Raw genomic sequence first — 70,127 nt, forward strand, 5'->3', positions numbered from 1 at the left:
GGCAGAGTCCCTGAGTTGAAGGCTAAGTCCATTTTATTTTATTAAAAAAAATTTTTTTTTAAAAAAGAGAAAGAGAATGTGTGCGTGCATGCTACGTGCACACAAACAGGGGAGGGGCAGAGAGAGAAGGAGAGGCAGAATCCCAAACAGCCTCCATGCCATCAGTGCAGAGCCCGATGTGGGGCTTGAACTCATGAACCGTGAGATCATGACCTGAGCCAAGATCAAGAGTCGGATGCTTAACCGACTGTGCCACCCAGGCGCCCCAAGTGCATTTTAAGCTTTGACAGATGCCAACTTGCTCAGAGGATGCCTGTGCCAGTTCAGGTGTCTCACGCAGTGAAGGGCAGCCGGTGCCCGAGGTACCACACGCACCACGCAGGGCCGGCCTCTTCTTGCCTGCTCTCCACAGGCTGCCCCGCCTCCAAGTGGCAACAGGTGCCCATGGGAAGAATGAGAGAAATGGGGTGGGGGAGATGCTGGCCTTGCCTTCCCAGAACTTTCTTTCTCTTAGTGGGAAAAGGAAGCAACATTCAAGGCAGTTATGACTCACCAGGGATGATACTGAACATACTTAATAAGCCATGTTAGGAACACAAGTCAGGATGGAGACCCTGCCTTAGTCCCTCCACAGGGGAGGCTAGAAGCCCCCTGCTCAGCCAGATATTAACCCTTAAGATGTTAGGTGTATGAAGGCTTGGTGGGGCTCCCAAGGAAGGGGCCGATGAGTACAGCAGGGATGGACGGCCATACCTGTGCATATGTACCGATGTTGCTGTCACATTCCAAAGGGCTGTATCTCTGAGGCAGCTTCTCAAGGAAGAGGCTTTCCTGCAGAATTTGGGCTGGGGGAGAAGCAAGCAGGGGTCAGCCGGGCCAAAGGCAAGCCCTGACCTTCTATTCCCTTCTTTCTGTACATGTTTCTTTGGGATCCCTCTGTTGGGTCCTTCCTCTTCCTAGTCTGCCCAAAGAAATACACATTGATCTGGGGCAAATGCACCGTTGGAAAGAAACACTAAACTGGTGATTTTTGAAAAGACTCCATCAAACCCCCCAGACCCCAACTTTCTCGATTTTGTGCAGTAGAGAAAAGCAGGATCCTGAACTGACCTATTTTCCCTCCACATTGGGTTGAGAGGACCAGAGAACTAACCTCAGACCCGTGGAGCCAGCCCCTGGGAGACACATGGATTTTCTACTAAAAGGGCCTTTTAACCCAGCAGGACTCTCTGAGCTCCTGGAGAGACCCTGCCTGGTGCCATGCTGTTGGACGATCCGTGATGCCAGGCACTCAGAGACCCTGCAGTAGGCCCCAAGAACCCTGATAAGAATCTCTTATCCCCCAAAGACAAAGCTGAGGAAACAGAGACCTCAAAACCGGAGTTGCCCACGGTCAAACAGGGATTCAGGGAAGGGTCAAAAACAGGGCTATGCTGCTGTTCAGGGGCCTCACCTTTTAGTGCTCTGACAGGGGAGTGTGGCTGAGACGGGGACACAGGAGGCTGCATAGTGCCTGGAAAACCTGCTAGGTGGGTGGAGAACCCAGGGCCCACAGTGGATGGTCCTGCCTGTATAGCCCAGGACCCAGGAACGTTTAAACCATTTAAAGAGAAACACTGGAAACTGCTGAGAGGCCAAGTCACCTCAGGAGAACTTTTTGGTTCCCAATTCAGGCCAATTGAGGCCTGCCCTGCCCACTGCCTGCAGAAGGTGGGTGAGGAGGACGCCATCTTTGGTCTCCAGGTCCGGGTACGAAGGTCATTTGGCGCCATCTCTCCTGCCTACCAGACTGCAGGCAGCGCCTGGCAGCTTCTTCCCCTTTTCCCTCAAGGCCATTTGTGCGACACCCAGAGGCCTTCCACAGCCTTTTTGCACAGAGGTGGCTGACTGGTGTTGGAAACCCTGAGGCCTAGGACGTCTTAGGGACTCACGAAGGAGCAGGAACTCAAGCGGCCCTCATCAGATCCGCTGGCCAGAGGCTGTCTGCCCTGGGAAGAAAGCCGTTTATTTTTCCTTTTAGCTAAGAGGACGAAGGGAGAGGGCAGTCTTCCATCGAAAGACACAGAAAACTTTCTTTCTTTTCTTTCTTTCTTTCTTTGTTTCTTTCTTTCTTGCTTGCTTGCTTGCTTGCTTTCTTGCTTTCCTTTCTTTTTCTTTCTTTCTCTTCTTTCTTTCTTTCCTTTTCTCTTTTTCTTTCTCTCTCTTTATTTTTACAGCCCGTCCTGAGCATGTACCTCTGTTCAAAGTAAGGCCCCAAGTTTCCACCACTTTCTGGCGTGATGGCAGAACGCGAGGGCCTGTGGGAACCTGTACTTGGGGAAGTGAGGACGCAGGGACCCCTTTGGCAGCCGAAGGAGAGGCAGGGGAGGGCTCCATCGGTTTAAGGCCCCATCACCCCGGGGCCCCGCACAGCCCGGAAAGCTGTCCCGCCGCCGCCGGGATCTCGGAGTTGAACACACCTGGAGGACGCTGGGTGCCCACGCCCAGAGGGCGCTGTAAGATTGGCGCCCACGGTCGAAGACCGACGCCCGCTCCTCCCGCCCCTCTCACGGTCAGCGCCCCCAATATACTGAGCCAGGGCGGAAGGGGGTGCCCCGATCCCGCCACTCGGGAGCAGCGGAGCTGAAACGCCACTCACAACAGCCTGTGGAAACCACAGCTCCGGAGGAAGGCGAGGTCCCCCCGGCGGTGCGGGAGGGGGTGGGGATGGGGGCGGGGCCAGGACGCCGGGGGTGGGGCGTTCCAAGGGGGCCGGGCTGGGTGCCTCAGAGGGCGGGGTCCTAGGGGGTGGGGACTGGGGCTGGCCCCGAGACTAGGCGAGCTGGGGGTGGGGGGCTAGTTTTTGCAACGGCTAAGGGCCTGTGGGTTTATTATAAGGCGGAGCTCGGCGGGAGAGGTGAGGGCTGGAGCCGAGCCGGGCGGAGAGGAATCCAGAGGTAGAGAACGGACTGCAGCCGGCGGATTCCGCAGCCCTCGCCAGGGACAGCCGCGCGCGGGGCATTGCCCGAGGGTGCCGCGCGCAACGACCCGGAGGAGCCGGCGCGGAGCCCCGCGCAGTCCGTACCACGCGCGGCGTCGCCGCGATCCCCGCAGCCCGCAGCGCTCCCGCCGCCAGTCCGGGCAGCATGAGGCGCGCTGCGCTCTGGCTCTGGCTCTGCGCGCTGGCGCTGCGCCTGCAGCCGGCTCTCCCGGTGAGTGCGGCCCGGGGCCGGGCGGGGAGCGGCGGGAAGCCGGTGTTTGCAGACTCGCCGATGCCTCCAGCGGCACGTGGAGGGGGAGGGGAAGCGGGGACTTGCCTTCCCGCGCTAGCCCGGCGGGCCCCGGGACCGTGCCCGCGAAACCGGGGTCCCGCTCCAATTGCCTCCGCCGTCGGTGGGCGCCCCGCGGGTTCCGCCGCTACGGGCGGGGTGGGGGCTCGGGCGCCCCGCGGAGAGGAGCCTGTGCGGGGGCCCCGCGCTCAATTATGTGAATCGGCTCCCCATGCGCTGGTGCCCACTAGCCTGCGGCGGCTCCCGGGGTCGCGAGTTCCCATCCAGTTACCCCTGGCACCGCAGCAGCCGGGGTCCCCGCCGGCGACCCGGGAAGATGCGGTGACCGCGGCCACCCGCAGACCCGCCGAGCCCGGGCTCCCGGCCCCTTCGGCGCAGGCAAGTTTGGGAGCAGCGGGGCCGGCGCGTTGGCAGAGGAGCCCGGGCCAGGGCTGCGCGGGGGTCGTGGTGGCCGCGGAGGTGGGATCCTCGGCTTCCCATCGGCTGCCCTAAGGGAGCTGGGCAGAGCTGGCAGCGGGAGGTTCCGCGAAGTTGGTCCCGGAACACCGGAGCCCCGCAGGAACCCAACTTTGGGGCTGCTGAAGTTGTGTTGCCCGCTGAGGGGTGCTGGCGGTGCTGGGCACGGCCAGGGAGGGCTGCGGCTTCCACGCGAGTGGACCCCGGAATGGCTCTTCCCCTCCCCCGGCCTGGCTTTGTGCTGTAGCCGCGCGGAGGGAAGGCGGGTCCCTTGGCCCGCCCAGTGGAGCTGAGGGGAAAGAGGGACAAATGTGGAGCCCTTGGCTGGGGGAGGAGGCCTTTGGGTAGGACTCCAGCATCCACCTTTGGCGAGGGGTGGGTCCCCTCTGAAGAGGGACCTGGCCGACAAAGAGCATCCCAAGGGCCCCCAGAAAGTGATCTCCCGCCCCCGCCGCCGTCCGCTAGCCCGCCTTCCCCAATGGGGGCGCTTTGTTCTCGGCCCCTGTAACCCTTTCCTGGGAACCGCCCCGCAGCGCCGGCCCCGCCGTGGGCCGGGACCTGGGCCGCCGCCAGGTGTCAGCGCTGGCCGCCGGGTGTCCACGTCCACTCCCAGCCCCCACACCCGGTGCTGGAGTCCCGGGGCCCTCCCCGCGGGCTGGGGCGGCCATCCCCTGGGATGGAGAGGGGAGGTGTGGACGGAGCGGGGGGCTCTTCCCCTTCCGGAAGTGGCGGTCTTTCGCTACCACATCTGGACTGCTCTACTTCCCCAGCTCTTGGTGAGGGAGGCACGTGGGCAGGGAAGGATCGCAGGAGGGGGGAGGGGTGCCGGGTCCTCCACGGGTAATGTGGCATCTGCACAACTCTCAGCAGTGCCGACCCTCTGTAAGCGGGTCCCTCTACAATAATAGAAGCTACCAGCTGTTGAGAGCTTTGGGTATTTTACAGGGTCTGGCTCAGGTGAGGTGTTTCCCAGGCTTATCTGTGAAGTGCCCCCCCCCCCCCCCCCCACTTTTCCAGGCGACTGTTGTGTTTGGAACTATATTTTGAAGTACAAGGACAGGGTCCCTGATGCTTCTTGCATTGCTGATGAGTTGGATGGAGGTGGGGGGCGAAGGGTGCCAAATCTGGGGGAGCCATGGGGACAGATAGGATTTCTGAGCTGAGTCTCCAGTGCACTCCTGGCTTTCAGATCCAAGAAGTTGGTATCTGGCTTCTTCTCTCTTTAGAGTTGCAGCTTGGTAGGACTCAGATTGTGCCTTGACTCATAGTTCATACTCTGGAGAGGAGAGTGGAGATGTGTGGCTTAATTCGGTGGTCCACCTAGCGTTACCTGGATACTCCACTCTCTACAGGTCCAAGACTGGGCCTCAGCAGAGACTGCCGAGGTGGGGTTCCCCCACCTATTTCCAGCTAAAATCAGGAGTGCGGGGTTTGGTTCTTTTGCCTGCCTTGGTTGAGGCTGGCATTCTTATAAGCTGGGATCCCAGAGTGCCTGTTATATGGGGGAGGCAGATGGGTTGTGAGATTCTCTGTGGACTGTGTTTCCCAGAGTCTCCTGTGTACTGGGTAAGGGCAGATGCTGCATTAAGAGGCATTATTTCTTGCCTAGAAACTTTGACACATTACAGAGGGCTGGGAGGCAGTGGAGTCTCAAAGGGGAGAGGAGGGAAGGAGGACGGCTTATTAGAATGTGGTGGTAGGAGGACTTCCTGGAAGAGGTGGCTGAGTAGAGCCTGAAAGCACTAAGCTTTGGGGTCAGACGTTGGCTTGGAGCTTAGGTTTTCTTTTTTCCTTTTATAAAGTTTAGTTTGTTTTCTCTTTCCCAGACCTGCCTTTTCCCTCTTACAGTGGTTGTCCATGTTGGGTTAAAAGTGGGGGCATAAGGTGGCATAAAGTCCCTGCCCCCTCCCCCCTTACTAAAAGAAACTAGGCAATGGGGTTTGCCTAAAATAGGAGGAGGTGTCTACAGGTTGCAGAGATCTGGTCCTCTCCCAGGGTTCACTTTGGTCCCAGTGGGAAGCAGGTCAGAACCCCCCTGGGGACCAGTGAGGTAGGGTGTGATCGTCGGCACCTGATTTTGAATGGGCAAGAGAAGGCTATTAGGGCAGAAGGTTGCTTAAAACCACTCCCAAGAGACAAGAACAGGTTTGTCTGAAAAGGTTTCTGTGTGTGTGTGTGTGTGTGTGTGTGTGTGTGTGTGTGTGTGTTTCCTGTGGTCTTTTGTTTCTTCCATGCCAGAAAAATTGCTTGTTCTGGAATAGTTATTTGCTGTTTTCCTCTCCTTCCCTTTTCTCTTTCTTGAAAGGCATAAAATCCCTTTTTGCCCTAATTATGGGGGCCAGTAGAGACATTTTCCTAAGGCCTGGTAGGGTGGGTGGGGGTTGGGGGAGGCGCTAAGTGCCTCCTCTCCTCCTGGGCTCAGAGCCTTCTAGAGGTGATGTCACTCCTGGCTTCAGGAGGGTGGGAGGGTGGAGCTGCTTTAAGTCTCTACCTGTGGCTCATGGTGGGTTCCAATAAAACCTCATTAACCAAGATTGGTGGGGAGAGAGATGAGAAAGGAGGGAGGCCTGGAAAGAATTAGTGAAAAGCTTGAATTTTGTAGTATTTTATAGAGGAATGTTTCCTATTGCAGTTTCGGATTCTGAAATCCCTTGGGAATGAGGTATCCTTGGCATCCAGGTTTTTTTAGTGAGCTAAGAATCCATATTGACCTCAACTTTGGGCAGGACTCTCTACAATATTTATTTTCCTTCCTTTATTAACAAAAGAATACTGGGGCACCTGGGTGGCTCAGGCAGTTAAGTGTCCGGCTTCAACTCATGAGTTCAAGCCCCGCATTGGCTCTCTGCTGTCAGCACTTTCTCTCTCTCTCTCAAAAAAAAAAAAAAAAAAAAAAAAAAAAAAGAGAGAGAGAGAGAGAATACTAAGCATAATTTAACCTCAAGATGCCAGGGTCTTCTTCATGGTTGTCACTGTGTTAGGTTAGGCATTTCTGTCCTGGGTTTCTTGAGCTCTGAAGAGCATTTTGCCCCTTGCTGGGTGCCCCTAGGGTTGGTACCTTTTGAATTCTGGTTTGCTCTATTTCTCCCCTCATCCCTGACAGCAGCCAAAAGTGACAATTGTGGGCCTAAGTGTAGCAGGCAGCTTTTCTATTCAATTCTAATTTGCACTGTTCTCCAGCAGTACTAAGAAACTAATCAGATATGTCAGAATGATTCCTAAGACATGAGTTTTCAGTGCTGAGTGAGAGTTTCACTTGTGAGTAATGTTCATGATCTGTGATATGTGGAGTTGTGCCTCCATGGACCCAGCTGGGACCTCAGCAGTATCCCTGATAGTACCTGGAATAATGAAGGCTGTCAAAGGGCATGCTTACAGGCTCCCTCGGTGAACAGGTGTGGATGATCTCTGGGAGGAGGCACCTGTGACCCTGTGTTCCGAGTTTCTCTTCCTGGCTTGAGTTGTAAGTGACTCGCGGCTCACAGGTAGCCTGGACCTGGTGAGGCTAACTTATAAGTCTCCATTGGAAGGGCCCTTACTCTTAGCTTGGGTCCTGTCTCCATCGTGTCACCATGTTTTATCTGGGTTGAAGTGCATCTTTCTTAGTGCACGCGTACTGTTGGCAGGCCAGAAACGGCTTTGGATTAAGTAGAGCTCCAGGACCAAGTCTCAACCCTGCCACTAATTTACCATGTAACCTTGGGTGAGTCACTTCACTTCCAAGTCTTGATGTCCTCTGTAAAGCGGACATCATACCTGTTCTCCCTGTCCTTTGTCATTTGCATATTCATTTCATAATGAGTGCTTGAAAGTGTTTGGAAATGAAAGCGCCAGAGGAAAAGTTAGCTATCGATATAATTAGAGGCGCCTGTAATTGGGTGCTGATTATTGAGTGTTCAGTGCTTTTCTTACCTTCTTATCTCATCTTTAAGCCAAACCTTTACGATGTACGTCATTGCCCTCATCTTGTGGATGAAGCCTATAGAAGTAAGCCCCTCTAAGGGGCTGATGTGTGAGAAACAGGATCTGTCCATATGCGTGGGCCTATGTGTATGGCATTAATGAACTGATGAACTGTCAAGTCTTCCCAGTGAAGCCCAGCATAGGAGGCTCGCTGAAACTTGTGAGGCCCTATGGGTATTTGCTGTTCCATCCTGGAGAGCCATGGGTGTGCATACTTTGGATGGAGAGGGCATTGGGCTGGGCTGAGCTGGCCTGAACGGTGCCTTTAGGTGAACCCTGAGCATTGGCAACATCCTTGGCTTGGGTTGGGTTCACCCAGTGGTTTAGGGACAGGCAAGAGTTGCTCCCTGGAACCTAGGTCAGGAGACAGTGAGCCCATGGGGGTAAGGTGGGGTGTGCTCCCAGGTCTGATACCCGTGCAGGGACCATATATATGTTCTTGGCTTGTGCAAAGAGGCCTGATGGGGCATCCCATGTTTGCATGGTGCCTGCGTGCTTGTTCCCAGGGCAACAGCCAGTCTGCACTGGCTTTCATCTTAGGCACTGGGGAAACACTTTCAGAATTAGTAGATCCTTTTTAAAGCTGGGGAGGTGGGCACCATGGTATCAGCCAGATGCCCAGATACCCAGCACTCCTGGTTCCTGTGCTGGGTTTCCCACCTGGTCCCCTCCAACACTAGGTCCCACTGCAGAAGCAGCCCCATAAAGAATCAGTCATTAAATGATTTCTAGTCCTGGAACCTTGGTAGTTTTACAGAATGCACTGTTTCCTGATTTCTTCCTTCTTTTCAACAACCAATTTTGGAGTCTTGGGTTGAAAGCCCATCCCCCCTTGAGGGCCTGCCTAAGTGTGTCTAGGGAGAGGGAATGGGATTAAGGGAGTCTGTGGAAAGAGGGCTTTTGGCGCCAGGATCCTGCGCCCTGGAACAGATTCAGCACGGTGTCATTTCCCTGTCAGCTGTCCCAGGGCTTTGCATGCGAGGATGCATTCTGGAACCTCCCTCAGAGCGGGCTGTGGGTGCCCTGATGATGCCGAGGGAGGGCAGGCATGGATGCATCGCTCAACACAAGGAGGCACATTTGAGGCCACTGAGGCAAGACCCTGCACCTGGGGTCACTTCAACTCGGCACCTTCGAATCCAGGAGACCTGGGAAGTCTCCCACATGGCCCCCGGGATGGACAGCTCTATCTGCGTGATGGAGCTGCTTCTGCCTGACCTCAGGAAGCTTACGTTGGGTGGGCAGTAGGCACTAGAAGTCCCCAAAAGAATAACCTTTCTAGGCCCTAGACAGGGCGCTTAATTAGCTCCCCTGTTCTCAGTGCTGTGGGGCCCAGAATGAGCCGGTGGTGGGCAGGTGGGGTGGCCTGAGGGGAGGTGGGCTAAGCTCCCTCCTGCTGCCTGTCAACACTATGCAGGTCTGGCAGGCCAGGACGTCTGGAAGGCCGTGAGTGTGTGGAGGCAAGCTCATGGTGGGGGGTGCAGTGGGCAGTTTTGGGGCTCGGGACCATTGGGTGCGGAAAGGGGAAGGCTGGTGGCTGGACCTGCTCCTGGACTCAGTTGTCTGCCCCGGGATGTTTCCTGTTGACTCATGAACTTGAAGGCTTTCAGATGCATCCCCTTCTGCCTCTGGAGCTTATTGAGGGTCTCTGTCCTCCTGGCATTCATTTATGGTTCCAAGGGCTGCCTGATTCTATGGAGAGGCTGCTCCAGTGCTGGGAACGCTCTTGTGACCCACCTAGGGCTGCGACCCCGCAAGAGGCTGTGTGCCGGCTGGCGGGCCTGCAGGCCGGGTTGCAGCTACAGCCGAGCTTGGCCTGGGTGGTCTCGACTCTGTTTCCTCATTGGGCTTTCCTGCTGGGTAGGCTGCAGCCTGAGTGTCTTGGGAAACCTGGTCACCACCTGTCTGCAACTTCCTCTTCAGAAGCCGGGAAGTGGTCTTCCTCTCTCTTCTTTTCTGGTGGATTCTCCCTTTTTTAGCTTTAACCCTGATGCTCCTCCATCCCTGGCGTTAGGAGTCTATGGAGGTTATTCCTACAGAGAAGGATGGCTAGGACACTTGTCCTTCCTGGTCCCAGGTTGGCCCCTGACTGGTTTGGGCAGGTCTTTGTCCCTCTGTGCCTCAGTTCCCCCATCTGTCCCCTCTGGGGCCTCCTTCCTCTTCTTCAGCTCTGAGACCTTGTCCTGGGGAGGATGAAGGTGGTAATGGGGGACTTGACCAGGGCTTAGGGTCCTCCACCGTTATTCTTCTGGGGACTCGAGGAGACACTCACTGCCCGAGGAGTCATCTGTGGGGGTGGGGGTCAGGGCAGGCTGCTTGGAGGAGGTGGCCTTAGAGTTCAGTGTGGGAACCAGATGTGGACAGAGGACACTGGGCAAGGTCAGGCCTGGTGATGCTCTCTGCACACACCCAGGCATCCTGGCCACCTGCCCAGGTCCGCTCATCAGCAGGAACGGAAGCCGTGTTGGGCAGGTTGGGGCAGTGGGGCAGGCAGGCATATTTATCACTTCACTTGTTGGCTGAGTCATGGTGCCAGGCCCACAGATCCACCCAAGCAGCCTTGACCATGAGCCCACTGTGTGCTAGACGGGGTAGGGGAACCCAGCAGGACTAACTAAGGCTCTGATGCCTGCCATCCAGCCTTGGCCCTCCTCTTTTCTGCTGAGTGACTTTGTGCAAGGGCCTGTCTTGGCCTCAGTGAACCCACCTGTGAAATGGGAGGAGGGAGCAGAGAAGCGTAGGTAACAACAATCATGCACTTGGTGTGTTTGTGGTATCCTGTGGTTGTGTCACAGGACTGGTGGGAATCAGGGCCGGGCCTGTCTCTGTTCCCGGAAGCATTCTGCTTCAACCCTTGGGGGTCATGAGCCCTCTTTTAAACCCAGAGCCTGGTGCCTGCCGTGTGCATTGCCTTGTGCAGGTGGGGAGCCGTCCACACCTGGTCCAGGAGCACATGCAAGAGAAGGTGGCCATTACTGGGACCAGACAGGAGGGTTGGTCCATGCAGATAGGCCAGAGGGGCAGTGACAGTAACGGTCATTCACTGAGAAAGGGTTCATTCGAGTTCCACAGTACAGCAGTTTCTAATCAGGAGCTCAGGCCATAAGGCAGGCCATGTTCTGACCGGGGGAAGTGTTAGGGGAGGTAGTCCCCAGATGGGGGCAGTGGGAGTGGCAGAGGCTGCCAGTTTTGCTCTGGGACCATTCTTGGGCCGCACTGCTCTCCCCGGGTGTTAAGAGAACTGTCCCACCACAGTGATGTTGAATTCCTAGTCTTTCCCACTCAGGCTGCCTTTCTGTGGCCACACCGGCCCTCTGCCCCCCACAGCAGACTGAGGAGATGGAGTGGTGGGGCCTGGGTGCATAGGGAGGGAACTTCTGGAGGGCCAGGTGCACTCATCGACTCCAGACCTAGCACATGCTGGGCACTGGGAGGCCTTGGGGGACTTGAGGACTGCTGCTTCCATGCCACCTGTACCACGGTGACCGCTGATGCCCAGGGCCTTGCCTACCCATTTGGGGACTTGATTGTGCCAGTCCTATGGCAGGGGTGCAGAGGCAGCACTGGCTCTTCTCTCTGCAGCTTGTCAGCATCCCTGCTGCCCAGGAAACTATCCGGGGCCTTGGAGTCCCATCTCTGGGGAGTGTCCCCGACGGGTATGTGATCAGGTTTGGGCTCGCAGGGCCCCAGGCTGCGGGTGTTTCAGGAGCCTCTGAGACTGTTGTAGAGGCTGACGTCAGTCCCCCTTCTCCCAGAGAGACATGCTGGGGTGTGGCACCGCCATCTATGGTGGCCGCATCTCCTCCAGGGCGCGGTGCAGGCATGGTCTGGGCAGCAAGACCTCCGGGCTGGCCAGGGCCTACGGGTTGTGGGCCAGACTAGGAGAATGGGCACACCTGCACTTGGGCGGAGGGAGCCGCCCCAGGCTCTGCCCCTGCCTCTCCGCCCACCACCCACAGGGTCTCCGGGAGTAAAGGGTGGGTGGGGCTGGGGGAGGGGCATCCTTGCAAAGTTTCCCTGGGGTCTCCTGGTTGTTGTAGTAAGGTCCTGGGACAGCCTTGAGTCTGTGTCCTGCGCCCTTGGAACTGTGGGAGGAGCAGAGAGGCTGTGGCCTCACTCCTCTCCCCTCTACCTGTTTGGGAACAGGGTCATTCTTCAAGACCACTCTCTAGGGGCTGGGGGGCGGCAGGGGGGATGTCTTGGTCCACCTTTCCTCCCACTGTGAGGACAGCAGCCTGAGCTGATTGCTTGGGTCTGCCTGCCTTTGGGGTCGTTACTGGGGCCCAGTCTGAGGTCCTGAAGCTGTGGGGCTGGGCAGGCCAGCTGGGATCCAGAACTGGCTGGCTGGTCAGCCTAGGTAAGTGTCACGGGGACTGGAGAGTTGTCATGTGGAGGCTGGGAAGAGCACAGGACATGGAGATTGGGCAGTCCAAGTCATTACCAGGCTCCATCACATCCTCCCTGAGTACCTTGGGCATGTTTCTTCACTTGCCCCTAAGCCTCAGTTTCCTCGGAGGGCTTTTGAAAAGACCCCAGGAACTAATGTACGTGGCATGATTGAGAGTCCCTTCCTTACCTGGACTCAGAAGAGCCAGTCTGGGGGAGCTTTGGGCCTGACTCTGTTTAGAGAGTCCCCTGGGGAGCACACCCCCCGCCCCGCCCCCGTGGCTGTGACTGGAGGAAGGGGTACAGTCTGACCTGGCCTGGGTGTATAGTTACTTCATGTGAATGGCTGGCTGGTCTTACCCCAGTGTGCTGATGTAATAGGGCCTGAAAACATGGCTTTTGCCCCTTCTCAGAAATGTGAGCCTTCGCTGGCAGGCCAGACTTTGCTCGCCTCTGCCTGAGCCTCTGCCAGGGGCTGGCTCCTGACCCCGGGGAGGTGTGAGCTGGGCTGGCAGGCGGTGGGGGGAGGCCAGACACCAGGGCACCTGGGCCGGGGCTCAGGCCAGCCGAGCAGGGCCCCGGGACTGTAGGGGACAGTGGCTTGTCCCCAGAACGGCCGACTGAAGGCTGTCCCGGCGAGGGAGCTGGGCGAGGCCAGGTTGCAGGATGTGGGGGGAAGGTCTCACTTCTGTGGTCCTTCTTCCTTCTGCACTTTCCCCTGTGCCACCTCTTTTCTTCCTGAGGGTAAGAGAGCCACGTGGCCCCCACTGAAGGGTTGTTAACCGCATGCCTGCTGGATTGCCTGGCCTCAGACCCTCTCCTTAGCACTTCACTGGCTGTATGTCCTGGGACAAACTGTCCACTTTGCCTCAGTGTCGTTATCTGGAGGATGGATTCGGCACTGGAATCTAAGGTTACTGTGAAGATTAATTAATTCGGCTAAAGTGCTTAGATTAGTGCCTGGCACATAGCACACAATATGTATTAGCTGTTTTTTCCCTAAGGCCTACTTCAGGTATTTCTGTTTTTCCAGTAACCCCCAGCCCAGGTTATATCCTTAGGTGCCTACTCCCACCCCATGACTGTCCCGGAGCTCTGGGCAAGGTGTTGTGGCTACTCCACCTGCTGAGTGACTCCGGGCTCCTGAGAGCCCCCCGAGCTGCATGCACAGACACACCGTCTGCTGTGTGCACATGCCGCTGGTGCCCGGGAGCTCAGTGTGGGGCGTTTGAGGCTCTGTGGGCCTTTCAGCCATCAAGAGGCCCCTGGCGAATGTTAGGCTGACAGTGAAGGGGCCTAGTCTACTTTGCTGCCTTTGAGGTGGGATCCCACTGGGAACCTGGGGAGCGAGCCCAGCCGATTCAGACCTGGTCTTCACAGAAAATTTTGCCTTCTCTTGCAAAGGCCAAAACTCCATTCTGCCGTGGTACCCCCACGGGACTCCTTCAAGGATACTCTGCCCTTCCCGTGTCATTGTCTGGGCTTCTACCTCAGTGCCTCATCAGTCTGACTTGAACTTTATCCCAGAGGCAAGTTCCCAGGCTGGCCCATTATTCTTCTGTATGTGGGAGGAGAAGCCATGTATGTCTGTGGCTCAAAGTGGGAACAAAGGGAATTTAGTCTGTCTTTCTTAGGTATGGGGTTGGCTGGCGACCCAATTCTGACACAAGTTAAAAAATGTGCCCTTGGCATCTCCCGGCCTCTCTTGCAGTCCTTTCCCATCCTCCAGGGCTCCTACCCACCCCCGGTGCCCCCGTTCCGGAATTAGCTGCTCCCCTGTATAGAGCTGATTTATACTCTAGGGTGAGCGTCTAGCACCCGATAGTCTTACCAGAGGCATTTTAAAGGGGACACTGTGCAACTGCAGGGACACTGATTGCATAAATTTGGGTGAGGAAGTGCCCCCATCCCCGTCTGTCTGCACAGCTGGAGCCCCGGCTGGCTGCAGGTGTGTCCAAAGCTACTAGTTTCTGGCCCTGCGAAACTTGAGGAGACTTTATTTAGACAGAGCTGGGGGAGGGTATCTCTAGAAGCCCACCTGCCAGAGGTGTCAGGCCCCCAAGCCCGGTGTCATCTGGAGGTTAATCAGCTAGAGAGCAGTTCAAGGGGCCCCTGTGAGGGCTGGCTGGGGCATCCAACACTGAACTTCTGGTCTTTGCCGCCTCATTAGGACAGCCAAGGCTTGGGAGGTACAAGGCTCTGGTGGCCTCAGCTGCTCCCTCTGTCCTCGTGGGGTGCCATTTGCCATCCCAGAGTCCCCTTTCTTTGGAACACCTCTAACGTCCTGCCTAGGCCATAACCCCCCTTGGGAAGCTGAGGGCAGTGACACTGAGTCACTGTGATCAAGTACCCTTCTCCCTATTTGTCATGGTGGGTCCTCCCCCTGCTGAGCACTGTGTTTGTGGGCCACAACCCCTCAGGTGGGCAGTCCCCTTGACTTCCCAACCATAGATTTGGAACCAGGAGCCCCCTTACTATCACCTATTGTACCGATGGGGAACTGGACAGAGATTCTTATGCAAGGTCATCCAGTAAGTTGGGAACAGAGAGCCCAGGCTATAACCAGGTTTTCCTGGTACTGGGTTTGGTCACTTTCCCCTGGCCACCCCTTGTCTGACTCCCAGGGCAACCCTGGCCACAAAGGCTGGCAGGACCAGGCTGGGCAACCTTGCTCCATGCCTGGTACAAGGCTCTTGGAGGTGGGGAAAAGCAGAGGAACGGGTCTTCCGGCTCTGCGGCCCCACACCCAGCCCTCAGCTGGGCCCGGCTGAGACGAGTCCCAGCACGCGAGCCGTGAGGCGCTGCCAGCTCTGTGGAGGGGTGCGTATGGGGGTGCTGGTGGAAGTTCTGACCTGGCTTGGGCACTGGGGCTGGCACTGGCTGCCAGGACCCTCACCACCTCAACACAAGTCTGGCCTCTCCAGGTACTCCAAATGGGCAGAATGGGGCAGGCAAAGGGCTCTGCAAACTTGACCTCCGGTTTCCCATCTGTAAAGCCCAGTATGGATGCTGCCCTGTACCCCAGCCCTGCCCAGGAATCCCCCAACTGGTGAGGTCTGTGTCTGAGTGGCAGGATGGGGACAGCTCCAGTGGGTTGTGTGTGTGTATGGGGTGAAGGGCACATCCCTGGGAGGTCCCCTGAAATGTGCTCCCCACAGTGGAAGTGCCGATGGGGGCTGGGGGCCTACATGCCCTCATGGATGCTCAGGGTGAAGGCAGAATAAGCCCCTGTCTCCCACCTGCCATTCCCTGGGCCCCTGCCGCCCTGGGCCATGCCCATCACACCCTCTGCAAGTCTAGTCTTGACTTGGTTTTGGTAGAGAGACACGGAGCTGATAAATCACTGTGCCTGTCAGGCCGGAAATGCTGATCCTGTCTGAAGCACTGGTGGGGCCCCTTCCTCCTGGGAGTGCCTAAAGTGGGGTGGATTTCAGGGTCTTGAGGCCAAAACTGGGGGAGATCTGTGCCTCTCAGTGGCCTAAGCATGTCTCCCTGGCAGCTCCCAAGTCAGGAGAGAAGCCTTCAGAGAGAAAGTGATTTATCTGCTACTACCCTGATATCCTGGGCAGGAGGGGAGCCTTGTGTCTTCCTGGGCCCGGGCCCACGGTCCTGCCCCTTCCACCCAGCCTGACATGGCCACCCCTGTACCACTCTGGCCCTGCTGACAAGGAGTTGGGGCCTCTGCTCCCAGGTCCCAGCCTAGCCTGTCAGAGCACTAAGGGAGTTTAGTGTTCTCCCGCCAAGCCCCTTCTGTTGTCTAGAGAGAGGCCGAGAGCTGCCCGGGTCAGCAGTACTGGGCAAGGGAGCAGTAGAGCTAGACCTGCCCTGTGGCAGCCACCCTGGTCAGGCTCTTTCCCCCTACCACCCCTGGCTCTGCTCCTCTCCTTGAGAACCCTTGGTCCAAGATGCTTTGGGTTTGACCTGCCTGGGCCCTCGGGACTGTGCTTAGGCCATGTTAGCCAGGGCTATAGGAGGGGGTACAAATGATCCCCCAGATGAGGAAAGCAGAGTTATGTTTATAACTGCCATAGGGCACCAGGGTGTTGGGTGAGCTGCAGGAGTGGGGCAGTGTGTTCTACAACATTCTCTAGCCCCTGTGACCCCTACCCCTGCCTCCCATTCAGGCAGGTTCCCCTGGAAAATGCACAGTGGCTCTGCAGCCCCTGCTCCCCTCCCTGGTGGGCCCACCCTGGGAGATCCTGCTCCTGCCAGGTCAGTGCCTCGGGCCTGGGATACCAAGGAGGTCCTGCAACTCTGGGCAGGCAGGACAGAGGCTCATCTTTGTCTCCGGTTTCTTGTACCCCTAGGAACCAAAGGGGTCATGCCTCTGGAAGTTCAGGGTTTCCTTAGCTCCATGGTGAGTCTCTTTTACAGACGAGGCAGGTACTGGGATGTATTGTTTGTGGGGAGTGGATGCATCAGAAGTACAGAGAAATGTTCCAGAGTCTTCTTGGATCAGTTTGCCCCTAGCGCTTGTTTACGGGGCTCTGTTGCTATTTGGTGCCTCTTCTTTGAACACTGCACCTGAGTGAGAGTCTTGGGACCTTTGTAGGGATTTGCCTTCCCCAGCACCCAGGCCCTGGGCAACTCTGGGTCAGACATTTCCCTGTCCAGACTATTGTTCCCCAAGTGTAGTCTGCATACCACCTACAGGACCCGGGACCTTGTTCAACATCAGAGTCCTGGGCCGTTGCCCCAGATCCACTGAATCAGCCTCAGGGATGGAGCTCAGAAGACTTCTGATAGTCTCCTGCTGATTCCTAGGGACCCTGAAGAAAAGAGCCCATGGTCTGGACAAAGGTGATGCTTTGGATTTCACTTTTGGTCAGTTTGGCATCCTGATGCACAGGTGGTGGTGGTGGGGGGGGTAAAGGCTAGGGTCCTGCAGCTGAGACCTCAGACCCCAAGAGTTATGAACTCTAGGTATATGGGGGGTGGGGGAGGGCTCTGCCCATTTACCTTAGATCCACAGTTCTGACCAAGAAACTGAAAGGGTAAAAATTACTTTAAAAAATGTGACTCTCTTAATCCTCCTTACACGATACTATACTTTGACTTATTTTTTATTTTATTTTTGTTTTGTTATTTATTTTTGAGACAGAGAGACAGAGTGCAAGTGAGGGAGGGGCAGAGAGAGAGGAAGACACAGAATTCAAAGCAGGCTCCAGGCTGTCCACAGAGAGTCCGACACGGGTCTCGAACCCACAAACCGTGAGATCATGACCTGAGCCCAAGTCAGACGCTTAACCGACTGAGCCACCCAGGCACCCCTCGATACTGTACTTTTAGCAGTGTGTTGGTTGAGAGAGCAATGCGATCCTGTGAACTCAGTAACGCTTTCTAAAGGATTTGTGCTTTAGCCATCACTTAAGTCAGGCAGCAAGTGACACATGTCAGTGATTCAGGGTGTGGGTTGGAAACCACAGGTCCAAAGGGACCCATGGGCTGCAGTTGACGGGGTGGCGGGAGTCCAGGGAGCAGGCGGACAGACAACGTCTTCCATCAATCCAGAGTTAGAAGTGGCTGGGTCCACCGTCCTCACTTGAACCTCACTGAGAGGTCCACTTGGCATCCTGACTTGTGACACTGCTATGGAGTTCTTGTCCCTGAGGTGTCTTCGAGGGATGCTGCCTGGGTCCCTTGGGTCCTTCGGCTGGCCAGGGCAAGCAGGCTACTCAGATGCAGGCTGCCAAGGAGAGTGGCCCTCTTTATGGCCAGTGCAGGGTGAGGCTTGAGGCTGTCTTCTTGACAGCTTCTTGAAGCTCTTCTCCTAGCCCTCTGTCCTTGGGAATGGCGGGTGGCAGCCTGATGCAGATTCCCAGCCCCTGGCAGCTCTGACCCGATGCTTGTCCATGCCCTCCCCTGTCAACCTGTGAAGTCTGGGCTGGCATTGAGGTCCTCTCGGCTGCTGGGGTAGTGGTCAGGAATTTTTACTCCGTGATGCGCTCATCTCGTGGCTCCTGGAGCTTGTGGCTGTGTTGGGAAGACAGGCATCTTAAAATAGATGGGCCAGAGGGAGAGGGACATAGGTGAGCAGAGCACGTGGCACACTGCTCCGTGGCCTTGGGCAAGTCCATCACCTTGTCTGTTTCAGTTCCTTATCTGTGGGAGATGCTAATCTCAAGCCTGCCTGCCTCAAATAGAAGGGTAAAGGTGGAAAGGGGTGGAAAGTGTTTTCAGTGTCAGAGAATGCCTGTTTTTCATACCTTCTTTCCTGTTCTGCTGGAGCCCTGACCCCAGGTCAAAGCCCCTCAGGGTTTTGATTTGTTATATGAAAAGTGGATTTTCCTAGGATTTGCAGAGGTTAAAGGGCCCCGTTAAAGGTATGAGCTGGACGCCTGGGTGGCTGAAGTGTCTGACTCTGGGTTTCGGCTCAGGTCATGATCTCACGGTTTGTGAGTTCAAGCCCCGCATCAGGCTCCACTCGGACACTGCAGAGCCTGCTTGGGATTCTCTCTCCTTCTCTCTCTGCCCCTCCCCTGTGCAAGCATGTTCGCTCTCTCTCAAAATAAATAAATAAACTTAAAAAAAAAAAAAAGAAAGAAAAAAGGTATGAGCTGGTTGGCCTTCACCTTCTCAGGCAGCTTGAAGCAGGTTCCAAGGGGGGCCCACCTGTCCCCGAGCAGCTCCGAGCTGTGGCCACATGGTCTGGGAAGGACCCAGGTCAGGCAGTGCTGAGGAGAGCCCTGAATGAGGCCTTGGGGGCAGCTGGCCACAGGCTCTTAGCACAGTGGCCTAAGTGAAACTGGAAGTCTCACCCAGAATGCTGGAGTCAGCTGGCACCTAGTGATCCAAGTTCAAACTCAGCAGTTTCTGCTGATTTCCTCCCCAGGGAGCTGAGGCCAGCACAGGTTCAAGCTGGAGGGGATTGGGAGGTCACTGCAGCCCTTCCCCTGATGGAGACCCAGCCCTCAGAGGGAGGGGCTGCCCCGAGGCCAAGGAGCTGGTTTCAGTAGAGAAAGCGTTTGCTTAAGAGCTTGTTGTGTAAACAAGATCGCTGAGGGATAAGCTGAGTAGAGTTGAGGGAACAAATTGTTTTTAGGGACCGGGCAGATCCAAAGTCTTATCAAGTGGTGAAAGAGGCCCAGCTCTTGGGAAACTGCTAACCTGTTGAGGCGTCTCCCTGTAGGTGAGAGGCTGGGCCTCCCTGGCTTTTGCCTCCAAGGGTGACATGGTCTCAGTGCATGGAGTCCTCTGCAGGCCTGCATCCCCTCATCTGTGAAACAGGAGACTCTGGTTTCTGCTGGCAGATTTGGCTCTCATGACAGTGTGCAGCTGAGGCTGGTCTGGCCGGGCCCTGGCCCCGTGCCGTGGTGAGCAGCATCTCTAAGGGATGGAATCAATGCATTGGGAAAGGTCGCTGCTGGTCTCTTAGGGCCTCCTCAGGAAAGCTGAGGGAAGGCAGAGGCAGTGGGCAAGAGGGAAGTGGGGTCTCAGTGAGTATGGGTGGGTGGGGGTCCCCTGAATGCTTGGGCCTCCCCTTGCCCCGCCAGGCTGTGGAAAGCAGTCCGCTGTGGGCCTGGGATGGGAGCATGTGGGGATGAGGGGACCCACTCTGCCTGCCTGGTGGGCCGTATTCTTTACTACGGAAGGTTTAGGGGAGGCTTCGAAGCTCGGTGGAGACAGGACAGGTGTAGGAAGCACCACCTGGGGACAGTGTAGACAGGATGTGGCCTGCGGTGCAGGCGGAGGGCAGGGACCATGCCAGTTCATTTAGATGGGCCGTGACAGCTCAGACAGGCCCTTCTGGGGCCAAAACCTTTTTCTTCGGGGGGTGAGGAAGAGGTAGGGTTTGGGTTTTGTACTTTCAGAGGAAGCTCAGTGGTATTTCTAGCCTGGTGGTTTCTACACATGTCTGAAGCTTCCCTCCAGACCTGAGCTCCTGGAAGCGGAGGCTCCACCTGGGCCAGCTCTGCCCCAGGCAGCCTCGGGAGGCCAAAGGTCCTGTCTGGCTCTCCTTGCTCTGCTCCCTTCAAGGGTGAAACTCCGTGGCCTGTGACCAGGATGTGGCGATGCCTCTCCTGCTGCGGAGGCCCACTCCCCAGAGCCCAGCCTTGGGCGGAACCTGCCTCTGACAAGTCTGCACAGAGCCTCCTGTGAGCTGGCTCCCTCCTGCCTCTCTTCCACCCACCTCTGCCTCTCTGCCACCTCTGTCCCAGCTCTTCCTAGGCAGGCGCCAGAATCCTCTTTCCCGCGCTGAGCTGTGCTGGCTCCCCGGGTTAGAGCAGTGGCCCTTGTTGGTGGGGAGTTTACTGCACGCCAGGCTCTCTTAGGTTCTTTATGTGTATAACCTCCTTGAATTTTTGCAGCCATCCTGAAACGTAGATATAACTACTGTCTCCATTTTACAGATGGAGAGACTGAGGCCATAAGAGGTTTCATGATGTCCTCAGGGCCACACTGGGTGCCCTGAACTGTGCTGCTTTGCCTCTTTATTCATTCTTTGTTCTGGCCCCTGACACTGGGGCCCTCGAGATGGGTGTATCACGAACTCATTTGGGTCAAGGTCGTGTTGCTGAACGGACACTCATCGCTACCCTTCCTGCCACCTGGCTTGTTGGGTCTTCTCTTCTCCAACCGCTGTTCTGGAACTAGTATTTGGGAGCTCTCCACACCCCCACGCCGCCCTCCTCCAGCTTTCCGCGCAGGCCTGCTCGGCCGTGTGTGGTGCGCCCTGCCTCCTCCAGGCCCCGCTCTCTGGGTCTGCTGGTGCAGCTCCTGTCTCAGGAATTGGGGAGGTGTTTGCACTCTGGCACCTGCAGCCTCTCAGCCGGACCAGGCAGACAGCATTCCTGGGACAGCTGTTTGTACATGGGGTCCATTCCAGGCTCGTGGCTCGTTTGTCGCCACCTCCTGAGTGCAGGGCCTCCTTTAGATCAGTCTCATCTGTCGCCAGCCTAATGGGCACCCTGTCCTTCCTTCCCCAAGTGGGTCTGTGTCCTGTCTTTCCTGTGGATGAGAAAACAGACCAGGTGTGGGAAGAAGCATGTGTCCTGCGTGGCCAGCCCTGCCTCAGCACAGACGACTTACCCGTGCCCATCCCTGCCCTCACCCCCCCGTGAGGCCCTCAGTGTCCATACCCTGGTGCTCAGCATGCTTTGGAATGTCTTTCTGGAGTCAGGGTGTTGGGGGATTGTTCCTGAGGCTCTTAAACCTGTCTTGGCCCCTGAGGCTCCCTGGCCAGTGGCCCCAAGACCTGATTTTCAGTGTAGGGTGAGCTGATGGGGTCCCATTGTGGCTACAGCCTGTGTTCCAAGTAATGGCATCTTCTGTCTGCTCTTCTAAGAGGTCTGGGGCTCCCTTACCAGACTGAGCCTCTTGGGACAAGAGCCCTGCCCCCCTCAGGTGTTTCTGCACCCCTAGTACCTAGCACAGGGCTGTGTCATCATAGCGTTCAGGGGTGTGGGGGGGACCAGAGGGTGGCCCTGAGCTGTGGGTTCCAGAGCCACACACAAGGGTTTCCTTCCTGTTCTATATGTGTGTGGTGGGGGAGCTCACTCAGCTGTCTAGGACAGGGACCCCAGAGTAGCAGGGCCTTGGCCAGGCCTCCACTCATACCCTTTTCTGATCCTTTTCCAGCAAATAGTGGCCACAAATGTGCCCCCTGAAGATCAGGATGGCTCTGGGGATGACTCTGACAACTTCTCTGGCTCAGGTGCAGGTGAGCTGACGTGGGGGCCCCATCCCAAGATGGCAGTGGGCCATGAGCTGGGGGTGGCGATCAGGCAGCCCCCCGGCAGGGTCTGAAGGGTGATGTTAGGGAAGAGAATGGGGTCCACGCTGCAAGGAAAAGGCATATATGGGTTGTGGGAGTGAATGTTGGGGTTCCAGGAGGCCCTGGGGACTGCCTGCTGCAGACAGACTTGGGCTCATCTTCTTCTGACTCCCTGGGCAACCTTTGGAAAGGTGGACTTCTCCGAGCCTCTATTTCGTCATCTGTAAAATGGGAATATGTCTTGACTTCGTACAATTGTTGGGAGCTGTAAGGTAACATAAAGCCTGGTGGCATGTAGATCTTCCATAAATGTCCCTTATCTCCCCTATTTCCCCTTTCCCTGGGGGAGTGGAGTCCTTGAGCTAGAGGTGGCCATGGAGGCCTCCCAGAGGAGGTGCTCTTGACCAGGATTTTGGAAGAGGGCCGAGGCCATCCGTGGGGAAAGTGGCCGAGGTAGGGGCCTGGGAGCTGGAAGGTAGGATGCAGCCCTCTGTTCTTGGGAGCGGGGGGGGGGGGGGTGCTGAGCCTTTCTGGGGAGAGGGCAGGTGGAACAGGGAGGGGGCCAGAGAGGAGTGTGCACCAGGGACAAGGCATTCAGACCCTGAGAGTGCCCCCACCCAGGGAGCGAGCTTCATTAGCCACAGGAAAAGTTCCTTCCCAGATGGCCTTGATGTCTCATGGTTCGAGGGACCAGGCTGTCCACAGGCACGTGCAGCAGAAAAGGGCAGCTGTCCTTGTCCATTTTCCAAAGCTGAGTTTAGCCTCAGCTAGTTCTGCCCTGGGGAAACCACTTCTCACAACAGGGTTCGCTAGGCAGGCCTGGGAGTCAGAGCTGTGGGCCCTTGTCCAGGCCTTCCTCACTGCGTGAGCCTGGCTGGGCCCGAGGTCTGGGCGTCCCCCACTCCAACCAGCTCTGCCTCTGGGCCTGCAGGTGCTCTGCAAGATCTCACCTTGTCACAGCAGCCCTCATCCACCTGGAAGGGCACGGAGCTCCTGACGGCCGTGCCCACGGTCCCAGAGCCCAGCGGCACAGATAACACCGCCACCTCCACGTCCGTCCTGCCGGCTGGAGAGAGGCCTCAGGACAGAGAGGCAGTGCTTCCGGCAGAGGTGGAGCCTGGCTTCACGGCCAGGGAGAAGGAGACCACCCACCCACCCGGCGAGACCACGCCACAGCCGACCACTCACCAGGCATCAACAGCAAGAGCCACCACGGCCCAGGGGCCTGTCACCTCCCATCCCCACAGGGACATGAAGCCTGACCACCATGAGACCTCAGCTCCTGCAGGACCCAGCCAGCTCGACTCTCACGCGCCCAGCATGGAGGACCGTGGTCCTTCTGCCACTGAGAAGGCTGCCGAGGATGGGATCTCCACTCAGCTCCCAGCAGGAGAGGGCTCTGGGGAGCAGGTGAGTGCTCACTGGTATCCTCTGTGTTTCCTGGGACGTTAGTACAGCTGGCTTGGTCATCTGGCACACTCAACACCCTGTGCCCCGTAAGCGTGCCCTGTTCCCGCCAAAAAGACAGGCTCACGCGGTCCCACCTTCCCCCTGCCTCCGGGGCCAAGCCCAGAGCGGGACAGACTAAATATGAGACCTGAGCAAAGGAGTCCTTCAAGATCCCCTAAAACAGGGCTTCCCAAACTTAAGCAGGGCCCCTGCTGCGGGGCAGGGGAGAAGCCCTACCAGGTCTTTCTTTAGATCTTAGAGTCATGGTCATTTTACACTTTACATTACAATGAGCCGATTTATTTTCATATAAATACAAGCCCTTTGTCTCGCTTGCTGTGATATCTGCCACAGTCCAGCCAGGGTCTGGTGTGATGTGGTGAGAGGTGCCTGGCTTTGGGGTCCCCGAGGGCTGGGTTGGGTGTGTCTGAGCTGGTGGCTGCGGTGACCAGGGACTCCCGAGCTGCTTCTGGGTTTAGAAATAAAACTGGATGCTGCTGCTGGTGGTGGCCCTCCGCAGCCTGCATCTGTCTCTGCCCTCCCGTAGGACTTCACCTTTGACATATCTGGGGAGAACACAGCCGTGGCCGCTGTGGAGCCCGACCAGCGGAATCAGCCCCCAGTGGACCGTGGGGCCACGGGGGCCTCCCAGGGCCTCCTGGACCGGAAGGAAGTGCTGGGAGGTGAGTTCCTTTCAGGTGGGTGGTAGGGGGGTGCATACCGCTGCTTGGGGGTTGGGACGCTGGAGTACGGCTGAGCGCGGCCACCTCGGGGGCTGCCCGGTGTGAGGGAACTACTGCCTAACTGAGCTGAGCCGGCCTCCCTGCCCACCCCCCCCAATAGGGGTCATCGCTGGAGGCCTCGTGGGGCTCATCTTCGCCGTGTGCCTGGTGGGTTTCATGCTGTACCGGATGAAGAAGAAGGACGAGGGCAGCTACTCCTTGGAGGAGCCCAAACAAGCCAACGGTGGGGCCTACCAGAAGCCCAGCAAACAGGAAGAGTTCTATGCCTGACAGGGACGGGGCTCCTCCTGCCCCTGCCACTCGCTAGGCCCCCACTTGCCTCTTCCACGAAGAACTGCAGGCCCTGTCACCATGCCACCTCCCCGGCTCCCTGCCCACGGACTTCCGGGGCACGCTGGGGGCTCTCCTCTGCTTCTCTGACTTCTGCCTGGAGACTTGGGCGCAAGGGCTTTCTCGCACGTGACTTTTCTGCCACCGCCAGCACCTGGCATCTCATCATTCTGACTCAGTTTCTCCAACCTGGAGCAGCCCCTCCCCGGACCCGATTCTGGAGACAAAGGGGACCCTGCTGCTTTGGACCTGGATGGCCCGCTTGGCCGAGGGCTGGCTCATCTGTCGCACTTGCTGGTGGAGACCAGTGGTCTGGGGCACATTTCCACCCTTGAGTGGCAGGGAGAGGAGTTCGGAGCTCCATCAGAGCGACGTTTTGCGGGGAGGTCTCATTTAGATACCAACTTGTTTTTGCACATGTTTCCTCTAGTTTCTTTGTTCATAGCCCAGTAGACTTGGTTACTCCCGAGGTAAGTTAAGTAAGTTGATTTGGTTACCCCCATCTTGCTTCCCTAATCTACGGCGAGGAGACAGCATCAGGGTTAAGAAGACTGTTTTTGTTGTTGTTGTTTTGTTTTTTAACTAGGAGAACCAAATCTGGAAGCCAACGTGTAGGCCTAGTCGGTGTGTTGTCTCTGAGTTTGTCACTCACGTGTGCAACAGGGTATGGAATGTCTGTCGGGTGGCCCCATTGGGGGGCTGGCTGATCCTGGCAGCCGTGGGCAGTCACGTCTGGAGCGGTCACGCTTGTGTCCACGGACTCAGGGCCGCTGCCGTGGCCCAGGCTGCCGCGATGTTGAGCTGTGTGAGGACGGAATCCCGGCACCTCAAGCTGGGGACCGAGAAGAGAGGACTGTGGGGTGAGCGAGGTGGTAGTGGCCCCAGAGAATCTCCTGAAGACCGAGCCCTTCCTTTGGTGCTGTCTCTGGGGCACATTTTCTTCTAGAAGGTGATGAGGGGGGCCTGGGCACACCTGTCATGGAGCTGCTCCACGTACGACCAGGTTCACCTCTGATTAGCTCCTGTGGCCCTGCCCCCTGGGCTGGAATCAGGAATATTCCAAAGAGAGATAGTCTTTTGCTTTTGGCAAAACTCTACTTAATCCAATGGGTTTTTCCCTGTACAGTAGATTTTCCAAATGTAATAAACTTTAATATAAAGTAGTCATGTGAACTCTACTTGCCTTTGCCTCTTCTCTCTGTGCTGGCTGTGTGGACCAGCCTTTTCTCTAAACACAAATGATATTGGGAAACTTGGCTAAAAACTCTATGCCTTTATCTTTCTCGTGGGGAGGGATGCTGCGGCCAGAGTCCCTCTGATTTGTTTCCTTTTTGTTTTTCGTCTTTGCTGAAATTCTGCTGGAGGTCGGTAGGTTCAGCCAAGGTTACATAAGGCCTGATATGAATTTCTGTGTTGCCAACCTCGACGCACTGTCTCCTGAATGGCTTATGAAGCTTTGATGGCTTTGGCACAGCTTTACCTGGGGCCATTGGCCCCGCGGAGGCCTGGGGCCAAGGCCTGCTCTCGGACACCTTGGACAGACCTCCTCTCACACCTTTGCTAGGACCAGAGCCTCCAGCCCAGTCCTCCTGGGAACTCCCATGCTCACCTGTCTGACAACGTCCCGTTGCTCTGTTGGACGCTCCAAGAGGGGGGCCATCTGTGACTCTGAGATGCTCCGCCAAACAAAGGGAACCCGTGCTCTGTGTTCCATACTGAGACTTTCTGCCCGGAGTGTGTGATTGGACAAGACTCGGGGGATGGGGAAGGGGTCTGTGACTGCTCATCTCTGCTCCTCCCTGGGATGGGCTGAGCCTGTGGCTGGGCCCATTCATGGAACTGTAATAAACAGCACTTGTCATTTTGGGCTGTGGCGGTGGTTGAGTCTCTTCTTGGCCTGGCGATGTCCTTCCCTGTCACCTTCTTGGAGAGAGACTGGTTCTGGGCTGTGATGTGCCTGGGTGGGGAACAGTAGGATCAGTGCCAGTCCCTCTGCAGTGAGGGAGTGCTGTGTCCCCCCTCTGTCTGGCCTTGGTTGTCTTACCTCCTCCCAGGGGTCTCTGTCTCCTGCCCAGATCGTCCTTCTTGCTCTCCTAGATCCTTCCCTACCTTGTGGACACGAGAGCTTTCTCCTGACTGAAAGTTTGCTAGCTACTCTGTGCACTCATTGTCATGCAACACCTGAACGCTCCCCAGCAAAGTGCCAAAAGCCTAAAAATGTCTACATGGAAAAACTACAGTGAAACTTTTGAAAGTCGAGAAAGCACAATGCACGGCAGGAGCCCAGTGTCCTGAGGGCACCTGGCTGCCCTCCCCTTAGAGTCCCATCCAGGCTGCCACCCAGCCCCTCAGCTGCCCCTCTGTGGCCGGTCTCCCTGCCTGGGGCTCCTGGCATCGGAACCCCCGGCTTCAGGTGCTATCCTGAACCCCAGGTGTGTCCTGGGAATGTAGGGCAAGAGGGACCATTCCTTCCAGGGCCCTGCACCTGTGGGTGGAGTGGGGACAGCAGGCTCTGGGCGGCATTGCAGAGTGAATTATACTTTCCCCGACATATTGTGCTCAGAGTGTTCGGAGGCTGAGACAAAGAACTTAGCTCATCCATTTGTTCTACATTGAAAACACTGAATGCCTATTTTCTGCCAGCCCCTATTTACAGTCGTAAATAGGCAACTTGAATATTAACACTTCTACTGAGCTCACTATGGGCCAGGGGCTGCTCCACACCACACCTGGGTTATTTCATCCACCACCGACAGCTAACCCATCTCAGACCTCACTACCGTGTGCCCCCTTCACAGACACAAACTGGCACACAGAGGAAGCAACATGTCAGTGAGCAGCGGAGCTGGGTTTGGACGCAGGCAGCCTGGCCCCCAAGTCCACAGTGGGCTGCGCATACACCGAAGGCAGCACTAGGACTGAGAGGGCTCGACGTCCCTTCCACACGGGACCTGCAAGGTTCCAAGACCCAGTGTCCACCTGCTCCCATCATCTCTAAATGGCAAAGCTATGCCGCTGCCCGCGGCTTCTCTTGCTCTGCTAATTCCCTTTCTGGGTCTATGCTCCAGCGTGTGGTGCTCTGTGCTCCCGCCGGGAGCATCCCCACCAGACGGCATTACCCAAACAGGATGGTGCCATAAAACCAGGTTCACTCAGTGAACCTAACAGAGAAGTGAAAATGTGAAGGGGGTTAACATCATATTCAAGTTTCTCAGGCACCCCTGCCTCAGGGGATTTCTCCCTGCCCTTCTCAGTCCTTAGCTTGCTGCCCTGCTTCCCACCACCTTGACCCCCTTCTCCCCTCTTTTCTGCGTTTTCAAGACTCCCCCTGCCCCCCTCTGCTGGGAATGGAGCAAGGAGTGATGTGTCCTTTTTTCCTCACCTTTACATCTCACCGTGGTGCGCCTGCCCATGTGTTCCTACGTTGTGTGGGGATGAGGGCTCCTTGAATTTTCCACCAAGAGTTCGTACAAGTTCTTTCCTCAACTGATGAGCGAGCCATCTCCTAAATCGATTGTCACCTTCTTAATTTAAGCCAGTTTCTGTTTTAAATTGCACTTTCTGCCTCGCTTGCCTCTCAAGTTTGCTCCAGATCACAAGGTTACCCTGTGCCTTCACATCCAGAACAAAGATGCTCCGTGCTCCTCTCAGGGACGTCATGGTAGGGGGCTCAGTGTGGGTAGGTTGGGAGAGGTACCCAGAGGTGGCACTTGAAGGACAGAGGCATCTCAAATGGGGGGTGGGGGTGGGAGGCATTTCAGGCAGAAGGTCCAGCTTTGGCAAAAATAGGGGTTCAAAGGGCACCTGGGTGGCTCAGTTGGTTAAGCGTCCGACTTTGGCTCAGGGGTCATGATCTCGAGGTCTGTGAGTTCGAGCCCCTCGTCAAGCTCTGTGCTGACAGCTCAGAGCCTGGAGTCTGCTTTGTATTCTGTGTGTCCCCCTCTCTGTGCCCCTCCCCTGCTCTCGCTCTGTCTCTCTCTCAAAAATAAATAAACATTAAAAAATTTTTTATGGACTCAAGAGGCTTCATGCTGATGAGGCATGAACACAGGTGTGGGAAGAGACGATGCTGGAATATGGTGAGAAGTCACCTGCAACTTCTCTGCAGGTCTTTGAGGAGCGAGCAGATCCGGGAACCGGAGGGATGTGAGGCTGAATCCCAGGACAGCAAAGAGATGGGGAAGAGGAGCTGGGTTTGAAAACTTGTTCAGAGGTGAAACCGGCAGAACCTGTAAGGCCTGTCCCCACTTCACTGGGCCTCACCTTGCCCTCCCCAGGTGCACTTCTCACGTGGAGTGAAGGTTGTCCTCTGAGCGGGTGGTCATGGGGGGCAGAGATGATGGGAGCCCACTGCTGGGCCTCAGGGGGGTCATCTGATGCCACCTCCCAGGTTGGCATTTCTGGTAGGTGGACCCCAAGAAGCATCTGGGGAAAAAGTCTTCTTTTAAATGGGTCTGCAGGGGACTACCACGCAGGAGTGTGAGGCTGTGCCCCCTGCTCCGAGGCTCGCTCTCCACCTCTGTCTCCGTCAGCAACCCCCCCCCCCCCATCCCCTTTCTCTCCAGCCTGGCACAAGAGCGAGGCAGGCTGGCTGCCTTGGAAGACCTGAGCTCTGGTTCCCAGAGCTGCAGAAGCAGAAGGGGAGGGCCCTGAGCCAGGGGACCCTCGAGGGGCTTGGGATCCTGCCAGCTCTGCCTGGCCGTGATCACAGCTCTCACCTGGCTTTCTCCCTCCACCCCCCCCCCTCCCCAGCATCATAGCACCCTGTCACCCAGTGCCTTCTTTGAGCATCACCAGCTCTACACCTGCTGGCGGAGTGCGGGGGTGCGTGTGAACGCACTCCCAAATCGGGCCCTTGGCCGTGTTACCGTATACCTGCTTTGCTTCAAGCCTGGGCTCACAGCTCTAAGGAGAGGCACTGAGGCCTCTGTGCCCCTGAACTCCTGGGTCACTCCTCTTGGCACCTCTCACCACATCACCTAGGTGTGTGCTTCCACATTGGCTTCCTGCTACCCTGGGTGCCTCCTGCAGGCAGACGCTTTATTATGACCCAGCACGAGGCATGCGCTCACTGCAGAAAGGGAGTCTTTGCCTTTGGGGTGCTCCCTGTAGCCACCTGGAGCTGCTTGCCGTCTTGCTCTGAAAGTCAAGCTCGAAGCTTATTCACGGTGCAAGGCACCCCCGCACCCCACAACAGAGGCTCACATTAGAGATGGACGATAGCTGGGGAGCACGTGGAGCGCCCGGAACTCTTCCAGGCGGCTGGAGAGCATGCCAATGGACACGTGCGTGGTGGAGCAGAATCTGACGAAGAGAAACCTGTAGCTTCCTGCTAATCCAAGCGGAAGGAGGGCTCGCGTCCGCTGGAGGCTTCATTCACCATACAGAGCCCGAACGTGGAAACAAACCCCAAACAGGACAACGGAGAACTAGATGGTGACACGCTGATGCAGTGGAATACTCCTCCGCAGTCAAAGAAAGGACCAGCTGCTGTTCCACGTACAACATAGACGAGTATCACAGGCAATGTGTTAAGCTCAAGAAACCAGACACAAAAGAGCCCCGATGGCATGATTCCATTTATATAAAGTTCAGGAACAGGCACAGCTAATCGATGGTAATAAAAGCCCGTGGTGCTTCTGCTGGGGGTGTGGGATTGGCAAGGCAGGAGCATGAAGGAAGCTTCTCTGGAAGGTTCTCTGGCTTGATGTAGGTGGTGATTACAGGGGTGTATGCATACGTAAGGCAATCATCAAGCTATACGCTCCAGATGAGCATATTCTGTGTGTGTTATTCTGCAATAAGAAAGTTAAAGTGGGGACGGTGGCTTTTAAAAGGGCTTCTGAGATTCTAATTAGTTCCTTTAAACCCCACTGTAGCTTTTTCAGCAAAAAAACGAGGGAGGCCCACATGGCCTACGTTTTCTTCGGGATCCCAGAGGATTCTAATTTATGGGCAGAGAGGCCCAGGGCTAAAGCCTTTCCCAGCCGTGGGCCGAACAAGATCAAGTCGGCTGCCTCCCGGGTCGGCAGCCCGATGCAGGGCCCGTGCGCCGGCCAGGAGGGTGGGCACCGGGCGGAGGCGCCCCGATGACCCTCGGCCCGGAGCTGCAGCCGGACCCCGCGCCTCCTCTGGGTCCTGGGAGCTGCCCGGCGCAGCGGTGTTTCCAGCGCTTAGGGCCGGGAGCTAAGCCGCAACTCCGCTCCAGGAAAATATTTGTTCAGGGACTTGGCACCACCAAAGAGGAAATAAAAGCCACCGTGGAGTGAGCGGGCGGCGCTGCTGCGGGTTGCTTTGTCTGCCCTTGCAGACTGCCTCGGCGGGCCCTGAGGCCCCGGGGTCCCGCCCCACTAACAGGCCTGCTCGAGAGCCGAGCCTGGGTGCCAGTTGTGCGCTCGTTCATTTCAGGAAATCATCTGTCAGTTCCGTCAGCAATCGCTGTTGAAACCCACCGTGTGCCAGGCATAGAGCTGGGCCCTGGACGCTGTCGGTTAACCAGGGCCTGTCCTCACCTTCCAGGCCATTGTGAGGTAGTGATGGGGGGGGGGGGGGGGGAGCGCTGACGGGCGGAAGAGGCCTCACGGCGTTATAGGAGCGCCGGCCTGACAGAGGTGAGGCCAGGGTGCTGGGGAGCCAGGCAGGCAGGGCGAGACGGTGAGCAGTGGGGGAGGGGGCATGGGCAGGCGCCTGGTGCCAGGCTGAAGGAGGAAAAAAGCAAAATTAAGAGGCAGTCGGAGGGACTGAGTTTTCCAGGTGGATGGAACAGCATGGCCAAAGGCCCAGAGGTAAGAGAAAGCAAGGGGCTCTGGGGCGTGGAAAGCGGATGGGGCTGGCTGTGGCGGACCCAGGAGTCGGGAGACTGGAGGGGAAGCAGCCGCTGGCGCCAAAGGACCTCCCAGTGTGAGCGCAGGAGCATGGACTTTATCCCCAGGGCAGCAAAAGTTTTTGTTTGTTTTGCAACATTTAAACACATTGATTTTGATTCTTTTTGATATAGAAAAGTACAAAGAAGAAAACTAAGTCGGCCTCAAATCCCACCACCCAGATATTTCCTGATGACATTTTTAAAAGTAAAACACTCTGTGCACACGATCAGAAATCCCAGCAGAATAATAAAGTAGCAGTGAAAAGAGAAAGCCTCCTCCTCCACACCTGTCTCTCGCCAAACTCAATTTCATTTTGGAGGGTTTTGGTGTGTGCTTCCAGAAATGTTTCCATGCGTATACTTGTGAGGATAAGCCTATGCTTTTTCAAGAGTTGCACCCAAAGGAATGGTTCCAACCGTGGACATCTGTAGCTCCTTTTCCCGACTCAGTGTCACCTTGGTCCCTCTCCATTCTTCTTAATGACTGTGGAGCATTTCGCAGTGTGGACAGAGCATTAGTGACTCGACTCTCCCCTGCTGGCGGGCGTCTTATTTCCAGGCCTCTGCCCTGGTGAACACCGTGGGAGGAAGCCTCCCCACACCTCCGTCGTACAGCAGGTGTGTCATACAGACATGACGAAGTGGGTCCTGGATGGAAGGGGATATCCCTCACGATGACCCTCCAAAAGTTTCACCAATGTGCCACAACTGTCACCATACCCACACGACATGCGAGAGACTCCTAGACACTCCCCCACCCCCGGCCACGTTACCACCCATACCCACAAATGGTTCCATTTTCTTTCCCCCCCCCCGCTGTGGTGGGGGAGGGAGACAGTATCACATGCTTGATTTTCACTTATTGAATTGTAAATGCAGTTAGGAATCTTTTTATATGTGTTTGCTATTTGTATTTCTTTTTTCATAGGACAGCTGCTTTTTCATGTTTTTTTGGCATGTTTTCCTAATGGGCCTTTTGTCTTTTCCTATTGGATTGGCATGGGTTCTTCATGTGCCAGCGATTTTGAGGGAGCAGACTGTCGGGTTCTGGTGTCCGAAATATCCCTCTGGCGGCAGTGTGAGGGACAGAGGGGGCGGGTCAGCTGGGAGGCCGGTGCAGGGGTCCCTGTGAGAGGTATAGGGCCTGGAACAAGCGGCCTTGGGGAAGGAAGGTGCGAAGACATTCAGGAAGGAAGACCAACAGGACGAGCCAGTGGATTGATTTTTTGCACAATAGTCCAGGGCACCTTGGGGTCAGTGAAAACAAACAAACAAACAAAAACCCCCGACGACATTGCCAACTGCCCTCCCCAAAAGTTGTGACATAGAATTCATACTGATAAGACACATAGTTAGGCCTGAGCCCCCACGGGCCACCTGCCTGGTTGTTTGTGACCACCCCCCTGCCCGCCACTGTGTGGAGCATGGAGAGGTGGGGTGAGCAGGAGGTGGGAGGTGTCAAGGATGGTTCCCAGGTTCCCACTTCAAATATTATGGTCCCATAAACCATGGAAATGTCTCAGAAATTCCAGTATTTCAGCACATAGTTACCGATTGACCCACATCAGTCAGCGTTAGGCTGAAGTGATCCAGAGTCCCTTCAAAGGGAAATAGGGGTGCACTGGGCCTCAGCAGGTGTGTTGGGAGGTGTGGGAGGAGGCTTGGGCTGATGACGGCTGAAGAGGGATGGGGGTGGGGAGGTCCCCGAGTGGGCTCAGGCTTCAGGGTACCACTCCCTTCTCTGGGCAAAGCAGAGGGTCTGGCGCACAGGAGGCACTTTGGAAATATCCACTAAGTCAAATTGGTTAATATTCAAATTTGTGTTAAGGTCAACACGAGTGGAAAAAGAGACAGAAAAGGAAATGTAATTTTTTTCTTTTTCTTTTTTTTTTTTAAATTAAGATCTATTTTACATACAGCAAAACTCACTGTCGTACAATTCTTCTACAAACGCAAGCAGCCATGTAACCACCATCACAAATACACCATAGGTCAGTTTCAGCACCCTGAAAACTCCCCGGTGCCCCTCTGTAGTGGAAACCCTACTCCCTACCCAGCCCCTGGCAACCACTGATCCGCTTTCTGTCCTGACAGTTTTGCCTTTTCCAGATGTCCTGTAAATGGAATCATATACCATGAGCCTTTTGGGTCTGGCTTCTTTCATGTAGGAGTCTGCCTTTGAGCTCCATCCAAGCTGTGGGTACAGCAGGCTCCTTTTTATTGCTGAGTAGTGTTCCATGGTTCGGATATGGTGACTTCACTCATAATCACCCCAAACTAGAACAACCCAAATGCTCTTCAACTGTTAGTATTTCCTCATTTCTAGATTCATAAATCAGTACTTCCTTTGTCCAAGTTCAAATCCAGATTTCAGATCCAGAAAGCATGGTCCTTGTTGCCTGAGGGAGAGAAGTTACCTGTGAGAGCCTGCGGGTTCACAGACACCTTTGTCTACTAAGAGAAAGGACCTTTTCCTCCAGGCCCATAACTTTGAACCTGGACAATAGGATATTGACCCCCTGCTTGCTCCTTGACCCAGGCAAAGCTTTCACAATCACATGGGGCAGCCCAGATTGGGGCCTCCCACCCTTAAAAGCAGCAAAATGCTGAAATCTGCAGGCCTGGGAGGCAAGGAAGCCTGAGGCCCTGTGGGAGCCTCAGAGGTGGCCTGTGCTGTGTCACTGGGCTGCCTCGCCCCCTTCCTCACCCCGCCACGGGCAGTCTGGACCCCAGAGACCTTGCCAGGGGAGCAACTTCAATCCTGAACCTATCGAGCCCTTCCTAGGACAGAAGCCCTGGCCGGCCAGGACCCACACTGGCTGGCACACCTGCTCCAGCAGCCCCAGGTCTGAGGGCTTCCGAGGGCGGGGGCTCTTAATGCTCATGTCAAAGTGAAGGTGGTATGGGGGGAGCGGGAGGTGTGGTTACCCCTTCAGAACTCATGGAGAAGGCAGAATGGCATGATGGTTGAGACAAAGACTGGAGCAGAAGCCTGGGCTCAAAAGCCTGGTTGTGCCATCTACCGGTCACGTGATCTCCCTCACAGGGTGTCCTGAGGACTCAGTGAGGTATTAGGTGGACAGCATGTAGTCTGTTGCTGCCTTGTGGTAAATAATAGACACTGTGGTTAAACCGGTAACAGCATCACAGGCTAGCAAGGTGCAGGAGCCTGAGTGTGGACATTCACCAGCTAGTGTTCTCTCCCTCTGGACACAATTTCCCAGTCCCCTAGGATGTAGCCCTAGGTGAGATCACCCCTCACATCTTCCAGAACTCTGCCAGGGCAGGGTGACCTGACCTGGTGATAACCACACCCAGGGGCTTTGAGGATGCAGATCCCAGCACTCACCCTCCTGGGAGGTGGTCCCCACAGCCTGAGATGAGGGGCAGAAGGTCTACACCAGGCCCGAGGGGTTCCCGATGCAGACACAGCCAAGCCTCCCTGGCGGCTCCAGTTTGGCTAATCGTGAGCCACAACAGAACCTGAGGCACATGAATTTGTTCAATTCAACTAGTGGCTGGCTGTCCAGAGTCCATAGAAGGAGGGAGAATTTTATCAACTCTTCTCTGTACCACGGGTCCTTAAGGCTATTTGAAATGTTGATATATTTTTCTTTTTTTAAACTAGGATGTTTTGCCATATCAGGTGTGCCTCCACTGGACCTCACTAGAGAAGTCTCGTTTCCTGGTGTGACAGACAAGCCGCTGTCAGGCATCACAGTGCAGACACAGAGCAGGGCTTTGCTGTGAGCAGCAAGACCACATCACCACTGTTTGTGAGGTGGGCCTAGCTGTCCCTGAGATGTGCCCCTCAGCTGCTGCTCAGCACAGGCTGGCCACGCCCTCCCCGGTGGGGCTCCCACCCACAGGCCAGGTGTCACCACTCTCAGCTCCTCCTATTCTCCCCAGGTCCTGGGACTCAGTGGTAGTGCCGGTGTCATTATCGCTCCCATTCCACACGTGAGGATGCAGGGCTGGAGCTGCAGGCACCCTGTGCTCCCCCGCCCCCATCCCAACTCAGTTATGTGGCCCAGGGTGGGGGCAGGAGAAGGGCTGGTGGAGGAGGAGGTGGGGAGTTGGCCTCTACGCCCCCTCTGGGGCCAGGCCCAATGGTCAGCCCTCCTCAGCCCTGTCTTTCTGGCCCCCTTCCTCACCTGCACCCACAGACACACCAGGTTTCTCCCAGGAGCCAGAAGCAGGCCCTCACCCTGCGGAGGACGGGCCCAGAGCCTGGGAACTAGCTGCGGGACCCGGAGAAGCTCACACCTCCTCAGGCCTCCGTCTCCTCATTTGAAAAGCAGGAACACCAGTGCCTACCTTCAGGTTCAGATAACACTGTGCAAGGGATATTTAAAAATTCCACCTCCTGATTATTAATAATAGCTACTATCTACACTGTGCCTGGGATGTGTCAAGCCCTACACACACCTACCTTCTAATTTTAGGGACACAGAGTGGCACAGTGGTGGCAGCAGGAGCTTTGGAGTTACACCCCGCTTTACTTACTGTGTGACTATAAACTCCTCAGAACCTCAGTTTACACATCTGTGAAATGGGGCTAACAACTCCAATCTCATAGGGCTATGGGGGGGTTATGGAAGATAATGTGAGTAAAGTGCCTTTCCCTGTGGGCACTTTGCAAGCATTCCATCAATAGTGGATGTTACTCTTATGTTCACAAAAACCCTGAAAGGCAGATATAACCACCTCCATTTTACAGATGAGGAAACTGAGGCCCCACGCCGTTACTTGGTATAACTACTGAGTGGCCACGCTGATGTGCAAACCCAGGTCTTTCTCCCTCGGCCCTTTCTCCCCCAGCCCTTCCCATACCATCGCTGCTTCCCGTCTCACCCATTCTGGTCACAAAGGACCACCTGGGCAGGACCTGGGGGAGGCTCATCCAGGCAGAGGCTGCCCCAGCAGCCCCTGAGGCCATTCCCAGGCATGGGAAAGGGTGGCCTCCCTGAAATGCCTGGGTGCTGGTGTCAAAGTCAATAATGATAGACTTCCCACAGGAAAACATGGTCACGAGGATACAAACAACCGGGAGGGGCGGCAGGTCACTTCAGCCCCAGCCCCAGCCAGCATTGCACCCCTCTGTGCCAGGGGGCAGGCTATGGCTGGCACCTGGTGTATCTCAGACCCAGGAGGTAGATGGATGCCCCTTCCCCCAATATAGGCCATGTCCCCTGTCCCTCTCCTGCAGCTCTCCTAGAAAGCTGGCCAAGAAGGTGGCACCGGGCTCTGCTGGGAAAGGTCCCAGGGAGTGCCTTGGATCCCCGGGTAGCCCCTCCCCTGGAGCCCTGAGCTCCAAGCTTGCTACTCCACGAATCTCACTCCCTCAACTCAATCTTGAGGCCTCTTCTGGATCAGGGGCCGAGACCCAGAGACCCAGAATATAGCAGTGGCCTCTGCAAAGCCTTCAGTTTTGGGGCAAGGACAGAGATGCCTCAGGGCCGTATTCTAGGGTCACAGAGGAAAGGCACTAATCGGGCGTGGGGAGTTAGAGGAGACATCCTACAGGAGGAAACATCTGAACGGGGTATTAACAAAGGAGCTGGCCCAGCCAAACAGGAGAGGAGTGTTTCTGGCAAGTGCTGGGTGCACTCGGGGACCCATGGGTGCAATCCGTGTGCAGTGTCTGTGTCAGGGCTGGAAAAGCGGTGAGAGATGAGGCCGGAGGGACAATTAGGGCCAGGAGAGGTGGACTTTGCATCCTCAGTCAAGGTTGAAGGGGTACAGGAGCTGAGGCCAGCTCCTCCTGACTTGTGAATGCTCACTGGGCACGAGTTCAGTGACTCACGCTGTTAGTTTGAAATTGGCCGTGGTGGGGATATTTACACCACGGGAACTGGTAAGCGCTATAAATCAGAGCCAGTTGTTAAAAAAAACAACAACAAAACAAAAAACCACACGCGCGCACACTCACACGCACGCACACAAAAGGCAGCCTTTGGTGGATTTCAACGTAAGGGCATGGGATCATTAGCTTTGGTTCACAGGATGCCCTGGCTGTTGCGGTGTGAAGGAAGGGTGGATGGGTGGAAGGGAATGGGCTTGGAGCCTGGAGTCGGGCCTGGGGTGACCTCCCGGCTAGGTGGCGGGAGAGGACAGGGCCCCCGTGTGGGCACAGCCCCGGGGGTGTGTGTGCAGGATTGGGGAGCTCCTTCAGCCTTCCTCAGCCGGAGCCTGAGAATCCGCAATAAAACCCTTAATGGGAAACACCTGGGCTCTGCTGGCCGGGCTGCGAGCCGGGGACGGGAGGGTGGGCGGTTGAGGGGGAGCGCGGAGGACCTTGCTCCCCATCCCTTCCCTTGCTCATGCACCAGCTCTTGCAAGTGTTACACTCGACTCCCTGGTCCTGGGCTGGGCGAGGATGTGAGGTGCTGCAGGAGACGCAGGACGGGTCACAGGGCCTGGGCCCCCAGTGATCACCTGAGCCGAGGTGCTGGTTGTGGGGGTGCCTATTCTATGCAGGCTTTCAGTCAAGGTCACAGATGTCAAAGCCACAACCAGGCGAGGTCACATGTCTTTCGCACAGAGTCCTGGGGGGTGGAGGTGGGGGCTTGACTGGTGATGTTGCAGGGAGGAGAAGGCTGGTGCTCCCGCATCCTGTCTCCTGCCAATGACCCTGTGATGCAGGGGAGAGGGAGTGTCTGAGACCGCAAACGGGAGACTTGGCTGATCCTAAAGCTCCCTGGGGCTTCCTTGCCCAGCCTGGCCTTCAGATCAGAACTGACCCGTGGGCTTTAGTGCCTGGAGATGGGGCTGTGGGAGGGGCTGGCCTCCAGGCCCCCACCCACCCTTCTCTTGAGGGAGGGACTGACCGGGCAAGATTTGCCTTGGGTGGAAGGCACATGCTACCAGGCAGCCTTTCTCTTTGGCTTCTCGGGACAGTTCGACGCTGGCCCAGAAGTGGCCATGGCGCTCCCAGGCCCTGTGGGAACTGACTGAGCGCTTGGACTCCCGGCTGGAAGCGCCAGTGGTCCCCAACCAGGTGTGTCAGAAATTGGGAAAAAGACGTTCTGGCATCAAGGGGATGCCACTTTGTGAACTGAGTTCCCACCTGTCGTGTAGCTTCCAGACCCTCCTCCCCACCCAAATTCTGCCCAGGAATGGGCACCAGGGGCACACAGCGCATCTCTGTGCACGTTAGAAACAGCGTCTCCTCTGGACTGATCCAGCGCTTCAGGCAGAGGGCAATGTGAATGGACCTGGCCTTGACTGTAGTTAGAAAGGAAGACACTACCTTCAAGCAGACACAGCCCTTGGGCAGTGACCAGTGTGCACAGACACAGCCTCAGGGGGACACTCCAATGGGCAGGAGAGGGCTTCATTTGCACACACAACTATGCCCTCTCTGTCCCTCCCGCATCCGTGGGCCACCCCAGACCCGCCTAATAAATGGTCCTGAAAAGGATGGGAGGGACCTGTAGGGCAGGGAGGAGTGCCACAAAGGCAGAAATCCTTACCCACTTCAAGGGCTGTGGGAGGTGTAGCCCACTCTAACCGCCCCCCCCCCCTCCAGTTCTGCCCCAGGCTGTTTCCAGGAGGGGAAACCCCACACTCCTTCTGGGCACCATGTGGGGAGGGAGGCCCAGCATCTGGGGATGAAAGGCACAGGACCAGCTGCGGCCCCAGTCACCCCTCCAGGGTTTCCCTCTAGTGTCACGTGCTCCCATCTGGCCCCCACCCTTCCTCCAGACACGCGGAGTCAACAGCGTAGCCATAAATGCTCCTGGGTAGAGGAACTGGCCTTCCCAGCTAGGCTGTTGGAGGTGGTGCCTTCATCCCAGCCCTTGAAAGCCGAACCCCCTTCCACACCCTGGCCCTCTTTAGGACATCGACTCTTTAGGGTGCATCCTCTGGGGAGGGAGGGGCAGGATCCCGGAGCTGCAAACCAGCAGGCTCAGGGGCACACTCCAGATCATGGGCGCATTCCTTCTTCCCGGGCCTCAGGTCTCCTCTGTGAAAGTTGGGTCATGGGCAAGTGAGGGGCAGAGCTGGGGTTGGAACCCAGAACCACGGCTGCCAGGTCTGCTCTCAGCCAGAGGATTTGTGCCGACGGCGACAAACTCCACGTGGGTCCTTTAGGATGCAACCGGCCCCTCAGCACGTCTCCACATACACAAATTTCTGAAAATCACAAAACTGAGGATTCTTAGGGTTCTTGAGGCCATACCCTTAAAGCTGAGGTCCAGAGAAGGGGAGTGATTTGCTAATCAGAGGGGGAACCAAGACTTCCTTCGTCCCCTTGCTCCCAGCCGGGTGTCTTTCCTCCGCTCAGGTGGTTGTCTAGGAACCCATCTGGTTAGACTGCGTGTACATCTAACCTGTATTGTGATTGGGGCCTCCTTCCCGCTGGAGGAGAATGTCTCTCTGGAGAAGCAGAAGCGGATGGGCCTTCCCCCATGACTGTAGCTGTCACATGAGGCCACCCTTTCCCTCTGTCCCCAGTTACTGACTCACAGAACAGTAGTTAGTTCCTCGAAGAGAAAGGAGCAGTGGCCAGTGACCAGTGGGAAGTTGTTGAGAGTTCTCTGGGAACCAGGTCTCAAGTTTGTGCAGCCTAGAAGAATCTGGGCTGCTGCCTGTGCAGCCTGGGGCAGGGCTGAGCCCTCAGGCAGGAATTCCTGAGGCCAGCAGCCATGGGGAGTGGACAGGGGAGGGGGCAGAGGGGCTGTAGCTGAGGACTTGGCCCCTCACTGAGTTCCCACTAAGTACCTACAAGATGCCCAGCCCTAGACACCCCACTGGCACAGGCTGTTAGGGACCCCACGGTCCTGCTGGGAAGACACACATCAGACTCTGAGCACTTGACACTGTGAGGTGACTCCAGGCCCTGCAGGAGAAAGGGGATGAGGGAGAAGTCTGCCGAGGGCTGTGGGTGTCAGGGAGGGCCTCCCCGGCTGGCCTAGAAGGGTAGGATTTCTGACTGGGAGGGGTCTAGAATTAAGAAAAAATAAAGAACTAAGAGACCTAGTCCCGTAGGGGAAGTGAGTTGGTGGGGGACCCCAGCCTTTCTAGGCATTGCCACAGTGGGTGCTGGTTCTCCAGGAGCAGTTTCCTCATAGCAGCTGAGGCCACAGCAGGCCACCCCTTGGGCATGATGGTGCAGGGGACTGTGATGGCATGAGCTCCAGGGAGTCAGGGGCCACCCTTGGCGCTTGATTCCCAGCACCCCCTCCTTGCATGGGGAAGATGTCCTATGAGGGCTCAGGAAGAAGGGTTCAGCTCTGCCCTAGGCGGGTGAGTTCAGGTTGCCCCCAGGCGGGGAGCTCAGACAGCACATTTAGTGTGTCCCCACCCATACAGCGCTGCCTCCTGTGGGGAGGCAGCTTCTCTGTGGCCTTCTGGATGCTCCCTTTGTCCTGTCCAGGAGGGCCTTCCCTCCCTCTTACCTGCTGCCTCCCCCAGAGGGCCACCTGCACCATGGGCAGCCACCTGGAGGAAGGATCCTCAGGAGCTGGGACCACACACACGAATGGAGCCAGCCTCCTGGAGAATAAGAGCCCCAGGATGGACGTTGTGGCTTCTCCTCTCTGTCCCTCCTCCTCTTCCCCCATACTTTTCTGGCCTCTGCTTCCCCTCATTACTTTCTCAGCAGCTGCCCTCTGGTTTTAAGACTGCCAGCACACACAGGGCGGGCTTCCAGGAGGCAGTGTCACTGAGCTGGATCCTGGAGTGCTAGAAGGATCCATCTGTAACTCTAGAAACTTCCAGCAGTTTCTAGGAGCCTTCCAGGGGAGGGCCTGAGGCTGTGAGTGGAAGCATCTCTGCCCTTTATCACCCACCCTTACTGTGACCCACAGATTCTCCTCAAGCACAATGGGGGTAGGGTGCAGGTTTAAGCAGTGGGGACAAGGCAGGACTAGACTGAGGCGTTCTCAGTCTGTGGGACAAAGAATTTTGTCTGTCTGGGGGGATCTGTAGGTGTGGGACAGCTGCCTGGGGACACAGCAGGAGGATTTATAACCGAGAGGGAGAGAGAGAGACAGGAAGAGGCACAGAGAGAGAAGGGGTGAGGCCATCTCTCCTCATTGCCTCCACAATCTTGAACACAGGAGCACCCCTGACTCTTATACCAGTGTCTCTGTTGCCAGATGTCCTCCCTTCAGCTTTTTGCTGGAGCTCCTCGTGATTTTAGTTGGGTGGTGCCCACCCCAAAGGGGCTTGTCTCTGTGCTGTGCTGTCATGGAGGCTGTGCCGAGAGATGGTGTTTTAGCCCGGTGCACTGACCGGAGGGACAGCTAGACGCTACCTACTCATGACAGTTACAATACTATGCCCCTCCCTGACCCTGCCACAGAGACTGATGACTTCCCAAAAAGGGGTTAAATGGGGGATTTGTGACATGGAACATTTGATGTGACCTGAGAACTTCCTATTCAAATGACCCCTGGGACTCCTAACCTCTGAAAGTGTCCCACGCAGTCAGCATGAGCCCCGGGGGTCATACTTCCCGAGGCAGAGCTGTCTACAGGCTGTGACTACCCTGGGGGAGGGGGAAGCACCAGAATCCAGGCTCCCCTACTCTGTAGGCTCATCTGGCTTTTTGCTACAGAGGCTGCTTGAGGCTCAGGAAATCAACAGGGGAATCCCAACAGGAAGCAGATCTTCCCATCAGAAGGTGTTCCCGACACCCCTCCCCCTCCTCAGGGCACTTAGGAAAATGGATCCCGAGTAGAACCTTGGGATCTGGTATCAAAATGCCCAAGCCCTAAAGCCCCCCAGGTGTGAAACTGCCCAGGGCTCCTGCTCAGGGCCGTTTGGGGGCCTCAGTGGGCTTCTTGAGAATGCCAGATCAAACCCACTCTCTATAGGGACCCCTATGTCACCATTCCTTACATGAACTAGACCATGAGGGATAGGCAGGGGACTCATTTTGGTGTTTCTCCTCTTCACACCAAGGAGTTCTTGAGAAGCCTTAATCACGGTGGGCTGATTCTTATCATCAATGTTCTTGTTCAACACTGTCTTGCATGAGTGGGGATGTCCATGCATTTTGTGAAGAAGAAATCTCTAGCAACTGATTTCTATGGAGACTTGCATCCCTCCAATTCTGTAATACCCTCGCTATTCTGCTATGTGATGTGGAGCCCCTAGGTGTAATTTGAGCCCAGGGGCTACAGTCTGAGCCCAGGGCATACCTCAGTCTTAATGAGGAATTTTGTGGTGGAAACCTGCTTCTTGCATGAAGTTTGAGCTGAAAATGGATTGGCAGAGATAAAGATACATGAACTTCTTGTATAGCATCATTCCATTCCATCCTCTGCCCTGACCCCTGCAAGTGAATAACATAGTTTAATTACTTCATGCCCACTAAGGTGTAGGTTCAATAGCTAAGCATCTAATGGATCTTCTGGAAAGTGTAAGTCTTCAGCAGTTGCCAGTATATCAGAGAATAATGATCCAGAAAGCAGTGCTCAGTCAACGAATACCCTATCCTCTGCACAGAGCAGTGCAGGACCTAAAGAGAGGTCCCAGGCCTGATGGCAGAACCAGGAAGGCTCTCTGGGAAAAAAGGCCTTCCTGGGTGTTTCAAGGTTTCAGCATCACCTGGTGAGTCAGAGCAAGGGGCTGTCCCATGGGCCCTGTCTCAGCCTCCTAAGGCTGAGGTCCACCCAGCTGTTCCTGTTAGCAACATGACCATCCAACTTGACCAACAAGTTGGTCAGACCTGGGTTGCCCAGAGCATTAGCTGTCTGCCTGCTGGGCTGACTGTGAAGCAATGTGGCTGAATCAGGCCTTGACTAGACACTAATGAATACCAGATCTGTGGACTGGGGCTAGAGGTGGTGGGGGTACGGGGCTTAAAAGCGGGCCAGCCTCTCAGGAGAAGGAGACATGGTAATTCATCATGGGCAAGTGGAGAGCAGTGTTGTGCAAACCACTGCCCTCTCTAAGACCATGAATCTAAGATAAGGTTCGAACTGCCCAATGTTCTGCGAGCGAGAAAGAGAGCAGAGAAGCCCAAATAGGCATCCCAGGAGAAAGTCCAGCATGGCTGTGGTCAGAAAGATGAAGAGGCAAAACCAGAGAATGTTTGATTTCCTGGGAGAGGGAAAACTGAACAGTGACTCAATTGAGAAATATTCAATCAAGTATTTGTTTGTGGAAGGACACTGTAATCAGAGGGCAGTGCAGTTATGAAGGAGATAAAGCCCTAGGGAGGTCTGAAGGAGGTACCCCTCCCCTTGCTCCCCAAAATGTTCCAACACCAGGACCCACCCTGGAAGAAAGCCTGAATCTGACCTCCTGTCTCCTACAAGCCACAAGAGATGGGTAGTTAAAAAGATTTAAACCAAATACTGTAAAACCTTGGATCGCAAGTAACTTGTTCTGCAAGTATTCTGCAAGATGAGCAACCATTTCTTTAAAAAAAATTTTTTTAATGTCTATTTTTGAGATAGAGAGAGACACAGAGTGTGAGGGGGGGGGGGAGGGTCAGAGAGAGAGGGAGACACAGAATCCGAATCAGGCTCCAGGCTCTGAACTGTCAGCACAGAGCCCGATGTGGGGCTCGAACTCACAAACTGTGAGATCATGACCTGAGCCGAAGCTGGCCGCCCAACTGACTGAGCCACACAGGTGCCCCAACAAGCAAACGTTTCTAATAAATCTTAACTTGATAAGTGAGTGATGTCTTGCAATACAAGTAGTACGTGACACTGAATGTCACATGATCACAACTGACCCAATGGTTCTCTCTCTCTCTCGATGCAGGATTGTGGGGGATCATCTCCCATGCTCAGTTGCTCAGTCTCAGGCCGTGGAGTTTGGCAGAAATCAGTGATTTTTCAGAATGTTGGAAGGTGCCCACAACCGGCACCACTTTTTTTTTTTTTTTTTTTTTTTTTTGGTCACTTCAAAGCACCTATGGACAGTCCTTTGTTTTTCCATGCAAGAGTAAGCTTAGGAATGCTTTGCTTCATTCTAGGTCGGGCTGCCTGCAGATAAAGACCCTTTCCTCTGCTGCCTTATTACCAGTTACATTAAATACAGTATATGACAAGAGTTTATACTGCACTGTAGTCAACATCCATGCAAGCGTATTCAATGGCCCCTATGCAGAAAAAGATTCCACTGAGCCAACAGATAGCAGTGATTCCATTAGTGATCATGAAAGTCGTCCTATACGATAACCCTCCTCTCTCCTGTCTCCCCTGTACCAGCCACGAAGGTTTTCAAAGGTAAGTGCAGGTTACTTTCTTTTTCTTTTGTATTTTCTTTATTATTTTATATTATATGACAGTATTGTAATCATCTTTATATGAATATTTTGGGGTTGTGGAACGAATCATCTGAGTTTCCATTATTTCTTATGGGGAATTTGCTTTGATATGCAAGGGCTTTGGAGTACAAGCATGTTTCCAGAGTGAATTAAGCTTGCAAACCAAGGTTTTAGTGCATATCACAAATGGAGGTGCCTCATCATGTTCAGCATCCCTGGCTGATGGGCAAAATTGCCCTTTGTCAGTATTACTGGCTGGTAGCTCTGTCTTTATTTCACCAATGGCTCTTTGGGGACGGAGTCTTCCTGGACCTCTCCTGAGGGCCCCAGCATGCCCTGTCACTCCTTCTTGCTGAGTCCATGCATCTAAGTGCCTTCTCCCTGAATCTAAAGGGCCAGCAATCATTTATGCATTGACGCCTCTCGAAGGCTCCCCAGCTATTCCCAGTGTGGTGGCGCATCTGGGGGAATGGAGGGGTCATCGCTAAAGGTTGGGTAGAAAATCAGGGCTGCAGGAGGGCTGGGGTACACCTGTGCACCCAGCCACCTGGATGTCCTGCAGGCATCACTTCAAACTCATCATTTCCATTCCAAATGGCTGCCTCCCCTCCTGGATACCTCTTGGGTATCTCCATCTTCCCAGTTATCAAAGCTGGAAATGCAAGATGTCCCAGAGACTCCTCCCTGTCCTTCACGCTCTCCGTTTGACCTGTTTGGCCTCTAACTCTGTTTTGGTTCCAGCTCTTCCTCCCCCACCTTCCCCCCCACCCCCCCCCACCCCCCCCCCCCCCCCCCCCCCCCCGCTCCAGCCCCAGATTATTGCTTCATCTTGTCAGAACGACAATGGTCTCCTAACTGGGATGTCTCTCCAGTCTCCCTCTCTTTGAGTCAATCAGCCAGGGTGCATTCCAGTTCTGACAGCCAGAAGAATTTGCAAGCATGTGAGCAAGGGGTAGGAAACCGTTGAGAACTGGTGAGGTCAGCCAGGCCTGGTGCTGTGGCTTTCCCCAAGGGGTGCAGCCAGTTTGCGACACCCTGCAGGGAGCTGATGCCTGAACCTGCTTCTCCTGTCTCCCCCCACCTTCTGCAGGGGCTCCCTGTGGGAAGGTAGAGATGCCCATCAGATGTTGTCCACACAGGTTGGTCTTCCCAGACCAGGGCAGCGGGTGGAGGGTGAATCTAGAGGGCAAGTAGAAGGTATTCACACCAATGCTGACCCATTCTTCATATGGCCACCAGGGAGATGTTTCCAAAATCCACATCTGAATAAGTTGCCACCGAAAAATTTGAGAATAACTGAAACAATTGTATGAGTTAATAAGGACCCCCCTCCCATCCCCCACCTCAGCAGACCAGATTCACCGGACTTTTAAGTCAATGCCAGTGTTCCATTTCACTCTGTAGCAGCTGAAGCTCAGAGAAGCAAACACCTGGGTCTCACAGCCAGGGCCTGGTGACACTGGAGCCTGACCTGGGGCTGACCCTGCTGTGACAATACCTGCTCTCAGGGCCCTCAAGGCACTCTAGGGATGGCTCCAGCCCTCCTCAATCTTGGCCCAGCCTCACTTCACAATCCTTGGGTTCCTGGGCTCTAGCCAATCTGCATAACTAGCTCTCCAAGCCTCCATACTCTCTCACCTCTGTGAGCCTTTAGGGCAGAGGTTGGCAAACTGTGGCCCTCAGCCAAATCACTCGGCACATGCCTGTTTTTGTATAGCTCGTGAGCTAAAAACACCTTTTACATTTTAAAAGACTGAAAAATCTAAAAGAAGAGTATTTTGCAGTGTATGAAAACTGTGTCACATTTCAACGTCCTTAGATAAAGTTTTATTGGCACACAGCCATGCCCATTTGTTCACACACTGTGGAGGCTTTGGGGCTCCCGTGGCAGAATTGAGTCGTGGTGACAGAAAACGTATGGCCTACAAAGCATCAAATATTTACCATCTGGCCCTTTACAAGCAAAGTTTGCCAACTCCTGCTTTAGGGTGTTGCTTTTTGACATGTTACTTAGTCTTTATTGTGTTTGTGTGTGTTTAAATTTCACCTGTAATACATAAATATGTGCTCACTATAAGAGATTCAGACCAGACAGAGGTATGGGGATACACGGCCCCCTGTCCCCATCTCCTCCCCGGGGTTGTGGGGGTTGCTCGCTGCTAACATCTCCCAGCCTTGCAGATATTAATTCTTCTGTTGGGGTTGCCCCATGCTGCTTCTTGACAGACTCCTATTCACACCTCAGGCCCGGTTCTGCCACCATCTGGTTTAGGAAGCTGCCCCTGGCCATCCCTTTCTCTTCTATGCTGCTTCAAAGGCAGCAAAGCACTGGTGCGGCTTAGAACACTGGTGCCCCGGTTTGAATCCTGGTTCTGCTACTTACATCCTTGGGCAAGTTACTCAATTTCTGTTTTTCCCTCATCAGCTACTGTGCGGGGCATATCTTCCTGTGAGGCTCATGGCATAGAAATCAATAAATGGGACCTGCTTAGAACAGGGCCTGTTCTAAGAGCAACAGAAGGTGCTGTTTAGGGGTCAGAGCAGCCAGGACAGGCCTCCATCGTGGCAATTCTGACCCATTGTCTGCCATTTGTTCATGTGCCGGTCTGTCCCAGGAGGTCACGTGCTCTGGGGGCAGTGAGCATATTGTATTCTCTTCCCCTCTGTCCAGCCCAGATGCGGAGTGAACAACTGAATTTGCTGTAAGAAGGCTGGTGGGAGGGGCTCAGCTGAGAGGCTGAGACCTGGGTTCAGGGCAGGGGGGTGGGGGTGGGTGGGGGAGGGTTGATTTCAGAGAATACGCAGGACGGCCAACACTTGAGTTCCCCGAGGTGGCTGGGCAGGTGAATCTGGGACAAGGAGGAGCTTACCCTTTGTTTATTACTGAAAAGTTTTTGGAAAGCCTCGGGGTCGCCGTGTCCCTAGATTGTGAGGAGAGAGGCCAGGCAGCCCAGTCAGGCCCAGGCCTTGCTTAGTGCCCCCACCCCCGGGGACTGTAGGTAGCTGGGGGGCCATTCTCTGAGGGGCATCCGAAAGGCTGACTGACCCTTCATGTCAGCCAAGACAGCTCATTGGACCAGCAAGGAATGGATGTCCTGGAATATTGAAGAAGAGGAGTGGGAGCGGGGAGAGGGTCAGCCCTGTCTATGGCACCCACACCTCCCTTCCAGCTTCAGAGAAAATTGCCTTTCACTCCTCCACCCCGCCTCCCACCCACACAGCCCAATCCCATCTGGCCTTCTGAAGCAGCGAAGGCAGACCTGACCCAGGCACAGACTTTACGCAGGACAAAGGGCTTTCGTGCTCCATTCAACCAACAAACAGGCCGGGCCGCAGGTGAGCCTGGGAACGAGGGCGTGGGCATAGCAGTGCATCTCGAGGCAGACTTGGCCTGGTCTGAATGTGGGTTCACTACCATCACCGCTCCAGGAACTAGCGAGCAACTGGGGAAGGGGCCCTGGGGGCGGTGTGGGGGTGGGTGCACCATGCCTGCAACATGCATGTGCCTGTGCTTCTTGCTGTAGCAAGGACAGAGGAGGAGGTGCCCAGGAGCTAGCTGTGTAGCTCCTTCGGCCAAGAGCCTGAAGCGGGGGTGGAGGGCCCCCAGGGGGAGCTACCGCCTCCTCTGGTCCAATCTGGGTACACTGTTCCTCGGCTGGACTAGAGGGGATGGACTTAGGTGATACGATCTGAAAAACACCTCCAGCAAGGCGGATCCCACCAATCCCTGTGGCTGGAGTCTACTGATGGGACGCACAGGAGCCCCCAGAAGAAGCCCCACGAGCCGAGGCCAGGGGTGCGGGATGTGGTGGCAGTCCCTTGCAGCCAGGCTGTCCCCTGTCCTTCCCAGGGCCGTTTCCCTAGCTTCTTGGAACCTGCCCGGCCCTGCCCCTCGCCCCCCCAGGCCGCCCCTGAGCCGGGCAGGCGGGTGCGGCAGCCGTTGTGCAAGGGGTGAGCTCACCCACGGAGCCCGTCCCAGCCTGCACTAGCCTGCCCACTGCAGTTAATCATTGTTCAAAGGCCCTGGCAGACGAACGAGCTGCTATGGAGGAAGACATGATGGGCAGGGCTACCCCTGCCAGGGCTCCGCAGAGCTCCCCCCGCAGGCATGGGCTGGAGCCTTTTTCCAGGACCCCATAGTGAGCATCCGAAGGTGGGCCTGAGACCAGCTCTCTAAATTCTCTAGTAGGAACTCAGCAAATAGGTTGAATGCATTAAAGAACGTCTCTTTGCCAGTCTCCTCTCTTAGAGTGATCCCAGAGCAGTGGGGTGGCAGAGAGAGGCTGGTGGGTACCGACGTCAAATGCCTTGGTTCAAACCACAGCTCTGCTGCTTTACGGCTGTGTGACCTTGGCCAAGCGTCGCCATCTCTCTGGGCCTGATTCCTGGACTATGAAAAAGATGGTGTTGTTGCCGATGATGACGATGCTTTCCTCCGAAGACTGTTGTGAGGAGTAGGGTATACATAAAGTGCTTACTGGGTCAATAATGCAGAAACCCCAGCACCCAAAACCAAGATGAAAACACTCATCACTGGGCTTGGCTAATCCGCAAGGGGAAGCCAAGAGGCCACCAGGCACTGGGCTGGGTTGTTTGTGCCCATTGTGTAATCACCCCTCACGAGGTCCCTTGTGATTTAGGCAACTGTCCCCACTTCCCAGACAAGGACACTCAGGCTTAGGGGAGTGAAGCCACTACCCAAGGTCACTTGGTGTGGGTGACGGAGCGGGGATTCCAGCCCGGGTCCGTCTGTGCCCAGATCCTGAGTTGTCTCCTGCATTGCCAGGTTTTCAGATCAAAGATGCGAATCCGAACTTGCCAGGCAATTAAATTCTGCCCACACTCATTGACATCCTCTGTCCATGGGGGCGGGGGGTGGGGACAGGGCGAGGGGGTTCTGGGCTGAGTTCTGTTGTGGGAAAGACAGAGATCAGCAACACCCAGCCCCAGCCCCAGCCCCATCCTTGGGCCCAGAGAACCCCAGATGGATGAGGAGAGGGCAAGAGCCACATGCAGGCCCTGTAGAATCCCAGTGCTACTGTAGGCTATGATCTGGGGAAACTCAGAACCCCTGGACAGGCAGGGGGTAGCTGGTGGGAAAAGGGCCCCGAAGCAGCAAACCGGTTTTGTTTTGTTTTGTTTTACAGGATATTTATTTGTCATGATTTGGGAAGGGGAGCTAATAGGATTATGGGAGACCTAGAACCCCTTCTCCCTCCCACCCCAAGCTTCCCCGTGGCACAATTCCTGGCCCTAATAGAGGCAAAGACGGCTACAATGGGCTTGTACCAGAGATTTCCACTAAATAACCCTGGCAGAAGAGCACGGGCCTCTGGGGGGATCTCGGCCCCCTGCAGGGACTCTTCTGACTGTGACAGAGTTGCCCATTGAGGGAACTTGCCTTTGGGCCAGTGGGAGCATTTTGGGGGCTCCGAGCCCTCACACAGTGGCATTAGTAGCTAGGAGATCTCCATGTGAGGCATGTAATCTGAGACCTCGGGAAAGAAAGGGCCCTGAGTCAACAAATGCAGCCCAGAGACCTCTGGGTGGGCGTGTGTATGTGTATGTGTGCACATGTGTTGAGGACTGGCTAGGACCGCAATGCTTCTCCTCCGAATGGTGAGGTTAGTGGAGTTCATCTCGTGACAGCTCTAGAAAGTTCTCTGTGGACCCTGCAGCCTCCCTCGGTGTGCTGGTGTGCTGGCATTCTTCCCCTGCGATGCCCACCCCTTTCCCCACTCACTCGGTGGTCCCTGCCCTCTCCACCTCTCTCCAGCCAAATAGGCTTTTCAGAATATGCTCTGAGAAGCTCACACCTCCTGAGCTGTTGATGACTGAAAAAGAGGCTTCTTGAGTGGTCCTCCCAGCCACTCCCACTGTTCACTAACTGCCCCCTGCTCCTAAATGCAAACCACCACTTATGATCAGGGAGCCTAGCTGGGGGCAGGAAATGTGACGCTGAGCGGCCAGGCCCCCTGGCTTTCTAGGACATTGAGGCAGCCTGTTCCTGCCTGACTGCTGCTGGAGGCAGATGAGAGGAAGCTGAAAACCAGTCTTGGCCACCATGATGAATTCCAGCCCCAGAGGCCAGACTCAGGCCACAGAGCTCTCCTGAATGTCTACTGTCCTGCCTTGGAGGCCCTGGGCACAAAGAGACCATTCCTGGCCATGGTTGAAGCCACAGATGTAAGTGTTGGGAGATGTGGATGAGACCCCTGCGGGATGGGAAAAGGTGTGATACGTGGTGCTGGTGCCAGGAAGGTACAGGGCTTTAGAGACGCTGAAGGAAGTGGAAAATGTCCATTTATCCTCTGCTCACACCGCCAGCATCATCTTCCTGACCTCAGCCAACTTGGCCATTCCCTGATCCTCAAGTTCTTAGGTCAACATTGGTGTCATCAAGGATTAGGTGGGGCTATGAGTCTTTAGGTGATAGATTGTTATAATGAAAGCAAATTTCAGACCAGAATCTGCCACAGTGGCATATTTTCAATAGCGAGTAGGCACAAAAACGGTCATTTGACCCTGTCTACTAAGCTTGGAGGCATCCCTTTCCTTTGTCCTTAGGTATGCCAGCAAACACGTGCGTGAAAAGTTCAGTGCCCCAAAGACAAGCCTATGTTCTGTCTGCCTGAACAGCCCACCTTCTGGTTGGACCAGGGACAGAATCTTCTATTGATGTTGGGGGTTGGTTGGGGCTCAGAGAGAGACCCAGAACCACATGGAAACAGACCCAGAGCACTAGTCCATGGGCATGAGCCATTTATCCAGCTTTGTGGGATTCTTCTATCTTGTTCAAGTAAAGACAGGTGCATGTACCATCTTTCCAGCCAAACACATCTCTTGAATATCACTTACTTCCCCAAAGACAAAGTATCTAGAACACCTTCCATGCTAACTAATGAATTTTGGGGAGTGGATTTAGGTAACTATATTTGAAGCCCTTACTTGCTGCTCCTACAGTATGAATTTCTGTGAGTGTTTGTTTACTAATCATCCTTAGAGCACAAATTACAGTGAACACATACCATCCTGCCTTCACGGATTGGTGCTTTAAAGTAAATTGTAGACGTTGTCACTAGCCCAGGTCCCCCAACCTCAGCACCACTGACACTTTGGGCTGAATAATGCTTTGTTGTGGGGGCTGTGCTGTGCTGTGCACCGCAGAATTTAGCAGCCTCGTTGGCTTGTACCCACCCCCACCCCACATGGTGACAACCCAAAATGTTTCCAGACATTGCAGACTGTTCCCTGGGGACAAAATCCCTCCGGGTGAGTGAACTAGAATGACCATATTTATTGTCCAATCTGGGACACTTTCTTTTTTAACTTTTTATATCAGGAAATTTCAGGGGCACCTGCGTGGCTCAGTCGGTTAAGCATACGACTCTTGGTTTCAGCTTAGGTCACGATCTCACAGTTGGTTGAGTTCAAGCCCTGCACTGGGCTCTGAGCTGACAGTGCGGAGCCTGCTCGGGATTCTCTCTCTCCCTCTCTCCCTGCCCCTCCCCTGCTTGCTCTCTCTGTCTCTCTCTCAAAAATAAATAAACTTTAAAAAAATTAAAAAAAAGAAAATTTCAAACAAATATCAAAATAGAGAGATTAGTATGTTCATTAGCCTCCATGTATCCACACCAAATCTCAAAAATTATTAACTCAGCCAATTTTGGTGTCATCTCTGCTCCCACGTATCCCCTGCTGCCATCCACCCCACAGATTATTTGGAAGCAATCTCAGACAACATTCACCTATAAATATTGAAGACTATATCCCTGAAAGATAACAACTCTTTTTTTTTAAAAAACATAACCACAATGCTACTATCATATCTTAAACAATTAAAAATAATTCCCTAATAGCATAAAATATACAGTAAACAAAACCAGGATGGTTTTGAAAGTGTATCAGGGAGTTAATGGAGATAGCAGGCATAAATCGGGACCTTCCCAGAAAACCAGGACTGAGCCAGGCACACTGGAACATTTGGTTTCCCCAAATAGAACACTTCTAATGCACATGTCTCAAAAGTCACTCCCCTGCTCAAAAACCTGCAAAGGCTCCCCAGCACTGAAGAACAAACTCCTGATTCCAGCAGGCCCCCGAGGCCCCGCTTGCTCTGCCTTGTCCTCCCAGTCCTTCTGCCGCTGCTGCTGAGGTTATATCTGGTGGGCAAATCTCCCAAGAAGGCCAGCCCGGCTCCCCACTGCCCAAGGTCCTTGCTGGCACATGGGGCAGGGGGCTGTGCCTGCAAGAGGCGCTGGCAGTGACCAGGTGACCACGGTGTGGTTTCTTTTATCATGTAAGTTCTAGCTGTCCCTTCCAGGCACCTGAATTTGAATGTTGGCAGAAGTAGGATGTTTGTGTTTTCTGTAAAAAATGTTGTGGGCTAGAGGTGCCTGAATTCCTTTTTTGTCCCTTTTTTCACTCCTTTCTTTTTTTAAACATAAATCCTGGGCCTACTTTGCTCTGGCGGGACTAAAACAACTCATTCCTGGATGCCAGGGCTCCGGTCCATGCTCAGCCAAGCTGAGTGAAGGGGTGTGGAGCTGCGGCTCCACAGGGTGTGCAGAGGGAGCTGCTGAGAGAGGTGGTGCCCAGTGCAGAGGGACAGACAGACAGACAGGCAAAGTTCAGCTTCTTTGACCAGAGTCAGCCCTGCTGCTTTCTGGGAGGGATTTCTCAGAGCCTGGGGCTCCCAGTGAAGGGGTCCTATCCTCTCTGCCTGGAAGAGACAGAATCTCTCTCCTTTCTGGCAACCTGAGCCCCCCCAGCCAGGCTTGCTGGTGCGACCCCATCTCTGCGTGCCTCTACAAACCTCTTGCAGGTTGAATTTGGGGGCTTCTGGCAGAATGCAACTCTGAAGAATGATAGCAAAAGCCATACTGCTTGCAATGAAACTAGAAAATAACCAGAAAACCCTTCCAGATCCTGCAAGGACTTAATCCTCAGCTCTGTCTCATCCCCCGTGCCCAGGACAGGCCAGAGACTGCCCTTGCAGTCCCTGGCCATCCACCACCAAGATGCCTTCAAGATCAACCTTGCCCTAGTGCTCCCAGAATCCCATTTCCTGGCTTTTCCCTGACTAGATGAGTTTCTCTCTCCCTCTCTCTCTCTCTCTCTCTCTCTCTCTCTCTCCAGTGAGGAGGCCTTTTTGTCCAGATCCCCAGCCAGTCTGCTGTGGTGCCCAGTGCCTGGCCCAATCCTTGTGTTGACCTGTGGCCCAGGTCACCAGGTGTCCTTTTGGTGGGCACCCTTCTGAGCCCTTGGAGTCCTTTCCTGCAAGCACACCTTCACTCATTTATTCACTAAACAAATATTTACTGAGGACCCACTATGTGTCAGGCCCAGGAGTAGGTTCTGGGGACATGTAAACGATATAAACCAAACCTCCTGCCTCGTGGGCTCATACTCAGGAGGGCAGTGCACCCAGGCCACCATGACGACTGTTCATACAGGGGTTGGGATCCCTTCTCTTCTCAGAAGCCCTTGGATCCTTATGAACAAGATCCCCCTCTTCCCAAGGGACCAGGTTTACAGACCAAGGGGCCTGAAGATAGATACCTGTCCAGGTCAGGCCACAGAAGTTTTCAGTAACCCCTTACCCCGGGCAGTGGGTGTCTCCAGCCCCTACTTTCATGTAAGAGATGAATCTATCACGTGGCTTTTCTCTGAGGGAAGGAGGCCCCGTTCAACGTGACTTGCTCCTTCTATTGGAGGGGATAGGAGCGTGTGCGTGAGTGTAGCAATGGGGATTTAGGCTTCTAGGAGCAGTCTGGTGAATTCCATGAGGATTTTATGTGGCTTCTCAAAGGATTCTATGAAGCTTCTACATGGATTCCATTAAGATCTCACAAGGATTTTATGTTCATCCACAAGAAATATACATGGATTCTATAAAGACTCTAAGAGATCTTAATGTGCCAAGCGCTGACACCTTAAGTATGAGCTGGAGGAGCAGGCCTTTGCTCTCAGCTGCGCCCCATTTGCCACAAATGGGCTTTCACTTCCTCTACCCCCCCATAAACTGTAGCATTTTTCTTTTCCACTGGGTTCCTTCTTTTGCTCTTTACAGAACTAATTTTACGAGATGAATTTAAAAATGAATCCAAGGGAAACCCCAGAGCAGACAGACGCAGTGAGCTTGGGGACATCCTCTGACATCAAGACTCCAAGGCACATTAAAGATGTCTTGAAAAAAACCACAGTGCTCGCCCCCTTCTGGGGCCCTCCTGAGCCTTTCTGGGCTGCTGTTGGGCCCAAAGACAAACTGCCCCATCTCTGACACCAGGAATAAAGTCACATTTCAGAGGACATCCATGCCTGTCCCGGTGATGAAGGCCAGAGGCTACCGGAAGGCAGCCAGACTCGCCTGCAGCCCCCAGCCGGCTCCCTTCCCCAGCTAGGTTTTTTGTCTGCAAAGCTTTCTGGGGTGTGGGCAGGTGGGCGGCGCTTTTGCTGGCCCCACCCCAGCTGGGCCTTGTGTTGGCACCCGGTCAGCTCCTTGCAGGTCCCCGCAAGCCCATTCTCTGCCCCTGAGTGGTGGGGACAGCTGCAGACAGGCCTCAGGGCTGCCTGGGAGGGCCAGGAAAGAGGACCTGGGCCTGGGGGTGGGCCCTGCTCTGGGCCGCTGGTCTTTCAAGGCCTCCTCTATGACCCACTCCTCCGCATCTGGCTCACTTCCAGAGGGTTTGAGCACTGCCTCTCATTCCATCTGACTTTCTTCAGTGTTGTAGCAGCGTTTTCTGGTGATGATGAAAACATTCTATGCTGCACCATCCACCACATAACCTCTGGCCAGAGGTGGCCGTTAAGCACTTGCAATGTGGCTATTGTGCCTAAGGAATGGAATTTTAAGTTTTGCTAACTTTTAATTAATGTCAATATAAATTGTGAAATGTGGCCAGTGGCAACCAAATGGCGAGTGCAGCTTGTGAGCAGGGCCTTGTTTGGTCCCTGGCTGTTCTCCTTCTGACAATGCCTTCCATAGGCCAAGGCTGACCCCTTCTGCCCTCCTGAGCCTTTCTGAGCTGCTGTTGGGCCCAAAGACAAACTTCCCCATCTCTGACACCAGGAATAAAGTCACATGTCAGAGGATGTCCACGCCAGCCTTTGGGGACATTCTCTACCCTCAGCAGGTCAGCAGGAATCCAGCATCCCCATGTCACCCTGATATTGCAGTGACCCCACAGAAGTTCTGCAAAACACCCTGTCAGAGACTTGTAATATTCCTGTAGGAACTTTGCAATGACCATACCCAGAATGGAGCACTTCCGGGGCACCTGGGTGCTCAGTTGTTTAAGCGTCCGACTTCAGCTCAGGTCATGATCTCAGGGCTCATGGATTCGAACCCCTTATCGGGCTCTGTGCTGACAGTTCAGGGTCTGGAAACTGCTTCGGTCTCTGTGTCTCTCTCTTTCTCTTTGCCCCTTCCCTGCTCACGCTCTCTCTCTCTCTCTTTCTCAAAAATAAATAAACATTAAAAAAAAAAAAAAGAATGGAGCATTTTTCACGTACCCATATCAGGTGTTTCCTCCACCTGCAACGAGCTGACTTCTGTCTGTCTGTGTTTGTCTCAGGCGTCCTGGTCATTCAAGGCCTAGTTCCACATCAGTTTCCCAACTGAATGTGAGATTTTACTCTCTTGCTTTTTACAGCTTCACTTGCTCTCTGCATATCCCTTTCTTTCCTTCTTTTTTAAATGTTTATTTATTTTTTGAGGAGGTGGGGAGGGGCAGACACAGTGAGGGAGACAGCGCTGTCACAGCAGAGCCCCGTGTGGGGCTTGGACTCATGAACTGTGAGATCGTGACCTGAGCCCAAGTCGGATGGTCGGTCGAATGAGCCACCCAGGAGCCTCTGCACATCCCTTTTTAAAACTTCTGTCAGTGTTCCCAGTGGGAACACTCCACTCCCACCACCCTATGGCACAGACGAGACCTTCACGGCTCCACACCACGGCAGGACTTCCGGGCAGCACGGCATCACCCCACCCCCACTGTGTCTGAGGTGTGCTCGAGCGTGGGTCGCACCTGCTAGGTACTGCTGCTTTCTCTCCCAGCAGGCCCAGTGGGCATCTGACCCGCCTGCTGGCACCTTTGTCACTTGCTCCTTCCGCTTCCGCTGCTCAGGTGTCCCAAAGCGGGAGAACACTTGAGGCACCACCTCGGGGCTGGGTCACACATCGAGGTCCTCTCTCCTTCCAATTTGCACCACATTTTGTCACCTGGGCCTTAAGGTAAGAAGCAGCTGATGTCCAAGCTGTCATAAAGCTCGTTATTTCAGGAAGAGAAAAAGAAACAAAACTCTTTCAGTTTTTGTCTGTAACCCTTCTGTAACCCTCTGTAACCCTGTAACAGCCTCAAAAACTAGCCCAGGGGACGAAATGGGGTGAAATCCGTCCCTGGTGCCACGTTCTCCCCACCCCTTAGCCAAACTCTTCTTGCCCTGGAGGTTCCCCTTCTTCAGCACCATCACCTCTCCAAATGATAAAAGAGGAAAAGAAAACTTTTGGGCAAGGCTACTCACCTAAAAGGATTCCCGTAGGAATACCAAAGAAACTCGCTGTCAGTATCACCCAGCGAGTCTGTTTAGGGGACCCTTCCCTTTCCATCCTGCAAATGTGGGATATTCCACTTCACTCCAGCCCTAAGTACAGATCAGGAGACACGGCCAGAGTGGGACCTGCTGAAGGTCGTGTGGCCGGTGCCAGGGACGGTACCACAAGTTTCCATGTATAAAGCCTCTCTGTTTTCTACTACACACAGGCTTCTCGACAGCAAGGATGAGTGGGGGCTATTTATTGCAGAGCCAAAGGACTTTTCAACCCCTCTTTCCCCTGCGGGCTGGCGATGTTCACATTCCTCCCTCACGTGTGATCGGAAGGAAAGGAGGGCCGGGACCCACCATACTACCCCTCGCTGTATCAAGGCCAAGAGGACTCTTGTTCTGTGGTGTGGCTGCCCTGGGACCCTGGCCAGTCTGCTCCCGGGCGTGAGGAGACCGGTGGCTGCTTTGAGGGTTCTGGTTTTCTCCTTTCAGGCCCCAGGAGGCCATCCACATGGGGAGCAGGAAGGGGACTCCTCCTTTGCTTCCATGTGATGTCCTGTTGACCCAGCACCATGGTGGCACCTGCAGAGGAAAGCCCCAGAGCGTGACCACAAGCGAGGCCTTCCCCAGAGCCCCAAGGTTGGGCCCCAGAAGAGGCCTCCAGGGTGCCGGGCAGGTGCGGGGTCAGGAATGTGCTCCTGGCTGTGCCCTAGCTGCCCTGGCTGTGGTGGCTGTGCTGGGAGTGTGTGGAGTTGACGATTGATTAGCCTGATTTGGGGTCACACTGGTTTGCTCCCCAGAATTTACTGAGATATCCTCGAGCAAATTCTTTTAATTGTTAAAACTGAAATATAGCTGACACACAATGTTACACTGGTTTCAGGTGTACAACACAGTGATTTGAATACTCTGCATTATGCTGTGCTCACCACTAACGTAACCGCCATCTGTCACCACACAACACTGCTACGATACCATTGGCTACATTCCCTACCTTCCCCAGCTGTGTCCAGTCCACTAATAAACCCATCCGAGGCATTCCTCATTTCTATTAGTGTTGATTGTTAGCATTTCTATCGGTTCTTTCTTAGACTTTCCATTTCTCTGTACGTTGTCTCTCTGTTCTTGGATGGTGTCTATTCTTTTGAGTTGTTAGCATCTTACTTATAGATGTTCAAAAAAAAATTTTTTTTTTTTATTTTTTTTAACTTTTTTAATTCTTATTTTTGAGACAGAGAGAGACAGAGCATGAACGGGGGAGGGTCAGAGAGAGAGGGAGACACAGAATCTGAAACAGGCTCCAGGCTCTGTGCTGTCAGCACAGAGCCTGACGTGGGGCTCGAACTCACGGACTGTGAGAACATGACCTGAGCCGAAGTCGGCCGCTTGACCGACTGAGCCACCCAGGCGCCCCCCAAAAAATTTTTTAATGTTTATTTTGAGAGGTAGAGAAAGAGAGCATGAGCCGGCAGGGTGTGGGACAGAGAGAGAGGGAGAGAGGGAATCCCAAGCAGGCTTCGCACTGTCAGCACAGAGCCCAATGCGGGGCTTGAACTCACAAACTGTGAGATCGTGACCTGAGCCGAAGTTGGACACTTAACCGACTGAGCCAACCAGGCACCCCTATTCTGTCTCTTCAAACTGTGTTTTGTCTTTTAGTATGCCCTTAATTTTTTCTTGACAGCTGTATGATTCATTGGGTAAAAGAAATTGCTATAAGTAGGTCTTTAGTGATATGGTTGTGACGCATGGAGTGAGGGGAACATTCTATAGTCCTGTGATTAGGTCTCCATCTTTCAGCGAGCCTATGCCTCTGGGCTGTGAACTTCACAAATGTTTCTCCATTTTTTCCTCCCCACTTAGGTGGGACAAGATGGCTAGACTGGGCTGAACTGGGTAGTTCCCTTTTCCTAGGTCAGTTAGACTCAGATAAAATCCCCACAGGTTAGACTGTGCTTAACTAGTTTCCCCCAGGGCAGGGTGTGTTAAGAGGAGCTTTCAAAATGGTTCCTTTTCTCATCTCCCTGCTGGAAGCAAGTTTGAGGGGATTTTTCTTTCCTTTTCACTGTGGAAACCTGGGAGGTCTTAGAGATAAAACTGACAAAAGCCCCCACCCACCCCCGCAACCGGGTCCCCTGTAGTTCTTCTCTCTCAGGCTCCAGCAATCTCTCTGGTCCAGTCCCTGTACCAGCACTGCCCAGCACTGCCCAGCACTGCTTCCAGTGTATTCTGGAAGCTGCACTGTGTTCACGGCACTCACCTGTCTGTCTCTCTCGTTCGGGGGGGCCATGGTTTGCCCGGTGACCCCGCCTCTGAAGGATCTAGGAAGGATTGTTGAGTGTTCAGCGTTTGCAGCTCTTTACCTGTTGTTAGGAGTGGCCACTGTAGCTTTTTACATGCTGGATGAGAAAGAGGGAGTGCCCACACAATCTCACAGACACGCGTTTTTATATGTGTACACTTTTCCCCCGAGAAAATTGTCCATAGGTTTCGTCAGATGCTCTAAGAACTCTGAGCCCTTTGTCACTGAACCAGGTGGTGGATAGAAGGAAGGCTTGGTCTTGGAGCCGTGGCTTAGAGTTCTCACTCAATTCCAAATTACCGTGTGAATTCGACAAGCCACTTTATTCTAAGCGCCTCTCTGAGACCAACGTGGGGCCCGAACTCATGACCCCAAGATCAAGAGTCACATGCTCTGCTGACTGAGCCAGCCAGATGCCCCAACTAAGACCCTCTCTGAAACGGGACAATAACCCTTGTCTTGTGTGGTGAGTTAAAAACACGTTCACAATCATGTTCACACGTTCTTTGACATGTTTCCCATCAAAAGACTGAATCTAATTGTCCTCCCTTCAATATGGGGCGGCTTTGAAGACATGCTTCCAATGAATAGAGGCAGGAATGATACTATGTGGCCCCCGATTCTAGGTCAGAAAAGGGGACATAGTGTCTGCCCATCTTTCTCTTGCCCATGACACTTGCCCCAGGAGCTCCGAGCACATGTAAAAAGTCTACTTACCCAGCAGCTGCCATGGAGAAAGGTGTGTGTGAGGAGTCCCAGCTGTTCCTGCCCCCCCAGAACCAGGCACGTGAGTGGCCCTACATGATGACTGAACTTGGCCTTCGAGCTGATGCCCAGTGGAGCAGAGACAAGCTGGCCCTGCTGAGCCCTGCTCACTCTGCACATTCCCAGGCAAAGTAAATGTGTTTTGGGTGGTTAGTTCTGCAGTGTTAGGTGATAACCTGACACCCTGTCTGTCTTTGAGGGATGTTGTAAGCCTCTCCCGGCACAATACCTTCCACGTGGTAGGCAGTCCATGAAGGTAAACACATGTGATCTGGAAACTGGGCTGGTGTGAGCTACCGTTGGTCACGGGACAGGGTAACCTGGTCAGCCTGCTGGGAGCTTTGTTTAGCTAAGTCACTCTGGGTTTTCCGGAGGGGCAGAGTGTCAATCACTCCAGCCCGGCCAATTGGCTGGTTCCTTGGAGGGGGGCCTGTGTTCCCAGACCAGAAACAGGCTCTGTGAGGGAGCACTGAGAGGGAGGGTTTTCTTTTTCCTGTTGGCCGTTGCCCATGACAGGCTTCTCAGGAAGGGATGGAGGGAGTGAGGGGGGGTCTGGGAACTCTGGGCTGAGACCAGGCTGGGTGATGGTGGTCCCCACAGGATCCACAGCCTGCCCTTCTGCCCTCTGGGGTCTGTACTCTCACCCTGAGGCTGGGACCTGCCCTCTGTGCCTCCTGGACCAGCTCTGCATTCCGTTACCCTTGCTCCTCAGCACAATCTGTGTGTTGCTCCTACTCTCCACAACCAGGAAGACATTGTATTTCATTTACTCAGTAACCCCAGAGCTTAGTACACAGGCTGTACTAGGCGAGGTGTCCACTCTCTGTGTGTTGAAGGTCTCTGAGCATCTCATCACATAGCCTGGGACCAAGGCAGGGGCTGGCTGTGAAATGAAATGGCCCCACCAAAGCTTGCTGTGCTGGTGGCAGAAGGACCGGAGGGGGCGCCCCTCTCTGCCTTCCCAGTGGGGAGAGGAGATCCCGAGGGGAAGCACTCTCACCTCCAACCTAGCTCTGAGGTCCCTGTCTGCTTTGAGCCCTACCTTCCATGATCAATAATGTGCCCAGCACTGCCAGTCCTGTAGGACAGGGGCCCAAGGCTGGGCTCCCCACCAGCTCCCCACTCACTGCTCCGACGTGCGCTGCCTCCTGGGCCAGCTTTCTGGCTCCCCTGCCTGGTCACAGCTGGCAGAAGGGGCCCTCCCTCTTCCTGCCTGTCTCGTTCCACAAGCCATAGTCTGATATCAGTTCTGTTTTCCCAGAAAGGGGTTTGCCCAGACCCAGAACTCAGAATCCACGTGAAGAGGCTACCGAAGAACAGGCTGAGTCGTCTGAGGCACTGAGACCCTGAAGGAAGCAGCGCTGGCCGCCCCTGCCTCTCTGCCAGCCTGCATTTCCTATTAGACATAGGGCTTTACAGCAGGAAGGCCTGCCTGCCAGGGCCTCTGGACCCCAGGGCCCTGGCTGCTCCATCTGCCTGCCTGCCCTGGGCCTGGATATCTGCCCGAGCAGATGCGATTTAACTTGCTGCTGCAGAAATATCTATAAACCTTAGCTGTCAACATAAAAGCAGCCTGTCAGACCCAGGACCGGGCTATGGGAGGAGCCGCGGGCAGCTGGGTCAGTCTCCACGTGGAGGCTGGGACTCTCACACGTGCATCCTTTCCCCTACCCCTGCCCCCCACCATAAGATGCCTTGGCTTGAGGTCATGAAGCTACCCTGATGCAAAAGCAGGCCAGCCTTGTGCTGTGTGACATGGCCATGCCTCAGTGTCACTCCCAGGCCAAAGGGCCCTGAAGCCACATGCTTCAGAGACAGGGATGGCATCTTCAGGAGAGTGGGGTGTGGCCCATAGCTAGAGCAGCAAGAGTGCAAGTTGAATGCCTGAATCAGGGCGAAGCAGGGAAGCAATGAGGATGACATTCCCCTGGCCGTGAGGCCCACACCCCCGGCCCTCCCGGGGCCCTTGTTCACACAGGCATGCCCAGAGATTGTGAGGACCCTGGCTTTCCCTGGGGCATGGACTTGACTGTGGGCATGAGGGGGACACCTCAGGAGAACAGCTCTCCTGAGGGGGCTCTGCTGCTTCCTCTGGGTCCTCCGCTCCTGGCCCCCCTGCTGCCTGGAATTGTCACACAGCTTTGGGGACAGGAGAGGTGCAGCGTGGGGGACGGTACTTTATAAGCTGGGGAGGGTTTGCTGTCCTGGTTCAATGCTGGTCCCGGGCTCCAGTGCTCCTGCCTCCCTGCTTGCTCTGCAGTGCTGGCGACAAAGGCTCTCCGAGTCTTTCACTTTCCTCAGTTGGAAAGCTAACTCATGCTCAGCCTCAGGAGGCCAGGCAACACAACCTGGGCAGGCTGGCGGTGCCCACTGTGCACATGTGTCCCCAAGTGGTGGGGTGGGTTTTTTCTTCCTTCCTACGCTGCCCACATTTCTTCTCCTGCCCACACCTGTATCCCTGGCACACACCAAAGCTGGGTTAATAAATGGGGCATTGAACTCAAGGCGAAGAGAGATGGGGCCCCTGGGCACGATTTCACACTGGCTACATGCTGATAGGTGGCCCACTGTGGCAATGCCAGTGGGTTGTTTATCCCGGAGAAGTGTAGCTGTGGGATCTGAGGTCGGACTCCCACCCTCGGGGCACAGTTCGAGTGAGAACAGATGCAGCAGAATGGCTGACAACACAAGCCAGTGGTCAGGGGACAAGGGTCAGTGTGGTGCCAGAAGGGAGAGGAGCCAAGAGCCTGAGTGGCCGTGCCAGGGGATGGAACAGAGAGGCCCGAGCTGGAGGGGGGATTGCTTCCCTGTGATGTGCAAGAGGAGGGCGCTGTGAGAAGAAAGGGTGAGTGGAATGGCGTGGAGGGACAGGGCAGGTCCCCTTTCCAGCGAGGCCTCTGCAGAGGCTGGTAGACATTACCCAGATGTAAATGAGTGGGTTTGCTTCAGGCTTCTGTGTCTGCACCTGATGGACAGATAGAAAGGTGTGCAATAATAAGGTGATTAACAGCTGACGTCGGGGCTGGACATGGGGGGTTGGTGTACACGTCTGTGTGTGCACATGCACACACACACACACACACACACACACACCCTCGGGTGAGCTACGCTGGAGCCAGAAGTTCTGAGCAGGGTGGGCAGTTATTGCTATGTCCTTCCTGTGTATCCATGGAGCCACAAAGGAACAAGAGGATCTTTCCGCCATAGAGGGGCTTCAGTCTGTCTGGGGAGGACACACCCACACCCCCACACCCACACAGCAGACACCCAGGGGATAAGCAGTGCATGAGTAAGCACTGTAGCGGCTGTGTCACCCTGGGCTGTGTGTGAGTAATGGGGCTAAGCAGTGCCATGGGACAAACAGAAGGCACGCTGGGCTCACGAATCTCTTTGTTCTTGGCCTGGTGTGAATCAGAGTCGCCATTTTCCAGACATGAGGATCCATAGATTTTTGAGGTCTTTCTCCCTAGAGAATGTGAAATTCTCCTGCTGTCTCGAGTGAATTCCATTTAAACCCATCTTTCCTGTGATACAAATGGCAAACGGTGTCAGCCCCCAGGAGATTCAGAGAGTTTAAGTGGGGTCTGCTGTAAAGCACAGAAGCTCTATGGGAGGGGTGGGAATCAAGTATCCAGGCCTGTGTAGTTACAACGACGTCCTCCTGCTGGGTGCTGCTGGGTAGACTGCTGGGAGCGACGAGCGAGCTGGCCTGTCATCCCAGAGATTGGTTGAAACTCTTGGTTTGAGGTGTCCCCCACCCCCTCAAAGAGCTGAGGCAGCAAATGGAAGCGAGGGGGCATGTTTTGCTATAGCTGACACTGTGTGTGTGTGTGTGTGTGTGTGTGTGTGGTAGAGGGTGGTGGAGGGGAGGGATTGGATCTTGCTCAGCATGGCCAGGGAGGGTGGTAAAAGGACACATGACACATCCGGAGCTCCCTGTGCCCTTCTATGGACAGAAGAGTTTCCCTGGCCTGGCTCAGATGGGGAGGGGGGAGGAGGTGAGGGAAGGATGCATTCAGCCCAACACTCATAAAACCTCTTTGTCTGAGTGTTTATGGGCCCAGGTCCCTGTGGTAAACCTTTAAAGTCACACAGGAGACTCCCGTGTGTTCATAAGATCCTTTCTGTCTATAATATGCTGCCCCAGCAACACTTCCCTCCCAGGCCACATCACAGCCACCGGGAGCTGGGGAGGCAGGAGACTGGAGAGTCCAGGGGTCTGTCCCAGGGTTGGGGGGAAATGGGGGCTGGGGGTGCAGTGCCTGGGCTGGAGGCTGCTCCTGGGCATAGGTTCTCCAGCCCCCCAAGGGGCTTCCTCATTCCCTCATTATCTTCTGCCCAGCTACCTTGATGACATCCAGGTTCCCCACGCTGTGTCTCAGCTCTTCCTCATTCCAGGGAAAGCAGGTGAGATGGAATCGCCAGATAAAACAAACGTTGCTCAGTTAAATTTGAATTTCAGTTAAACAATGAATATATTTTTTTTTTTTTTTAGCACAAGTATGTCCCAAACACTGCATGGGATATGCTTATCCTATTCATTGTTTATCTGAAATTCACATTTAACTGAGTGCCCTCTGATTTTATTTGTTGAATCTGGCAACTTTAACTTGAAGGTAACCACAGTTTTTGTCACAAGTCATTGAGAGAGCCCTTTTTGTGTTCTAGGCAATGGGCTGAGACTTTGCATATGTTATGTCATTTAAACCTCACCATTACCCCGCACCCCAAACTTGGATGATTTACTTACCACCTTAAAGATGTTTGCCATATCTTTTGCACGACAGTTGTACTATTTTCTACTTATTTTCTTTAGGTCAAATTCTTTTTTTAAATTGTATTTATTTATTCATTTATTCATCTATTTATTTTTAAATTGGTTTCACGTCCAGCGCTGAGCTGAGCCGAGCCCAACACAGGGCTTGAACTCAGATCAAGACTTGACTGAGATCAAGAGTCAGACTCTCTCTCTCTCTCTTTTTTTTTTTTAGATATAATTTATTGTCAAATTGACTAACATACAGTGAGTACAGTGTACTCTTGGTTTGGGGGGCAGATTCCTGTGGTTCATCCCTTACATACAACACCCAGTGCTCATCCCAACAAGTGCCGTCCTCAGTGCCCATCACCCATTTTCCCCTCTCCCCTGCTTCGCCCCCATCAACCCTCAGTTTGTTCTCTGTATTTAAGAGTCTCTCAGGGTTTGCCACCCTCCCTCTCTGTTCATAACTATTTTTTTCCCCTTCCTCTCTCCCATGGTCTTCTCTTAAGTTTCTCAAGATCCACATCTGAGTGAAAACATATGCTGTCCTTCTCTGACTGACTTACTTCACTTAGCATAATACCCTCCAGTTCCATCCACGTTGCTGCGAATAGCATGATTTCATTCTTTCTTTCTCATCACCAAGTATATATATATATATATATATATACACACACACACACACACATACATATACATACATATACATATACATATGCAATATATATATATTGTATATATAAACCACATCTTCTTCATCCATTCATCAGTTGATGGACATTTAGGCTTTTTCCATAATTTGGCTATTGTTGAAAGCGCTGCATAAACACTAGGGTACAAGTGCCCCTATGCATCAGCAGGAGTCAGACTCTTAACTGACTGAGCAACCCAGGTGTCCTTCAATTTCTTCTTTTTTTTTTTTTTTTGAACTTAAATCTACTTATTCTTAAAGGAAATTATAACTGGTAGCACTTGTTAGAAATAGCTGCACAATTAAATGTAGTGTTATCATTTTATTGTCTGCTGGATACTATTGCATACGGGGAGATTTGGGGCTGAGGTATTCTGAGATATTTAACTACTGTTTGAGAGGTTCCAGGCTCTCACTGTGACTGACACTGTTATCTACAGCCTTTTCACACCATCTTTCTTGCTGGAAGAACCCTCCTCCTCCTGGGGAGGCTAGACACCCTATACTTTTCCCAGCCTCCCGTCAGCCAGCATGGAATTATGGCCCAGCTGTGACCACTGAAATCTGAGTAAAATCTCATGGGAGCTTCTGGGAGAGATTTACTTCCCTGTTTACAAAATAAACCCCAGAGGGGGTGCCTGGGTGGCTCAGTTGGTTAAGTTTCTGATTCTCGGCTGTGGCTCAGGTCGTGATCTCATGGTTTGTGAGTTCAAGACCCGAGTTGGGCTCTGTGCTGACAGCGCGGAGCCTGCTTGGCATCCTCTGTCTCTCTCTCTCTCTCTCTCTCTCTCTGCCCTCCCTCGATTGCGTGTGAGCTTTCTAAATAAGTGAGGAAACAAACCCTGGAAACAATCTGAATGCCCATCAAAGAATGAATGGATAAAGAAATGTAGTATATGCATACAGTAGGGTATCCTGCAGGCTTAAAAAAGAAGGCAGTCCTGTCACATGCTGTAACATGGGTGAACCTTAAGGGTGTTGTGCTAAGCGAGACAAGCCAGGTACAAAAAGACAAATACTGCACGTTCCCAGTTATATTTATATAACTATCTAAAGCAGTCACAATTCTTAGAAACAGAAAGTAGAATGAAGGTTGCCAGAGGTTGGAAGGAGGGGGAAATAGGGATTGTTAGTTTGGTGTAGTGTTTCAGTTTTGCAAGATGAAAAGTTCGAGAGACTTGCTGTACAAGAATGTGCATTCGCTATTGTACTATGCACCAAAAACTGGTTAGGATGATAAATTTTGTTAGAGATACTTTTTACCACAATAAAAAAAAAAATTGGAATTAGATGGTGGTGATGGTTGTATAACCTTGTGACCCACTGAATGGTTCACTTTAAAAAGGTTATTTTATGTGAATTTCTTTTCAGTACCACATTTATGTATATGCCTTAAAGCAAACAAGTTGCGACTACCCTTAATGTCTGTAAATAACATTAATGTGCATGTCTTAAAGTATAAAGACATAAAGTAGATGTCTTTAGGCTATATACTAATCCTGACCTGGGGGTGGGGGTGTGGGGGGGAGGCAGCCATTTTGTAGCTGCAAAGACACATGCCTAAGGACTAAGCCAATAAGGTGAGGAGGAAAGATTAAAATAATGTGGACCTTTAATGACTTCATTATGCTGCTGAGCTTTTCTGGAACGGCCTTACCCTGTAAGGTTAGGTGAGGTAATGTATTTTCCTCATCATTTTATTCACTTTTTTTTGTTTGTTTGTTTTTTGAGAGAGAGAGAGAGAGAGCACATGCAAGTGGGGGAGGGGCAGAAGGAGAGAGAATCTCAGGCAGGCTCCATGATCAGCACAGGACCCGATCCCACAACCCTGGGATCACCACCTGAGCCGAAATCAAGAGTCAGATGCTCCACCAGCTGAGCCACCCAGGTGCCCCAAGGTTCATCATTATTTAAAGCTATGTCCACATACTATGTAAAATAATCGATTACACCACCCACTCTCTCCAGTGATAAGCGTTTTATAACTTGGGGAACTTTGTAGGATTATTATCTTTATTTTTTGGATGAGAAAATAGCTCTGGTCACAAAGCTATAGGAGCTGAATAACCTTCGTGTACTACAGAAACCCTGAATTTGCATGGTGCAGCTGAAATGGGTCTTTTGGGTGAGGAAGAGCAGGGCGGAGTCTAGCCCCAGTCTTCCTTCCCTCTGCGGGGTTCTCTGCTTCCCTCTGACGCCTCTACACTACACCCCGGGGACACTGATTCTGCACTCGCTTGGGTGCTCTTTCCCTCAGCCTCCTGACTCAGCGAGATGGGCTGGGACTCTTCCCGACACCAGATGACTCCTGAGTGAGACAAACACAGGAACAAAGAAGCCAAGTGTCACACACACGATTAAGCTCCCCCCGGCACACTTGTGATTCACAGAGGTGGACTCCCAGCATTCTAGATTCCCAGGCTCCCAGACCGCCCCTCCCCACATCCTGCCTCACAGGGTGGCTACTTCAGAAGCTGCTGGCCAGTCCCCTCAATTCCTGCGGTAGGCCTGCCTTCCCATAGTGGATGTCACCCTGCACCCTGGTGCTTGCGGGCTGGTCTCCTTCATTCCTGGATCCCTTTGCTGCCCAAGCTAGGAATTGAGTTGTTTTGCTTTTTTAACTTTTTTTTTTTTAATGTATGTATGTATGTATGTATTTTATTATTTATTTTTTTTAATTTTTTTTTAAAGTTTTTTAACGTTTATTCATATTTTGAGAGACAGAGCAGAGCGCAAGTGGGGGAGGGGCAGAGGCAGAGGGAGACACAGATTCCGAGGCGGGCTCTGGGCTCTGAGCCGTCAGCACAGAGCCCGACGTGGGGCTCGAACTCACAGACCGAGAGATCATGACCTGAGCCGAAGTCGGACGCTCAACCGACTGAGCCACCCAGGCGCCCCTATTTTTTATTTTTTAAAATTTGCATCCAAATTAGCTAGCATACAGTGCAACAATGATTTCAGGAGTAGATTCCTTAGTGCCCCTTACCCATTTAGCCCATCCCCCCTCCCACACCCCTTCTAGTAATCCTCAGCTGGTTCTCCATATTTATGAGTCTCTTCTGTTTTGTCCCCCTCCCTGTTTTTATATTTTTGCTTCCCTTCCCTTAGGTTCATCTGTTTTGTCTCTTAAAGTCATCATATGAGTGAAGTCATATGATTTTTGTCTTTCTCTGACTGACTAATTTCACCTAGCATAATACCCTCCAGTTCCATCCACGTAGTTGCAAATGGCAAGATTTCATTCTTTTTGATTGCCGAGTCATACTCCATGGTATATATATATACCACATCTTCTTTATCCATTTGTCCATTGATGGACATTTGGGCTCTTTCCATACTTTAGCTATTGTTGATAGTGCTGCTATAAACATGGGGGTGCATGTGTCCCTTTGAAACAGCACACCTGTATCCCTTGGATAAATGCCTAATAGTGCAATTGCTGGGTCGTAGGGTAGTTCTATTTTTAGTTTTTTGAGGAACCTCCATACTGTTTTCCAGAGTGGCTGCACCAGCTTGCATTCCCATAACTTTTTTTTTAATGCTTATTTATTTATCCTGAGAGAGAGAGAGAGCGCGCATGTACGTGCAAGTGGGGAGAAGGGCAGAGAGAGGAGAGAGAGAAGCTGAAGCAGGCTCTGCACTGTGTAGAGCCTGATGTGGGGCTCAATCTCATGAACCGTGACTTAGTCACCCAGGTGCCCCTAGGAATTCGGTTCTAATCTGGCTTCTCCATACTCACTTCTCACCTCTCACCTTGTCCTCGAGGAATGGTCAGTGGCCTCATCGCCATTACCAATACCATGGTGTAATGACCCTTTAACCTGTCCACTTGCCAGGTTGGACCCTTGGACCCACATACAGTAGACCTTGGTCACCGAGCCAGGTAGAAACACAGGCCTGGCCTGTGAGACACAAGCTGCAAAGCAATGGGGAGGGAACAGGGGTGGGAGATAGGGTGGGGGAGGGGAGATAGGGGGTGGAGAGCTGTAGTTAAGTCTTCATGGAGCCTCTCTGAGGGGGAGGACAAGTTAAACCAAACCATGAGCTGGGTTCCCACTCAGGAAGTGAGAGACCCCTCAGCTCTGCTGTTCTCCCCACCCTCCATTCCAGAACCTTCCAGGCAGTTCTGGATGCTTGAGGGGACAGAGGACTTGTATTTGGCCCTGGGTTCCCCTCTCTGAACTCCAGTCCCTCCCTTTTCACATAGGGGTTTCCATAAAAAATTCCTGTGTGTATCCTATGGGAACATCTACGTGAAAAGGCTTTGTTTCTCCATGATAGTGACCAGTTTGAAAATACATGTGAAAAAAGATCCTGTTCACCACACAATGAAAACTCACAACATATTTTCTTAAGAAAAAATGAGAGGCTTATCTGGAGAAAACCATAAAATTTAATAATGGACATAAAAGAAGACTCAAACAAATGGGGGTTGTACTATATTGGGAAATCTCTTCCTTGTGAAAATGTCCATGGTGGAAATTTATCTATAGGTTCAGTATAATCCCAGTAGCCATCTAATTAAAATTGACAGTTTTATTATTATTCACATGGGAGAAAAGATGCAAAAGACTGTTTTGAAGAGGAAGAACAGTGACGGGGACCGTCTCCTGCCAGATATCAAAACATGTTGTGGGAGCACCTGGCT

General features: G+C 54.0%; 1 protein-coding gene across 1 annotated transcript; it reads left to right on the forward strand.

The window, feature by feature from the left end:
• The first annotated feature begins 2,888 nt into the window (after positions 1–2,888).
• SDC1 (syndecan 1) lies at positions 2,889–26,178 on the forward strand. The gene is made up of 5 exons (XM_047852472.1): positions 2,889–3,191; positions 21,654–21,735; positions 22,721–23,199; positions 23,786–23,921; positions 24,082–26,178. Exons 1-5 carry the CDS (start codon positions 3,126–3,128, stop codon positions 24,249–24,251), a joined length of 933 nt encoding a protein of 310 aa, XP_047708428.1. The 5' UTR covers positions 2,889–3,125; the 3' UTR covers positions 24,252–26,178.
• The last annotated feature ends 43,949 nt before the right edge of the window (positions 26,179–70,127 follow it).

Source organism: Prionailurus viverrinus, chromosome A3 (assembly GCF_022837055.1).
Source record: "Prionailurus viverrinus isolate Anna chromosome A3, UM_Priviv_1.0, whole genome shotgun sequence".
Classification (NCBI taxonomy): Eukaryota; Metazoa; Chordata; class Mammalia; order Carnivora; family Felidae; genus Prionailurus; species Prionailurus viverrinus.

What these genes read in the sequence shown, in the direction of transcription:
- SDC1 (XM_047852472.1), top strand. Translation starts at nt 3,126, where the DNA reads ATGAGGCGCGCTGCGCTCTGGCTCTGGCTCTGCGCGCTGGCGCTGCGC. An exon ending in CTTCTCTGGCTCAGGTGCAG is followed by an intron (nt 21,736 to 22,720) that starts GTGAGCTGACGT and finishes CTGGGCCTGCAG; the next exon opens with GTGCTCTGCAAGATCTCACC. An exon ending in GAGAGGGCTCTGGGGAGCAG is followed by an intron (nt 23,200 to 23,785) that starts GTGAGTGCTCAC and finishes GCCCTCCCGTAG; the next exon opens with GACTTCACCTTTGACATATC.